Here is a 72,089-nt window from a genome sequence, read left to right on the forward strand (position 1 = left end):
ATAAAAATTGCGGGTTCTCATGGGGAAATGATTGTACTCTGCGACTTGAAGTTATTTAATGAAGTTCAATAGTGAACTTGACATGTTCCTGTGGCTGACAGAGGAAGAAACAAAGGGAACGTGAGAAAAGGATACAAAGCCTCAGACTGGAAGACGGTTGTTTTAAAGCTCCAAACAAGGTTACAATTCTTTTAAGTTGAGAAAATGCCATTTTTCTCATATGAAAGTGAAATGAGGCACCGTAAATCATCTGTATGCTTTATAGTAGAGTGATGGTTATCATCATCACTTGGTACATTGGTCTCCTTAGCTCCACTGTACTTTTACTAGCTCCTTGGGGGCGGCAGTGGGGGGGAATGGGGGGTGTTGAGTTAGGGGAAGGAAGGCATAAACAACCTCAGTTGTCCTCTATCACTGTGGGTTCCACTTGGAAGCAACTGAACTTTCAGAAGAGTTTTACTGCTGTTCCTCTATTACTAGTCCCCGGAAGCTCTGGTCTGCACCTAACCAACAAGATGGAATGACCTGGAAGCTTTGAAAACAAAAACACTTTGCCATGACTGTTATGTTGAGAAGTTCCCATTGGAAGTTCAGCTCCTCCCAGGGAAGCCTGCCCCCTTTCTTGCCTCCCCTGGGTACACAGTTAACCCTCCGTTCAAACCCCTGTGCTGCAACTTGGCCTGCAGCTCTGTAGAGTGCTTGCCCAGCACAACTTGACAACCTGGGCGGAGGGCACACCCATAACCTTAGCACTTGGGACGGGAGGCAAGAGGATCAGAAAGTTAAGGTCTTCTGATATATACCAAGTCTGAGGCCACCTAGGTCACCAGTGACCCTGTCTCAAAGACATCCCTGTGTTGCTCTACAAAGCTTCTAATGTCTGGTTCCTCTGGTTACCCAGACTCACCTCCCTTTCTCTTCTGCCTTGGCCACACATCTGGCTATCCCCAGGAGGTACCTGTCTCATTCAAACCCGAGACTCTTAGATATTTGCTCTTGATATTACCCCTTCCTGGACTGTTTCATTAGCCAAAGCAAGTCACATGAGAGTTCAAGGAAGCCTGAAAGAACAAACTCTGGTCTTTTCTGAGGGATCCTGTTTGCATTTGATTGAACAATTACGTGTGTGTCTGTGCAGAAAAAGAGGTTGGTCTTGTGTGTGCCAAGAGTAGTCTTGTCTCCTACTGTGCCACTTAATTTGAGGGGTTTTTGTTGTTTTTAGACAAGGTTTTTCACTATGTAGCCCTGGCTGGCTCAGAACTGTGTAAATCAGGCTGGCCTTGAACTCACTGAGATCCACTGACCTCCATCTCCCGAGTGCTGGAATTAAAGGTATACCCCACCATAGCAGTGATGATACAGCCATATGAAATGGTGTCATGCTGTAAATGCTCACCGTGATGGTTTGAATAGGTTATGGCCCCCATAGACTCGTATGTTTGAATGTTTGGCCCATAGGGATTGGCACTGTTAGGAGATGTGACCTTGTTAGAATATGTATGTCACTGTAAGGACAGGACAGGCTTTCAGGTCTCATATGCTCCAGCTATGCCCAGTTTTTTCTTGTTTTGCCTGTGGATCAAGATGTAGGACTCTTAGCTCCTTCTCCAGCACCATATCTGCCTGCACACTGCCATGTTCCGCCATGATGATAATGGACCAAACTTCTGAAATTGTAAGCCAGCCCCAATGAAATGTTTTCCTGTATAAGAGTTTCCTTTAGAGTCATGGTGTCTCTTCACAGCAACAAAATCCCAACTAAGACACTCATAACAAGGGGGCAGTGTTCTGCATCTGGGAAAAAGAAGTTAAGTGCAGTGAGATTGCATAAGCCCAGCTGACCAGGGTTCTATGCAAATGCAACAGCTGAGCAAAGGAGAATATGGCAGCAGAGGACAATGAAGATGTTAGTCTCCACAGGAACTTTCTACCCGCAAACCCTTGGATAAGAGGTTTACACTGAAGCACAGGCCCTGTGAAAAGGCCTTTTATGTCTTTTGCTTCTTGAAAAGAATTTTGACTCCTGTTTATCAAAAGCTTGCTTTCCCCTCAGACTTGGTGGTATTTTACTGTAGCCAGACATTCCTCTCCCGCCTCCCTTTTCCCAAAAACCTGGCAGCCACTTCCTAAATAATTGACTCAGAAGCATAATATTACTTATAAATGCTTGGCCAATAGCTCAGTCTTGTTACTAGCTTTTACACTTAACTGATATTTGTCTATACTTTGCCATGTGACTCATGGCTTGTTACCTCATTTTCTGTATGGCCTGCCTGCTCAGAGGCTGGCTGGAGTCTCTCCTGACTCTGCCCTTCCTCTTCCCAGAGCCCTCTGCGTCTGGCTGTCCCACCTAAACTTCCTGCTTGGCTACCGGCCTGCCAGCTTTTTATTAGCCAATGAGAGTAATACATATTCACAGTGTACAGAAGGATTATTCCACAGTATTTCCCCACTTTTGTCTAATTAAAAAGGAAGGGTTTTTTTTTGTTTTTTGTTTTTGTTTTTGTTTTTTTTGTTTTTTTGTTTTTTTTTTGGTTTTTCGAGACAGGGTTTCTCTGTGTAGCTTTGTACCTTTTCTGGGACTCACTTGGTAGTCCAGGCTGGCCTCAAACTCACAGAGATCCTCCTGGCTCTGCCTCCCGAGTGCTAGGATTAAAGGCGTGCGCCACCACCGCCCGGCAAGGAAGGTTTTTTAAACATAGTAAAACTATATATATATATATGTTGACTGTTATAGAATGACTAACTACTAACCTGTATTTCTTTTTTTTTTTTTTTTTAAATTATTTTTTTAAGGATTTATTTATTTATTATGTATACAATGTTCTGCCTGCATGTATGCCTGCAGGCCAGAAGAGGGCGCCAGATCTCATTACAGATGGTTGTGAGCCACCATGTGGTTGCTGGGAATTGAACTCAGGACCTCCGGAAGAACAGCCAGTGCTTTTAACCGCTGAGCCATCTCTCCAGCCCAGTATTTCTTAACTATACATTATATTTTTAAATGAATTGCTTAAGCACAATATCCCAAACAAGAATAGAAACACACATACAACATTACAGAAATAACTTTAAATTTGTATCAATAAACTAAAATCTATACCAATGTAAAATATTTTGAGAGTAACAATAAACTAAAATATATACCAATGTAAAATATTTTGAGAGTAACAATTATATTTTTGGATTAAAGTAGATTCAATAATCTACCCTTTTATCCTATCATTTCTATATCCTACCTCCATTTTTCCTTTAGAAAGAGATCTTTGAATTTAACTCCTTTGTTTAGCTTTTTTCCTGACTATGACCAATAACAATTTGTAATCAAATCCCCTAAAGAGTGACAAAGAGCCATAATTTATTAGGGGGGGATGTGGGCATCATTCTCCAGACTACTTCCTGTTGTTTGGGGAGTGCTGTTGTTTTTTAGGGACTCTGAGAAAATCTAGGACAATGGTTAAGTCTTGGCTGGAGTAGTCTGTGGGTTTGGACCATCTTAGCCAGCCACCTTGAATCTGTTCTGGATGCAGAACTCAGAAGAAACTGCAACAGAGGCGCTCTGAGATATTGGATCACCTGGGCCATCCATTCCCATTGCAGATTTTTTAGGGGATCTTTTTCAATCAAACCTGATTTTTCTTAGCCCAGAATGAATCCATAGCCTCTCATTTTTCTGTGGAAACAAAAGCATAACCTCTTCCCCAAAGTAACATATCTTTTGACTTAAATTTTGAAGTCAAGATATTTTTAAATATATATAGGTTGGTTTAATATAGCAGTTTCTATAACCAACCTAGTGTCTCTTAGCAGCCAAAAAATTTGAAGACAACACAATAACATACAGAATCCAGACTCTGTATTTCCCATCTTAATGTGGCTTTAATAATATTTTTATTACTCCATTTTTAAAAGACTTTACTATTTTATTCTTAAACTATTTTTATATACACTTTTTCTTTTCTCTCCCAAGCCTATGTATATTTTTAAATACACTGTAACCTGTTTAGAGATTTTTTTTTCTATCTGAATCTGTCCTTACTGTGTATCTGTAACCTTTTCTGCCTGCATGAGCAAAACCCCAAGTCTGTCATACAGCGAGCTGGTGCTCAAAGCTCAAGTCTAAAGGCAACATCTGAGTCTAAAGGCAACAGCTGAGAAACACCTCTCTATAATGTGACCCATGTGAGAGACTGCAGAAACCCACCACATTGCTTAGCTCATGGCGATTATTAGCTGGTTCCATCTCATGGGTAGTTGGCAGAATATGCATCACTGTCATGAGAGACTAGGAAGCCCAGTGCGGCTCTGTTTCTGTGCATTTAGAACCTTTTTAAAGCTTTCTCAGGTCTTAAATGGATCCACATCCCACATTGGGCGCCATATATAGTCAAATGTTCCTCTCCTGCTTGCCTGTTTCCAAGTACCTGCCAGCCGCTTCCCAAATAATTGACTTGGAGGCTTAATATTATTTATAAATGCTTGGCCAAAAGCTCAGGCTTGTTACTAGCTAGCTCTTGCACTTAAATTAGCCCATATTTCTATCTATGCTTCACATGGCTCATGGCTTTTTATCTCATTTTCTATATGGCCTTCCTGCTTGGCCTTCCTGCTTGGTGGCTGACTGGAATCTCTCCTGATTTTTTCCTTCTTCCTCCCAGAGTTCTCTGTGTCTGACTAACCCGCCTATACTTCCTGTCTGGCTACTGGCCTGTCAGCTTTTTATTAACCAATGAGAGTAATACATATTCACAGTGTACAGAAGGATTATTCCAAAGCATTTTACACAAGAATATGGTAATAATACATAGTAATAATACACAAGAATCACCATCCTGACCGCAACAGTCCACCCTAAATCTAGCTGTGATAAGTGATGTTGGTTGGCTGCTTGGTCAAGAGCGTGCACCTGCTATATAACCTGAATAGAATGTTCTGGAACCCAGAGGTAGAGATTTACAGACATGGCCATGATTCTGGCAGAACTGGGCATAGTGGGAAAGTATTTTTCATGTCTAGTACCACCTTGCTGGCTTGGCTAGCTGTGAGCCAGCAGATGTCAATAGTCAGGATTTAACTTAAACTGCGCATACTGGGCCAAGCACATGAGTGCAGAGGGCCCAAGCCACAAATGCTGTTGGAGTTTCCTGTTTACATTTGAGCACTGCTGCAGGCAGCCTCAACCCCAGCGTCCAAATGAAGCAGCAGAAGATGGAGTCAAAGTTTAAACCATCTCAATTTGATGGTCCCGCTATTTTTTCATGTTTCTTACAGTGAATAGCAGATACTTTATAACCACCTCAATCTAGTTCATTAATAATTATTTTTAGTATGACATAAATGTTAGGTGGATATTTTCAAGCTGCTTCTACAGCTATTGCACAAGTCCACTCATTTTGGTCTTGGAACCTGTTTAAGTCTATGTGCTTGATATATGAGCACCCAACTTCATCCTTTTACCCATGGATGCTGCACTTTCCCAGCATCATTTTTTAAAAAGATTACCAGTCTTATTTTTTTTCATTGTTTCTGTTTTATGATTTATGTGTGTTGGTGTATGTATGTAGTGGTGACGTGCACGGGCCCAAGTCATCCAGAGGCCCGAATACATTGTCTTCCTCAGTCACTCTCTGCCTTACTCTTTTGTGTCAGAGACTCTTGAGACTGACATGAAGCTTGCCATTTTGGCTATACTGGTCTACCTGTCCTTTCAATCCAAGGGTTACAACATTACCATTCCAGCTTTTACATAGTTGCTGGGGATTTGAACTTGAGTTCTCTTCCATGTATAGCAAGTGCTCTTATCCACTGAGCCATCTCCCCAACACTGAAGAGTACCAGCCTTATTTACAATGGATTGAGTATCTCCTTTTCTCTTCCTGTCTCACCAGCCCTAGCCAAAGATGGAGACAGGAAAGCCAAAAGGTTATTTCCTGTTCCTGTTAGTTGGTAAGGATCAATGACCAATTCCTGTGATGATAATGGTTCCTGACTTCCCATTTAAATTTTCTAATTAGCCAAGGAATAGCATCTATGGGTCTTATTTACCAGCAATTTCCTTTTCCATGCTTGTCTTCTCCAAGAAAGCGATAGAAAATAAATATATAAGACACCTAGCACAGTGCCTGCCACACAGGAAAAAAGAAAGAAAGAAAAAGAAAACAAAAAAATAGTGTGGGCCTTTTTATTGACTGGTTACTTTCAGCCAACAGTGAAGTATATACAAAGTCTACTAGAGGGCTAGGGATATAGCTCAGTTGATAAAACACCTGCTTATCCACAAGACTCAGGACCAGAGTTTTGATTCCTAGAATCCATGTAAATGCTGGCCAGACATGGTGGCTACCTGTAATTCCAGAACAAAAGCAAGCTGGCTAGCTAGACCAACCAGAATCAGTGGGTTATGCATTCAGCAAGAGACTGTCCCTCAATAAAAAAAACGAGGAGAGTATGAGCCCACATGCATACAAATGCACGAACTTTCATGGACACCACACATACATGTATTTTTTCAGTCCATTAGGAATTCATGTGTGTGTGTGTGTGTGTGTGTGTGTGTGTGTGTGTGTGTGTAGGCTACAAAGCAGGTTGGAAATGGGTAGATGCAGATAACTAGAGGAAGGATCTATCCTTAGCATCAATGGTGGGGCATGGTGGGTTTGAATGAGAAATACCCTCCAGGGTTCAGGATTTGAACACTTAGTCCCCAGTTGTGTGCAGAGATTCCCCCATCTTGTATTCTTGATGAGGTCATATCAGGTTTGACCCTGATGGAGAAACCTATGGAAAACTACCCAACTCTAATCCAGGATCTGAGGCCAAGATGCCCCAGCTAACTTAACTTCTGTTAAGCTGCTTGCTTGTGCAAATCTCCCCCCTGGCAGCTGCTGAGCTAAATACCAAGACATTCTTGCCTTAAAAGCCCCTTGGCCTAAATGCTTAGGGGGCTACACTTGGGTCCCCAAATGCCCGAGTGTAGTCCCAGCTGGCTGGAATAAAGACTTTCAATTGGCTATAAACTGGGTCTGCGCGGTCATCACTGACAGGCCTCCTGTAGCCATCCATGGTGCTGTTTGGGGGTGGGGTGAGGTGGTACAGTCTTCCCGGCAGAAGTCCATCACTGGGGGAGACTCTGTAACCTTGACCTGCTTCCAGCTTGCTCTACTTCCGTTTGCAGTTGAGGATGTGAACTCTCAGCTTCCTGCTGTGCTTCCCTGCCATGATGGCCTCTTATCCCTCTGGAACCATATGTCAAGACCAAGCTCCACAGTAGCTGCCACAGTTACAGTATCTGATCGTAGCAACAGAAAACTAGCTAATGGGTATAGGCCAAGCAGCAGTCTGTGTCAGCTGCCTGCTGTCATGGACTTCACCGCTTTCCCAGAATCCACATCCAGATGTTACCTGTGCATCCCAGTGTGCCCTGCCTCACGTGGTGTATTTCTCAAAAATGGGTGAGCATCTTCCTAGCAGAGCCTGCACATTATTGCTGGTTATGTTTCAAAGTCCAGGCCATCTCCATTATGGCTGTTGATTTCTATTTCTTATTGTTTGGCGATAGTGGTGGTGGTAATTTAGTGAGATGCTTTGTTTGTTTTTTTAAGATTTAATTATTTATTATGTATACTGTGTTCTGGCTGCATGTATGCCTGCAGGCCAGAAGAGGGCACCAGATCTCATTACAGGTGGTTTGTGAGCCACCCTGTGGTTGCTGGGAATTGAACTCAGGACCTCTGGAAGAACAGCCAGTGCTCTTAACCTCTGAGCCATCTCTCCAGCCCAAGATGCTTTGTTTTTGAAATAGGTTTCACTATGTAGCCATGGCTTGACTCAAACTCAGCATCCTTCTCCCAAGTACTGGGATCACAGGTAGAAGCTGTTGGAATTTGTGGCCACTGGCCACTCCCCCAGCTACATGACTGCGCATGTGCTGGCAAAACAATTAGTCATCCCAGGGCCTTACATCCTACATAATCCGTCTGCTGCATGATCGTGTAATTTTGCATGCAGCGTGATCATGCAATCTATGAGCATGCGAGGTATAGCTTTGTAAGCCCATATGCGCACGTGCAGGGGGAATCCATAAAAAGCGGGTCACAGACTCCTCCCCCTTCTTCGTCTCTCTCCGTACATGTCTTTCTTCTTTTTTTTTTTTAAAAGATTTATTTATTATGTACACAGTGCTCTGCCAGCATGTATACCTTCAGGCCAGAAGAGGGCACTAGATCTCATTACATATGGTTGAGAGCCACCATGTGGCTGATGGGAATTGAACTCAGGACCTCCTGAAGAAAAGCCAGTGCTCTTAACCTCTGAGCCATCCCTCCAGCCCCTGCACATGCCTTTCAAACAGGCCTGATCACATCCTTTCCTGTCCCTCTCTTCTCCTAACAAACTTTCATAGTGGGTTTTGTTGTGCCTCATGGCTTTTCTCTCCTGGTAAACAGCGCTGCTGCATTAAAACCAACAGAAACTACTCCACCCCGCTTCTGTGATGTCTCCCACCATAGTCCCATCTTGCCATTCAGTAATTTATATATTAAATGGCAAATTTAGTCCACAACTAACTGTAGATTATGGGTAAATAGATAGAAAGGGTAATATTTGAAAGTTCAGATGTGTACTGTTGGTGGTTTGAAAGAAAATGGCCCCCAAAGGAAGTGGAACTATTAGGAGGTGTGGTTTTGCTGGAGTAGGCATGGCCTTGTTGGAGGAAGTATGTCACTGTGGAGGTGGGCTTTGTGGTTTCATATATGCTCAAGCCACACCCAGTGAGACAGACCACTTCCTGTTCCCTGAAATATGTAGAACTCTCAGCTAACTCTCCAACACCATTTCTGCCTGCATGCCGCCATGTCCCACCATGATGATAATGGACTAAACCTCTGAACTGTAAGCCAGCCCCAATTAAATGTTTTCCTTTATAAGAGTTGCCACAGTCATGGTGTCTCTTCACAGCAATAGAAACCCTAAAACATGTACACTCCCCTGACAGTTAACCTAGCTATTGTATTTTATTCAAGCTATACCATGATCTTCTCAATGGGACATTCCTTTGGAAGGGTTATCCATGGATATCAGGCTGGCCACGAGGCTTGCTCTGGCTATGCGAGTTTGAGTCTTCCAAGAAGATAACTTAAAGTGCTTCTGCTCTCCCCTCCCTGGCCACAGACTTGGCCCAGCTCCATGAAGGAGACACTTCATTTTCCTAGGTCCCAGAGTGAACTGCACATGGACAGAGCCATAATTGGTGGTTTATAATTTACACATAGTGTGTTTGGAAAAAATAAGCTTTTGTTACTGTAAGCCAGTGAGAGGGGGATGTCACATGTCAAAAGAAAATGTAAGTATCTGCCACCAACAAATGGATAACTTACGTTAGTCTCAGTTCCCCAAGAGAGGAGATCTGATTGGCTGGCTACTCAATATCCATTATCATGAATCCTTGCTGGGCTGAGCTCCCTTGTTATACCATCCCATATGCAACAGGCCAGACTATGAGATAACTGCTTTGACTTGGGTAGCTGCCTTTGACTTGGGTAGGTGCTAACTTCTCATGTAGAGCAAAAGGACATGTAAGATAAAGCTGGGTCACCAATAGAGGCTTCAAGTGTGGTCTCTCATACCCAGTATTTAAGTAGGAGATATTATTTAACATTTAACCATTTCTGCAGGCCCCTGAGCTAACTGTAGGGAATAAAGTTTGCTGCTCTTCAGGAAATGTCATGGATGCTGTACGGAGAAGATGGGCCAGGGAACGTGGAATGGGTAGGGAAGTGGCAGCTGGTTGAAATGTTAGCTCCACCCCAGGGAAAACGTGGGTCAGTTCTTAACTTAGGACCTGCTGTATAGGGAGATTTCCTTGAGTGATGGTTGTTGCTATGGAGACAGCAGACACAGCCCCATCTGAGGCACGTTCTCATGCTCCATGCAGTTATCCTGGGCCAAGAAGGGCTCAGGGAAGTCAGGCTGTGATGTGCAACTGTCTTTATAAAACACAAGAGAACCAAGCAGGGGCAATGTCCACAGGGTCGGCCTAGTCATCCTAAAGAGTCACTAATGCTATCCCCACGGACATTTCATTTAGGCAGATGTGAGGTGCACACCAGAGACTCCCATGAGAGCAGGAAGATTTGTGTGGTCTTGGAGTTCTAGTACCTCATCCTTCCTGACTCCCTGAAATCTATGGAAATCTAGCTGAGTTCTCTGTCCCTCACCCCCACAGAGCCTACATGGTTATCATTCCATGCCTGTGGAAGGCTCACATGGGGACCCACACTGTTGTGTAGACGAGGTGACCCGATTCTCAGACGTAATTGCTTGTGGATCATGGAGAGTCAGAGCGATCAGCCAGGGATACTTCAGGCAACAGCAGAAGCCGTTCCCCAGGTTCATCTGATTCTTCAGCTCGAATCCATCATTTTATCTTTTCCACTCAAAAAGACTGCACCATGGAAGCATGGCTGGAAAAATTACCTGTCAACTAACTTGGGGCGGGGGGGGGGGGGGGGGCGTACGGGAACTCTCCACCTTTGGAGGTACAGAAGCAGCACTGTGATGCTCAGGCCACCCCTGAGGAGTGGGGGCCAGGGCCACTCTCTCTACAGGCCAGGACTACTGACGTACCAGCATGTGGCCATGAATTGTGTCACTTAGACTGAATTTGGGTCGAAATTCTAACCAGTCAATTGTGATCAGTCTTTAAACAGTGAATGGACAGGGTGCAGCTGTCACAGAGATCAGGAGGTCTTGTGGGCTCTGTGTCACACTCTCCATCCAAGCTAAGGTGTCTGGTCTTCCTGATGAAAACAGGACATAGAAAATGGCCAGGTAGTGCTGGGGGATGTCTTTCTGTACGCTGTGAATATGCGTTGCTCTGACTGGTTGATAAATTAAGCCATTGGCCTATGGCAAGTCAGGTTATAGCTAGGTGGGAAATTAAAGAGAGAGACAGGAAGAAGAAAGGCAGAGGGGAGAGAGATGCCAGCATAGCCAGGAGAAGCAAGATGTGGAAGTACTGGTAAGCCACGGCCACATGGCAACTTATGGATACACAGAAATGGGTTGGGGTTGGGGATTTAGCTCAGTGGTAGAGCGCTTGCCTAGCAAGCACAAGGCCTTGGGTTCGGTCCTCAGCTCCGACAAACACACACACACACACACACACACACACACACACACACACACAGAGAGAGAGAGAGAGAGAGAGAGAGAGAGAGAGAGAGAGAGAGAGAAATGGGTCAAGTTATAAGAGACAGCTAGCAAGAGGCTTGAGCCATAGGCCATTCAGTTGATAACTAATATTAAGCCTCTGAATGATTATTTTGTAAGTGGCTGAGGGACCACTGGGCCGGGCAGGACTGGAGAAACCTTCTGGCTATAAGGTAGGGCAGGGACTCCAAAGCAGCAGTTGGAGAATGCCCTTGCCAGAGGCCAGAGGTGCCAGAAGAGAGCTGTGCTCCCGTGTCTTTCTTGTCTCCTAAAGATACCCTCTGCCTGGCCTGTATGCAACTTCATGCTTGAAACTGAGAGGGGCCACCTAGACACCTGGCTGGGCCAGCTGGACCTGCAGCTCACCCCTCCTTACCCCTTACCCAGGTTTCTGTCCTAAGTCCTTTCAAAGTAGGCCCCAGGCTGGCAGCTCAATGGTCCCCTAAGTCCTGGGCTGCTACACAGGAAGTCCCCCCGCCACACACATTTAAGCTCCCACCTATACTTCTATAAACAAATTTTTTTTAAAAAAACCTCTCTAAAATTCAACCTCTGTGTCCATGAATTACATGCTTGGAATTTTCAAGGTAAGAACCTGCAGACCCTAACTCCCTGGGAAAGGCAAATTCTCAAAGATGCCCCAATAATCCTTATCACTGTCCCTCATAGGGCCCCTCCCTCCCAGGTGCCACACATCACTGCTCCATGGTATTCCCAGTCCTTGACTTCTGAGAAAGAGGAAAGCAGCCAGGAACTAGCATGCCACCAACTCCTCAGAGGCAGCAGGACCACAGAAGGGCAGTGAGACAGGGCCCTAGGGAAGCTTGGCCTCTAGAACAGGACTGCCAAATCTTACAGAAGTGGTTCCTTAGAAAATGCATTGGTCCACCAGGCGGTGGTGGCGCACGCCTTCAATCCCAGCACTTGGGAGGCAGAGCCAGGCGGATGTCTGTGAGTTCGAGGCCAGCCTGGTCTACAGAGCAAGATCCAGGATATCCAGGAATGGCACCAAAACTACACTGAGAAACCCTGTCTCGAAATGCTCCCCCCACTTCTCCCTCCCCAAAATGCACTGGTCTGGAGGGGGGGGGACCCAAGACCCTCCCTTGCCATGACACCTTGGGATCTATGGCAGCCCCAGTGGGGTCTGGCACTCATTAGCCCACTCCTGAGAAAACTCAGAGGAGACAGACGGAGCACTTACAGCTTAGAGTCCCCAGAGTTTGAGTCATAATTGTCATCTGTCCATCCTTTTGTCACCTGGGGTGACAGCTAGTTACTAATTACTTCCTTGTCTGTTTCCGTTCATAGGGCACAGACTTTCCATCCTGACCGCTCAGATGGTCCTCAGGCCTCCAGATGGTGACAGAGAAGAGGGGTAAAGACAGGCTAAAACCTCCAGAAGCAGGGGACACAGAAAAGACTCAAGATACCGGATGCCACACACGGGCTGCTCGCTCCCTGGCCTCAGCCTGGTGGTATAGAGCCAGGCAGAGCAATCAAACAGATACCACCACAAGGCTGGCATTTATAGTCCACCTGTCTGTCTATCCTAACATAGTCAGGTACTTACTGAGTCCTGACATTACAATCTTCCAAATAACACCGGGACACCAAGGTGATGATTGATTGCCATGACTGGCCTGGGTATGTAGCTAAGCTCAGAGTGCTTATCTAGCGTACACGAGGCCCTAGGTATGATCTCCAGCATGGCAAATAAAAAGGAGGAAGAGCCAGGAGGGTTGGGAGGGGGAAAGACAACAGAGATAGGAGAGGAGGGAGAGAAAGAGAGAAGGGGGGGGCGGGGATCGTCATCATTATGTAAATGAAGAAGGTTTGAGAAGGCGTGTGACCAGTAGGATTTGAACCTAAGAAGTCTGCCTTTAAGAGCACCTTAATCGTCCTGGGGTACCCACTAACAGCCTGTTGTGTGGTCGCTTCGCTCTAATTTGGCATTGGAACAAATAACGCCCTTAGGCACTTAGGGCGCCGCAGCACCCGGTGCCCACGCTTCGGCCCCTTCCCTTCCAGGTTCTGGGCAGCCGCTGTCGGCGCCGAGGCAGCCGTCAATCCTCCCCTCTCCAGGGCTAAAGAAAAGTGAGCTGCAGACTCCTTTGTTCCCGGGGTAAATTCTATTTCCTCTTCTATTGTCTCGGGCTTCTGAGTGATGTAACCTGACACCCAGCGCATCCTGCTTTTGAAAGGAAACTTCGGTGGTGGTTGGCAAATTACCGTTCACCGCTCTGACTGATGGAGTCACCGGAGAGGAGAGCCAGCCGCCGCACCTGGTGTTTGTAATTACAGGCTTTCACCGGAGGGAGAAGGGATGGGGCGGCCAAATAGAGCTGAGCGCGCAGAAGGGGAGGCATCGCAGGGCTGGGCAGGAAGAGCCCGCAGCGGAGGATGCTGCCCGCCCCGCCCCAACTCGGCACCCTCCTCTCCTTACTTGGGGCTTGTCTGTTTCCTTTTCTTTCTGTTTTTCCTCATCTCAGGACTCTTTTTTTTTTTTTGGTCCGGCTTCCCACAGCAGCGTCAGGCGGGTCATAAGGATGAAATCAAAGCTCATGAGGCATCCACAGCTTCGTGGCAAGCAACCTGTGTTTTGCTTCAGAGGCGCCCTCTCTGATGTTATGTCTGAGAACTTGCCAGAGCGCTCAAGAATTCACTCCAGAGACAATGCTGAGGGGACTTAACAAAAACAGGCCACGATGACGATGTCCACTGTTCCCGAAGCCAGGCCTTTAGTCATCCCTTTTAATTTTGAAGTGGTATGAGAACATTTGGTACCTGGAAAGCAATCCAGTGTCTTGTGCCGGAACTGTAGCTGGCTGGCTTCCTCACTTCCCCCCTTCCCTCCCCTCCCCTCCTCTCCCTTCCTCTTCTCCCCCTTCTTCTCTGCTTTCCCTGTTCCGTGCTGGGTCAGAACCTAGGGCTCATGCAAGCTGTCTACCACTGAGCTACGTCCCAACCCTGGGGCTATTTAACTTATAAATTAAAAGGCATCAGATGTGTCCATGTGAAACGACAATTCTACTTTAAAGGGGAGAAAAAGGGAAAGTTTATTCCCAGCTTAACGTCAGTGATCATAGCCTGATGAGAGATCCAGGTTACCTTGCAATAACACATTCCACAACGGAAAAGATTGCATGACCTTTTTTATAGACGCAGAACAAAAACATCAAAAAGTCAGATCAAGATATTCACCAGTGACATTGGTGGGAGCTTCAGGGTCGCAGAAAAGCTGAGGGTCTGCCTTAGGTTTCAGATGTGACATTTTTAGCTCTAGTGTCGCTGGGGCCCAGAACTGGTCTCCTACGTTTCCGCGTTTCCATAAATTTTACCCAGCACAAGCGTGCTCACTGGGTCAAATATAAAAGTTAAGGTAGATGGCTCTTTAAGGGTTTAAATAGCCCAAGGGGATTTTGACTCACAATCTGTAACATTTTGTCTCTCCACACTCACAATGCTCTAGCAAGCCAAAGGCAAGCATTCTGCAAGATCTCTGAAAAAAAGCTTCCCGTGCATTAAAAAAGAAACTGAGAATTCAGGCTGTATGAACGATCCTTCAAGGGCTACATGGTTATGGTCTGTGTGTAGCTGGTGGCTGGACAGCACAGAGACAGACTGTTCATCCCGCAGCAGCAAGGCTGCCAGCACTGGGATCCTTGTCCTAGGCAGAATTTCCGAAGAAGAAGAAGAAGAAGAAGAAGAAGAAGAAGAAGAAGAAGAAGAAGAAGAAGCAGCCCAAAGACTCAGTTTGTGGTCAGATAGCTGTCACCCTCCCAGCAGTCCACTTAACACTTTTTGGGAACCACTTAGCCCAAGATCTGTCTTCTCTTTCTGCTTAAGTTCTGACATAGGGCTCCAAAAACTTACGCTGGCACTGAGGGTGGGGCATCTGAGCCATGTGACATCCTTTGTCTTTGTTCAGATACTGTTTCTCTTCCCACTGGTTGTGTAACAGGCAGGCACTTAGGAATGGCCTTCACTGAAAAGCGCCGACTCCTCACTTATGTCCTCAGGTACCTAAACGTAGGGAAGATGCCGTCCTTGTCTTTATTTGACATCTGTCTCTTTTACTTTGGGTCCCGCTCCCGCTTAACTCCACACAGACATGCCAGTCACTTGAGGAGCACCTGGCAATATGTAACCTGCCTCGGTCCCCTCCAAGACTGAAGGCACAGAGTGATGAGGCATTCGCTATCATCTTCTACGGTGTCCTGGTCCAGACTCCGAAAAGGCAGCGGAAGATCTCCGGTCATTGTCCTAAGCCGCTGTCACCTTGGGTCTCAGAACAGCTGAACTTCATTCCTAAGCAGCAGCAATTATCTGATGAAAAACAGGTTGTCTCCTCCATCCACAAGGACTCTGGGCTGGGAAGATGGATCCTTTGGTAAAGTGCCGGTCATGCAAGCATGAGAACCTGAGTTCAGATCCCCAACACCTATGTAAAAAGGCTGAGCATAAGCCGGGCGGTGGTGGTGCACGCCTTTAATCCCAGCACTCGGGAGGCAGAGGCAGGCGGATCTCTGTGAGTTCGAGGCCAGCCTGGTCTACAGAGCGAGATCCAGGAAAGGTGCAAAGCTACACAGAGAAACCCTGTCTCGAAAAAACCAAAAAAAAAAAAACAAAAACGAAACAAAACAAAACAAAAAGGCTGAGCATAGTGGTCGCACATGTATCCTTAACCTTACAACATTAGTCAGGGGAAGGGGGAGAGGATGCGGAAGGAGGGCTTGCTGGCCAGCCAGTCAGCCACTGGCGAGTGAGCACCAACTTTAAAAACAAGAGGTTGAGAGCCACTGAGATCAAAGAAAACAGCAGATGTCGAGCTCTAGTGGCCACACTCACGTGGACACCTCCTGCATACCCACACATGATGAATGTCCAGTGTACACCCAGCCCTCCTTTCTGGGACCAACAGCATTATGATGTCAACACACACACACATGCACTCATGCACGCACGCTCACAAAATAGTAAGGACTTCTTCACATCACCTAGAAGAACCAGAATTAAAGATAATGGTCTACCAGAGGGTACCGGAGCTCTCTAATTTCTGTTCCAACTCCGCGCTATGCCTGTTCGCCAGGGCCCAGGATGCTCTAAACTCTAGTCATAGGCCCTTAAATTCAACACCAACCTTTTTCTCTGCAGACCAAGCTTACCTCCTTTTGTGGGGAGAAAGCATCTCTCTCTCCCTCTCTCTCCCCCTCCCCCCCTTCTTCCTCTCTAGAACTTAACTGGCAAGAGTCAGAAAAAGTACTGAAAGAGGCCAACAGCAAATATTTTAGTCTGTGCAGATCAGTTTCTTGCAACTCAACTCTGCTTGTTCTAAGTGCAAAGCAGTCACAGACACACAGAACCACATGGACATAGCTGTGTTTCAATAAAACTTTATTATACAAAACTTTAACCCTCCTGGTAGTTTGTTGGCCCCTGACTTGGCCTCTAAGGTTCTCTTTTTCTTTTGCTCTTAATTTTGTTTTTTAAAGATTTATTTATATGTCAGGCAGTGGTAGCACGTGCCTTTAATCCCAGCACTGGGGAGGCAGTAAGATCTCTGTGAGTTCGAGGCCAGCCTGATCTACAGAGCAAGTTCTAGGACAGCCAGGGCTGTTACACAGAGAAACCCTGTCTCAAAAAAAAAAAAAAAAAAAAGAAAAAGAAAAAGAAAAAAGAAAGGGAAAAAGGAAAAGATGTATTTTGTTTTGTTTTGTTTTCTGTTTGTCTTGCTTACATGTATGTATACACACCACTTTCATGCTTCCTGCTCCTGGAAGGTAGAAGGATCCCCTGGAAATGGAGTCACAGACTCCTGTGAACCACCAACCATGTGGGTGCTGGGAACTGAACTGAGGTCCTTAGCGAGAGCAGCCAGTGCTCTTAACTGCTGAGCCATCTTTCCAGACCCACGCTTTTAATTTTAGAACAAATGTTTACAATAATAGGAAAAAAAAAAAAAAAGGTTGATCTATCTTGCCTGTGAAAGTGAACTGAATGTGCTAAAGATTTAAAAATCATTGAACTTGGGCTGGGCTTGAGCTCAATGCCAGGGGCCACAGCCCACCACAAGGCCCTGGATTTGATCCTTAGCATGGGAGAGGGAGGTTGTTTTGAATTTAAACACCAAGAATTTTTTTTCTTTCTTCTAGGCACACTGTAGAGAGATCATGCAGAAATTTCTCCAGATGCTGAACAGTAAGAGAAAGAAAGGATGGGGTAAAAGGGTTAGAAAATCATGAAGACCACTTATCTGAGCTGCATTGACAAAATGGACCAACGGTTCTCCCCGAACAGTGACTGATAGGATTCATGATCGAGACCATTAGTAAAATGCACTTGGGCAATTGCTGATCTTGTGATTCATGGTCAAGGCACGCCCACCCTCTCCTATCCCTCCCCTCTCAGGATCAACAGGGGATGTCATTAGAGAAACAGCAGGAAGTTAACTCACTCTGAAGATCTTAGGTAGGGTTTCTATTGCTGTGAAGAGACACCATGACCTCAGCAACTTCTACAAAGGAAAACATTGACTTGGGGTGGCTGGTTTACAGTTCAGACGCTTAGTCCATTATCATCATGGCGGGGAGAATGGCGGTGGGCATGGCGGCATTCGGGCAGACATGCTGCTGGCTACATCTTGATCAGAAGACAACAGGAAGTGGCTGGTCTCACTGGGCGTGGCTTGAACACAAATGAGACCTCAAAGCCCACCTCCACAGTGATACACTTCCTCTAACAAGACCATACCTACTACAACAAGGCCATATCTCCTAATAGTGCCAATCCATCCCTTTGGGGGCATTTTCTTTCAGACCACCACACTCACATTTATAAATCTCTCTCTCTCTCTCTCTCTCTCTCTCTCTCTCTCTCTCTCTCTCTCTTTCTCTTTTTGATTTTTCTGCAGATTTTTTTTAATTTTTTTTTTAAATTTATTTATTTATTATGTATACAGCGTTCTGTCTGCACATATCCCTGCAGGCCAGAAGAGGGCACCAGATCTCATTACAGATGGTTGTGAGCCACCATGTGGTTGGTGGGAATTGAACTCAGGACCTTTGGAAGAACAAGCAGTGCTCTTAACCTCTGAGCCATCTCTCCAGCCCCTCTTTTTGATTTTTCAAGACAGGGTTTCTCTGTGTAGCCCTGGCTGTCCTGGAAGTTACTCTGTAGACCAGGATGACCTCAGACCCATAGATCCACCTGCCTCTGTCTCCTGAGTGCTGGGATTAAAAGTGTGCGCCACCGCTTCCTGGCTTTTTATTCTTATTTTTATTTTTACTTTTTTAGGGGGTGGGGTCACAAGAGTTGGGGGATAGACATGGAAGGACTGGGAAATGAGTCTGATTGGGGTGCATCAAATTTCCAGAGAATCGACAAAAATGCTAGGTTGAAGAAAGAAAGAAAGAAAGAAAGGAAGGAAGGAAGGAAGAAAGGAAGAAAGGAAGAAAGAAAGTGTGGTTGTTGAGAGGATGATAAACTGGTGTTGGCGCTGGTTGGTGGGGGAGGGGGAGTCATGAGCCATGGCCAGGACTACTTAGTTACAAAGAGCTTTGTTTGAGGAAAGGGATGGGGAGGAGGGGTCCAGGCCTGGGGAGGAGAGAGAGAAAGATGGTGGGGGAGGGGGAGGGAGAAAGAGCAGAGCAGAGTGAATAGAGAGAGAGGGTGGAGCCTGCGTCTGGCCTTTTTTTTTTTTTTTTTTTTTTTTTGGTTTTTTCGAGACAGGGTTTCTCTGTGTAGCTTTGCGCCTTTCCTGGGACTCACTTGGTAGCCCAGGCTGGCCTCGAGCTCACAGAGATCCGCCTGGCTCTGCCTCCCGAGTGCTGGGATTAAAGGCGTGCGCCACCACCGCCCGGCGCGTCTGGCTTTTTAAGGGCTCCCGGTATGGAGCTACACCACACATGTGCTGACTGTGTGACCACGCCACCCACACGTAGTTGCCAGCGTACACTGATGACATAAGATGCAAGACCTTTTGCTTAACTCCTCCACTGCGCAGGTGTGGTCACGCACTGGAGTAAGGGCAGAATTCTAACAGTTGTAACCTGCTGATGTGGGTGCTGGGAACCGAACTCAGGTCCGACTCTCAAGAGCAGTATATGATCTTAATCACTGAATCATCTTTTCTCTGTTTTGTTAAAACCATGTCCCGGTGTGCTCAACTTGTGGCTCAGGACAGCTATGACTGTGTCCCCAAACGGAATCATAAACTGAAACCATTTTGTGATTGATTGATTGATTTACTCATGTCACCTGATTGCGGGGTTCGCCAACAGGAACTGCACAGAGGACAACATGATGTCGGAAAGGTGGTCTAGCAATGCCTCTCGCTGGGCAGCCCAGGCTGGCCCTCCATCTTCCTGTCTCCACCTCCTGGGTGCTACAATTAATTGCAGGTGCGTCCCACCAGGCATCCCTGAAGGGTTTTTAAAACAGGAGAAAACGGTCCCGAGTAGAAAAGGTGTGCCTATGCATTGAGAGGCAAGGATATGAAAATTAAAACAAAGTGAGAGAGACTAGCTCAAATTCACCCATTGCCTGTGCGTGAGGAGGACTTTCCTGGATATCAGGGACAGAAGCTTAACTACACAAAGTTCAGCATCGGCTTGTGCTGGTTAGGAAGGAACACAGCCAGGTCTCAGAGGCGACCGAGCCAGGAAGGCACCCCCACCACCACAATTTTGAACCCCATTTGAAGCAAGCTTTGATCTAATACTGGCCAGGATGATAGACTCTAGCCAGAGTCATTCTCGGGTTCCCCAGAATATGGTGAGGAGTCACATTTTGCAGAGGCTTATAAAGGCAAACCCATAAGGCTATGTATTTCCCACCAGGTCCAATCAGGAACAAGCATACGTCTTGATGTTTTTCCTGCCTGCATACCTCCTGCCTATATGTGACCAAGCAAGTCCATCAGATGCAGTTGGGCCAAACAAATTTGTTTAGAGGAGTGAAAACATGTGGCTTGTTATCTCCCACAAACATTAGCCTCCAGCAGTCTTGAAGTATCTCTCCTTGGGCAAGGGGGTGGCTTACAGGTTAGAAGCGGTTTTCCTTTAAGGATCTCTTAGGCACAGTAATCTATGATGGGACACCTTGTTATTTAATTAATTAATAATAATAATAATAATAATAATAATAATAATTAAAAGAAAAAAACTTAAAACATAACTTTGGACCTCACAACATCCCTCAGCATGGGATGAAAAGAGACTGGTGACATCTCCTAGCTTCAATCCTTCACAGGGCCTCCCTCCAGTGACACACATTCCTTTGCTTCTCTTCCAGTTTTAAAAACTCCAGGAAAGGATCCTGGTTGGCCCTACTTGGGTGCATTAGCCTCCCAGCCAATGGGAAGAAGGCTGGAGGAGGGTCACAGATGCTCCCACAGCAGCCAGCTGGCTGGGGGGGGGGGGGGGGCAGTGGGCTCAGACTTCATCCTGAACGTCCTTAACGCGGTATTTTCTCAGGGTGGCCCAGCCCAGCCCATCCTTATCCGAGGAGACAGCAGCGACTTTGTATGCCTGTCTTATATCGTGTGTTTCTGGGTTGACTCTCGCTGACAGTTTTGCTCCTTCCCAAGCAAACTGTGCATTGGGTTAATATCCTGGAATTCAGTCCTGGCCAGAGTGTGTGGTGGATTTGGATCTCTGCAAGGTTTTTCCTAGGGAAGCTCCTCCGAGTGCAGACAGGAGGCCTGAGAGGGTGTCTGGAACCCACCCTTTCTGGCCCCTAAGCCATGCCCGTCATGCGTGCCTAATATGGCCAGCCTGGGGTTCCCTGGGGCATGATTCCATTCACATTGAAGATGGGTATTAAGTCTTTTTACTCCAGGTCTTGTCACGAAAAACAAACGTGCCTGCTATCAAAGGCGTGGAAAGCACCCCTTCCCGTAACAGAGTCTGTGTTCAGTGGTTCGGAAGAGACGGTGGGTCCCCAAGCCTGCAAGGCAGCTCGGTCAAGGTCAACTCCGCTGATCTTTTTCAGTGATAACCCAAAAAGGATTAAGTTAACATCTGACCTTTAAAGAGTTTATCTCTGGGGAACCGAGCTAATTTTAAAATTAAACGGTTGCATTTTAAAACTATTCAGACCAAAGCCTGGGGAAGGCACGAACCCACTGCTACGGCCGCAGAAATAGCCACAGACATTCCAACCCGCCAGCCAGATCTGTTAGTACACGTCTATGCGTGGAGTGGGGATTCTGGGATTAAATGAAGCAGAGCCGATGCCTGGCTCTGCCACTTTCTACCGGCCAGGCCTTGGTCGAGTTTCTTCCTTCTCTGGACCCTGGACTCTTCTTTGTAAAAGAATCATCGAGAAGCCCTGTCATTTGGGCTCGCCGTGTGTGTGTGTGTGTGTGTGTGTGTGTGTGTGTGTGTGTGTGTGTGTGTGTGTGTTTCCCTTCAGTCCTGAGGATGAAACACAGGCCTTCATACATGCTAGACAAACATTTTACCACTGAGTACAGCTCTTCCCTACCGTGGACCGTTTTCTTTCTCTCTTAGACAGGGTTTCAGGTATCCCAGGTTAGCTTCATACTCACTAGGTAGCAGAAGGTGTCTTTGGACTTCTGATCCTCCTGCCTCCACCTCCCCAGTGCTGAGATTGCAGGCATGCACCACCACACGTGACTTAGGCAATGCTGGAGATCAAATCCCGTGGCTTCGTGCATACAGGGCAGGCAAGTCCATCACCAGCTGAGGTACACCTCCAGCTCCTACAGTGGACGCTTTTGAAAATTTGCTTGACATTTCTGTAATGAAGCTTAATTGTTTTGCACCCCTTTCCCCTCCCCCATGCTTACTTTGTATCTTCTTGTGTGTGCCCCTTTGAAATTAATTAGTTTCCTCCAGGAGTGGGCGGGAGGATATTTACTGGAGCAGAGGCAACTTATTAGCCGCATGGGTCCCCTCCCCCATTCATGATGAAATGCTGATGGGCCCATTCTTTTTTTGGTTTTTCCAGACACGGTTCTCTGTGTAGCCCTGGCTGTCCTGGATCTCACTCTGTAGACCAGGCTGGCCTCAAACTCACAGAGATCCACCTGCCTCTGCCTCCCAAGTGCTGGGATTAAAGGTGTGCGCCACCACCATCTAGCACATGGGCCCAATCTTATGCAGATGACTACAGTACTTGAAGTTTATCAATACAGCCCTTATGTCATGCTCCTGGGGACACATTAATTTTGTTTGTTTGTTTTCTCTTATCTACATACTCCATCATGTTGACAGTTGAATGGAATCTCTTTTCTTTCTTTCTTTCTTTCTTTTTTTTTTTTTTTAAGATTTATTTATTTTATTTCATGTATAGGAGAGCTCTATTGACTTTATGCCAGAAGAGGGCATCAGATCCCACTATAGATGGTTGAGAACCACTATGTGGGTGCTGGGAATTGAACTCAGGACCTCTGGAAGAGCAGCCAGTGCTCTTAACCTCTGAGCCATCTCTCCAGCCCCTGAATGGAATTTCTCGACAAAGAAGTTTGTTCTCCCTGTGTCTACAGTTCAGAGAAACTGTAATGGAAGGCAAATGGTTTGTGTTTGGTGAGTACAGCTCCCTAGAGCAGACAGAAGATAAAATAATGACGAAGGTTTTGCCGGGCGGTGGTGGCGCACGCCTTAAATCCCAGCACTCGGGAGGCAGAGCCAGGTGGATCTCTGTGAGTTTGAGGCCAGCCTGGGCTACCAAGTGAGTTCCAGGAGCGGTGCAAAGCTACACAGAGAAACGCTGTCTCGAAAAACCAAAAAAAAAAAAAAAAAAAAAAACGACGAAGGATTTATTACTTGTAGCAGGTCAAGGTAGCTCTGAAGTTGAAACAGTGCCTTCCTGGACCAGGAAACATGATTGTTTTATTTCTGAAGCCTATACTTGTTCCATGAACGTGAAATGTTCCACCCAGGATCACGTGTTTGAACAGCCTGATGGTGCTGTTTTAGGAGGTCCATAGAGCCTCTGGGATGTGGAGCCTTCCTGAGTCACTGGGTGCGGGTGGGCCGTGAAGAGTACATCAGCCTCTTGTTCCCACCGGAACGCTCAGCTTCTTGATCCACCAAGATGTGAACAGCTGCACAGCCAGCTTCAGCTGTCAGGGACTGAGCCACCTCAGCCGCCACGGATTCCTGCAGATGGGCTGGTACCCCCTGAAGCTGGTCTCCAGAAGAAATCTTGCCTCCTTTAGGTCACTTCCGTCTGGTATTCTGTCACAGCCACAAGAAAACTACGCAGTACAATATTTACACAGGAGTCCACTTTCAGAGTCGACACATTCCTAAGCATAGTTCGAGAAGGAAAGATGGCAGACGCATTTCTAGGCATGTTCAGCTCAGGGTCCTGGAGCACGAGATTAAAGGTTAAGATGCATAAAGGATGTGCTAGTCACTGGGTAACCTTTACCAGTTCTCTGAAAGTTTCTTCGATGAGCTTCTTAGCTGACACAGGAAACAACTCTGAAGGTGTTACTGCTGATTTCCCCTACCGGCACCTGCCTCTCTTCCGTGGCTAACAAGACCTCTAGGTTCTGAGACGGCTCAGCTTTGGACCGCATTTGTTACTAGCATGGACTCAGCAGTGCCCGCATCCCAGCCCTCAGGACCACCTCTCCAGGTATACGTCATGGGAACTCTGCTTCTGCTAAAACGGTCTTAAGAAGCGAGGACTTGAGAACAGGGGGGACGGGATGCCCAGACAAGTTTCTACCTTTAGATTCTCCCCCAAAGTAACTCAAGGAGCTACTTCTTGTGGTTAAATGCTTTCTTCGGAGGGACTATTCCTCAATGAGTTTGGTTTTCTTTCCTTTCTTCTTTGTGGTGTGGGCATGGAACTTGGGCACTCTCCACAAGCTAGGCACATGCTAAGGCTGCTGAACCACACCCAAGCCTGCTCTTCTCTCCACTGGTTTTTGAGGTGGTTGGACTTACCTCTTTTGTACGCTGGCAGATGGCACAAAGCAAACAGATCACGAACTCTTTCTGAAACACAGCTCCGCTTGACTCCAAGGCCCTGCTCCTGCGCCATTCATATCACATGGGACTTTCTCAGAACCGCAGAAACTTTGACCTGGCCCCAGACCGCTGAGTCAGACTCTGTATTGTATCACGCCACCCCCAGGTGGTGCCCATGACATTAAAGTTGGAGTTGACCCACTGGGAGATGCACATTGGCGTCACCTGGGTAGCCGGGCAATGTGCGCGGCTGGATAGGTGCCAAGATGTTTAACATCTCCCCAGGTGGCTGAAATGGCCCATCAGGCAAGGTGAAAGCTTCTGCTGCAGGGCGATTCTTCCCGCTTGCTCTACTTCCAGCTACAGTTTCCCTACCCCACCCCTCCTTATCCTGTATCCCAGGCTGACCTCCAACTCTTTATGTAGCTGAGGATGACCTGGTCCTTTGGCTTCCACTCTTCAAGATCCCAGGCCTTCCCCGCCACTACTGGTTTAGGCTATGCCAAAAATTGAACCTGGGCCCTCAGGGAAGCTAGAGAAGCACTCCACTAACTGGGCAGCACCCTTACCTCCTTTGCTCTTTATAAAAGAAATTTCTCAAGCTATGGTTGAGGGCTCATTGTTTGTGTAGTGACAGGTGACCAGTTTCCGGATGATACTCCCCAATTCAAAGATGCGGTTTTGAATTTTCAAAATAACTGTTATGAGTTTCTTCAGAACCCTGTCAAGGTTTCTACCTCCCTCTTCTTGACAAGCCCAGAACCAGACACTGTCCTCCAGTATAACCCTCAACAGTGTTGAACATCTGCATAAAGGCCTTTTGTATCCTTCTGAATGAAAGGTACTGTTCCAATAAAGTCGGGCCATTTGAATGGCTTTGATGGCCAGCAAGAGGTTTTCTCATGCCCGTAATCAGAGGGTGAATGTGCCAGTTACATAAAGGGGAACCCTCCTCTGTGCTGAGCGCTCCTAATTGGAGGACTAGATGTGCCGTTACGTAACCAGACACTGTGATTAATAAGCTTTCTTGCATCTGTAACTCGTGGATGACTAAACAGATAAACCTGTCCTATACTTGGAGACCGTTCAGTTGGTTCAATAGATTCGGGTGATGTCATGAGCATAAAAATCATCGGAGCCCTTAGACACACTTCAGACACAAGTGATCTCCAAACTAAACCACCCCACTTACAAGAATTACCTGGACTACTTATTAAACATTCATAGAAGTCTAGCCAGAGGTATCTGCGGCTTTGAAACCTAGATGAATTTCTCTCAAACTTTAAAGTTGAATGTCTCAGCCAGGTGTGGTGGCTCATCCTTGCTCATCCCCATGCTTAGAAGGCTGAGGTAGGGGAACACCTTGGATTCAAGGCTAGTCTGAGCTACCTACTCAGTTCCAGGAGACCAGCCTGGGTTATAGGATGAGACCTTTTCTCTAAACCCAAAACAAGTTTTAAATAAGCAAATAAATAAAAGTGGGGGTCTTGCACAGGCTTCTGTTGTAAGGTCTGAGAATTGATACTTATACACTCTCTTCATGGGTCACGCTGAATTGCAAGGTCCTGGACCTTGATCAGTGACCAAGCAGTTTGAAAAGCAGAAGTTGCCTGAAGAAGGGGGCAAATGCTTATCTTTCCACATTAACGTTAATGAGAAGTTCAGGGTGTGTGGATGAGTGCTAAAGAAGAGAGAGAAACGACTCTCATACTAATTAAAAACAAAGCAAACCTCGGGTTGGCAAATTCAGTTTTAAATGGTGGAAGGAAGCGGGGTTTCAAGTATTTAGTTGTGCCCATGCCCTGCCAAACCAAATACAAGAAGACGGTGCGATTTTCTTTCTTTCTTTCTTTCTTTTTTTTTTTTTTCTCTAGTGATCTGCCCTTCACGTTTTCCAGCAAGCACAAAGGCAGGGGGAAGCGATGCTTTAAATGCACATTATCTTAGCTGATGTATCTGGAGCGCGGTGATAAATTAATCATGACGGCCCGGTCTGATTCACCATCGTCTTGGAGCCCAATTTACACTTCCCATTTGCAGAACTGAAATGCGATGCATTAAAATGGTGCACACATCACAGATTTTTCTCTCCAGTGAACCCACAGAGGGAAGAGAGGAGCTTTGTGCCTGTTCCCGTAAGCAGCTGCCTGTAGACCCGGGTGCAGCCCCGCTCTGGGAGCACCCAGGAGGCCGAGAGAGAGAAAGGACGCTGTGGGAAGCCGGCTTGCACCAGAGCGTCCTTTAAAACTGTCTTCCTGGCGTAACTTACGACCGAGGCCGGCTTGTCCACAGAGGAGGGGGCGCGGGGTGGTGTTACTAAACATAACAGATGGCAGCTGTCTGCACCTATATAGGGCGCGCTGACAAATCCTCCAGGACGGCGGCGCGGCGCGGGGCTGCAGCGCGGGCGTGGGTGCCGCCTGCGGGGGCGCAGGGCAGAGGTGGCTCGGGAGACTGCCAAGGCCAAACCGGGAAGGGTGCGGCCTCTCCAAGGTCACAGCCCCACCACACCTGCGCCCCGACCCGACTCTGGGCTCCTGGGGACAGGTGATGTCCCTAGGCAAGCGGGCATCTACTGTGGGAAGGCGTGGCTGGTGAAGTGCCCGACATGCACCCGCTCAGGAGGAAACCTAACCTGGCCTGCATGCTGGTTCTGTCTGAAGCGGATTTTCCCACCATGTCTGGGATTTTTCCAAGCCCCCAGATCAAGACTCGGTATCTGTCCAAGGGCTTGTTTTTCTATGATTCTGAGATTCTTGCAGATGGGGAAATCTTACAAAATATAACGGGAGGTATACATTTTTAAACATTCTTATTGAAAATCCTACAAGTAAATAATATTGGGCAGGCTCTTGGAAGTCAGGGCTGATATTAGGCATTCAAGTTTGGCTTGGCGGATGAGGCGTTTTGAAAGCTTTGAGCCGGACCTAACAATAGGTTGCTGTCATTGTCAAGTTGCAAAGAGCATCAGAGACTTAAGGACAGGCATCACGGCGCCACACTGTTATCTCCAAAGGATGGGAGCTGTCCAAGGAGAGGGAACAGACACTGTTAACATCTGCGTGCCCTCAGAGGTTCTGGGTGTCTGGAACACACTCTTCACCGAGCACTCCCTGCTGACAGCATGACCCAGTCTATGGAAAGTCTCCTCTCCGTTCCTCATCGTCTTCTGATCCTTGGTGGTCAGACACTGAGGGTTTCTTATTTTGTCCTTAGTCACCTTATAGTGCTTTTCATGAATGGTGGGAAAGGCCCTATTGGTGAAATTATTAAGGCCACTCCATGTAGTTAAAAGGAGATTTATTTAATGGCGTAACTTACAAATTAAGGGATAGGCAGGTCGCGGGGTCTGGGGAAGGTGTATCACGGTCCAGCGGTGTTCTCTGGAGCTCTGCTTGGTCCACCTCCACCATCCAGGGTCCCGGAACCGAGAGAGCGCCCTGCCTATCCAGATCTCGGGTCCCCAGGCGCCTCCCTTGGCCCCGCCTTGTAGGCGTGATAGTTGCCGAAGTCTCAATGGGGGTTGGAACTTCCAGATCAAAGCTGGAATGGCTACCCACTACAGGCCCAGGGTTGGTTCGTTCATTCATTCATTCATTCATTCATTCAACCAACACCAAGAGTGAGCAAAACAGGTAAGAATCTGTACCCACACAAAGCTTCCAAAAGCCAAACTGAATGGATGGAATCTATGGATGTTGTAGACCTGGCGGTGGGCTGTTTTCCAGCAGATGAAATCCTCCCGTCTGAGTCACCAGAAATGCCGACACCTCGCTCTCTGTGTGTGTAAAGCAATGGTTGTGATGACTGGGTTGCTGTAAGGGAAAGGGCAGGGCATGGGGAGAGATGCATGTTGGTAGAAAATAAAACCTTCTAACCTATTTTTACAGGCTTATCTAGAGGAGGAGACTTCAACCACATACGAACCTTTCCCCAGGACTTTGAGTCTATGGGTGGGGTAGGAGTTCCACTGTGGGACATTGAGGACTGAGAACTTCCTGTCTCCATTCCCAGGAACCATGAGAGCAGATGAAGAATGACTGTGACCGTAGTCTGTGCGTCCTGCTGTCCTGTAACACCCCTTCCCTTCGTTAAGTTCTTGCTACCTACCATCTTAGACTCCCAATGAAGTACTGAAGTTATTTCCTTGTCTCTGCCACAGGATCCGAGAACTCTGCCCAATGATTCTCATAGTATAAAAGTCTGTCCATCAGATTTCTTACGTCGGGCTTCACAGCAGCTCATTGAGGTGCCCAGGCTCAGTATTTTACCAGGTACTTGTTACAGAGTGTTTGGGAGAGAGAGCCGCAGGATGAACAGATGAAGTTGTTCTTCCCAGTCATACTCTTATTGGTTGGTTTGTTTTTGAGACCGGGTCTCACTATGTAGCCATGGAAGTCCTGGAACTCTTTATGTAGACCAGGCTAGTCTAAAACTCACAGAGATCCACCTGCCTCTGCCTCTTGAGTGCTGGGATTAAAGGCCTGTGACACAAACCATACTTCAGTCACCTCTGACATGAATTTGCATACATCCACTTTAGAAGCAATTCCTTGTTATCTGTAAAGAATACTGACTTTTAACTCTTTCATATCTTTGTTTAAGTTATGGTTATATTTACTCAGGATAATACAGGCAAATGTCAAATATTTCATAATTAAAACTGTACTTTAAGTGTATGCAAAAGATAGTTTATCAAACTAATATTGATAGAAGTAACTTGGGATACAAACAAGTCTTAAAATTTTATTTATGCATTTAATTTTTTTGAGACAGGGTCTCATGTAGCCCAGCCTGGCCTTGAACTCACTGTGTAGTTGAGGATGGCTTTGAACTCCTGATCTTTTGTCTCCATCTCCCAAATGTTGGAATTATATGTGTGTGCCACCACACCAGACTCAAACAAGTTTTGAAAAGGTAAATTATTGAAAAAATGTCAGGTTAACATAATAGCATTTGGATACAGCAAAAATAATATAGATGGCAAAGAACAGCGTTTCAGTAGGAGATTCCCAGAGGATGTAGGAAGACCAGAAGAGGTAACTGCTGGGAGTCCTACAGAAAACGCCTTTGCGGAGTCCTTGTCAAACATTTCACTAGCATTCACTAGCAGACAAATGAAACCAAGCACATGGGCACAAGGGAAAAAAAATATGGCTATATACCTTTCTAGGGCTTAGGAAACTCTACAGTGCTATTTTAGCAACAGAACACCCTGTGAGCCACAAGACATCTCTTTAATGCAGTCATGGCTTTGACCTTCTCAGTTCACAGGCTTCAAAAGCATGTCAGATACCCTCCAGTTATAACTTCTGTAGAAAATTACCCAGAATGGAAAGCTCAGTGTGAAACATTCCATACGAATCATTAGGCAGCTTGTCTCTCCCCTGTAACAACTGTAACATTCTACTCCAAGAAGCTCACTGAACAGAATGTCAAAAAAAATATATTTTTTAAATTATTGGTGTGTGTGTGTGTGTGTGTGTGTGTGTGTGTGTGTGTGTGTGTGTGTATGTTCTTCTTACCATGGAGTTTATGTGGAGATCAGAGAACAACTTTGTGGAGACAGTGCTCTCCTTCAACTTTTTTTTTTTTTAAAGCATGCCTCTTTTCTCTCTTTTTTTAAATAAAGATTTATTTCTTTATTATGTATACAGAAGAGGGCGCCAGATCTGATTGTGGATGATTGTGAGCCACCATGTGGTTGCTGGGAATTGAACTCAGGACCTTTGGAAGAGCAGTCAGTGCTCTTAACCTCTGAGCCATCTCTCCAGCCCCTCCTTCAACTTTTATGTGGGTCCCATGGATCCAATTCAGGCCACCAGGATTGGTACAGCAGGCTGAGCCATACTACTGTGCTATCGAAATCCATGACAGTCTGTTTAAGGGGTATCAGGGATTTATTAAGGTAAGAAATGGGGAAATACACTCACACATAGTAAATCCAGTTGCAGAGTCCTTGGAAAGCTGGGGACCGATCACGTAGTTTCATGCCTCCTGACCCAGATGTGTTACATTTGTTGATGCTGTGGAGCATTTGTTTAATGATGCAAAGATGTGCTGCATTCCTTTATGTTGCATGTGTTTAACTCTGTGAAGCTGTGTTACTGTGCCTGTCTAAAACACCTGATTGGTCTAATAAAGAGCTGAATGGCCAATAGCAGGGCAGGAGAAAGGCTAGGCAGGCTGGCAGGCAGAGAGAATATACAGAAGGAGAAATCTGGGAAGAGAGGAGAAGGAGAGGAGGGCCCCGGGGGGCAGCCACCCAGCTACACAGAAAGCCATGGAGTAAGAAGTAGAGAAAGGTAAAAGCCCAGAGGCACAAGGTAGATGGGATAATTTAAGAGAATCTGGCTAGAAATAAGGCAAGCTAAGGCCAGGCATTCGTAAGGAAGAATAATCTCTGTGTAATTATTTGGGAGCAGGGTGGTGGGCCCCCAAAGAGCAAAAAGCAAAGAATAAAACACACACACACACACACACACATACACACACACACACACACACCAATTACAATATGCTTTTGAAAGAGGAAACAAAGTGATTATCTAGTGTTTCTCATCAGGGCTTCCAAAGACTTTGGCAGGATGAGCAATGTTGTTTGCTCCTGGCTGAGCAATGCCAGGCTCCCCCTCTCCTAGTCTTTGCCACATCCCTCTTCCCTGGCATTCCTTCTGGCCTCTGTAGCACACACCCTCATGTAAGGACCCATGACTGCCTCCCTTACAAAGGAGACCCAGGAAGTGGAAAAGTGGTAGTTACTCACCTGAGACCTACACCAGACTGGCACTGTTGTCAATGTTAGAACTTCAGGTCACTCCAAATGCTTGGGGCTTATTGAAAGTTCCAGAGATGGGGAGAACCAAGAGGCCGTCTTAGGGGCTGCCCAGTTGTGGGGAGCAGAGGAAGTCCTGAGTGAATGTGTATTACTGATAGGAGCATGGCCATATCACGGACTCCATTGTCTCAGACCCACGGGAATAGCAAAGCCTTCCCTTGGCCCAAGCATGAGTGTTGAAACGAACAATTGACCTTTAGCTAAGACCTGTGTACAGAGCATGTAGACCACAGCTTCCTCTTCCTGGATCTCGGCCTGAGACTGCTCCTCTGCAGAGACCTCCCATACTTCCTCTTTGCGCTGTGCATAATAAACATGGTGGGTTGCCTGGTAGGTGCCCTCCACCAGACTGATCACAACCCAGCTCTTCTGTATCTGTCTGCCATTTCTTCACTCCCGTGTGACCCTGGTTAGGTTTCTAGGAACAAGCCATGTGGGATGTGGCACCCCACAGGCCCCTGGGGGAGCAGAAGACTTCCTCACACTGCAGGTCTCACAGATGTAGTCTGGTCTGGGAGTTGGTCCCCACGTCAAACAGTCCAGGGGCTCCCTGTCCCTGGGAGCCTGGCTATCTTCTGGCTACATTACCGTCTGCTTGCTTTGTTTCCTTCAGCGCCTTCCCATACCAGCCCTGTTCTTGCAGCCTCTGATTGTCTTACAGTCACACTCCTACAGTCCAGGCAGGAAGGTTAAATATTGCTGATCAATGTATCCCTTCTGGAGCAGGGTCTTTATGCCAGGCTCCCCTGTAGATGGCTGGGGCAGTCAAAGGGTGCTTTGGATGTGGGCCAATGGCTTCTCTCCCCAGTAGGGGGCAGCACAGCTCACTGGCATCTTGAGAGTCCACTGAGGATCTGAGTTGGAGAGCCATCTCCACATACAGGCCTTTGTGTGACTTCGGCTGTTTGCCTCAGTCTCCGATTTGAAAATCCCATATTAGCAATACAGACTTACGGCGGTGTGTGTGCACCGGGAAGACGGCGTCAAATGAGAAGGCATTTTACAGCACTTAGCACTGAGCCCCAAGACGGCTCAAGTGCAGTGAGGTTCTTGCTGCCAAGCCTGATGATCTGAGTTTGATTCTTGGACCACATGGAGAAAGGAGAGAACTGATTCCTGGAAGTTGCCCTTTGATCTTCACATATGTGCTGTGTTTCAAGTGTCTTCCTGTGGTGATATTGTGTCCCCCAATATATTGTGCACCCTAATAAACTTATCTGGGGTCAGAGGACAGGACAGCCACTAGACAGATGTAGAGGGCAGAAAATGGTGGTACACACACCTTTAATCCTAGCATTCTAGAGGCAGAGATCCATCTGGATCTCTGTGAGTTCAAAGCCACACTGGACACAGCCAGACATGGTGACACACACCTTTAATTCCAGGAAGTGATGGCAGGAAGCAGAAAGGTATACAAGGCGTGAGGACCAGGAACTAGAGGCCCTTTAAGCTTTTAGGCTTTCAGCAGCAGTTCAGCTGAGATCCATTCAGATGAGGACTCAGAGGCTTCCAGTCTGAGGAAACAGGATCAGCTGAGGAACTGGAGAAGTGAGGCTGTGGCTTATTCTGCTTCTCTGGTCTTCCAGCATTCACCCCAATATCTGCCTCCGGGTTTGTTTTTATTAATAAGACCTTTTACGATTAGTGTTACATCTTCCCCTACAAATAAAGGAACAAACCCTGCCCCCCCCCCCCACAAGACAGGGTTTCTTTGTGTAACAGTCCTGGCTGTCCTGGAACTCACTCTGTACACCAGGCCAGCCTTGAATTCACAGAGATCCACCTTCCTTTGCCTCCTGAGTGCTGGGATTAAAGGCATGTGCCATCACCACCTGGCATAGGGAACAGCTTTTTAAAGAATTTAATCTTTTGTAAGCATTTGATGAACACTGCCTGTTGCTTTTATTGCTATTATTACTAATGAGTAGGAAATGGTTGTTTTGTTACTATTAAAGTAAGAAGTTAGAACTTTCCCTCAGTTCCTACACTAGCCTGCTTCAGACTTCTCCACTCCCAGCTGAAGGCCAGGGGAACACAGACCCAGAAGGGAGGAGAAGGGAAGGAGACTCTCAGCATCCTGGTATGACCTGGAAATGTCCATGAAATGAATTACATTATATTCAGTTTCACATACTACCTATATATACATTGAATAGATTAGATAGCTTTTAACTCTGATACACTGTAACAAAGTCTCATTAGTTCCAAAGTAAGTATTTAAATTATGTAACAATTCAAATGTTTGCTTTGGGCCCAAAAACATTTAAGAGAACTTTCTTTACCAACAAGACTCTCCGTGTTTCTCTCCCCGCACATACCCGGAGGAGAACAGAGCCTGTCGTATGTTGTCCCAATTCCATGCCACCTGGTTGCAGTTTCCCGCCAGAAAGACTGAGTAGAAAAGCATGGACTAGCTGCTCTCTCTCGTACGCAGGTCCTAGATTCCACTTTCTGTGTATGTGCCTGTGTGACTGTGAGTATGGGTCATGACACTAGAAAGTGGACCATGAGAAAGAAAGAAAAAAAAAAAGACTTAAAGAAGGGTGGGAAAAGGGAGGAAAAAGGGGGGTTCTATAAAGTACGATATGAAGGCAGAAGAGGGGGACAGGGGCAGACTTGGGGGAGAGACAACATAATCAAATGTATACGAAAATGCTGTAAGGAAACCCATTATTTGTTTGCATGCTGATTTAAAAAATGAATAAAAAAAGCACGCAGCTATTCACCGACTTCCAAATAGTCACAAAATTATCTTTAGCTTGTGGTGGGACATGTAAGTACAACAGAGGAGTCCACCCTCCTTTCTACCCCAGCGGCATCTAACCATGGTCTGAGTAGTTCACACACTGCTTCCCCAGTGGGTGAGTGGGTAACCTGGGAGCTTCCACAGTACTCTCTACCTACAATTTGGTCTTGTTTGTGGCTGGCTACTTTCTGGCTAGCTCCTTTCCAACTCCAGTTGGACAAGGATAAGATCTTTTAGACAGGAAGTTCCTCTGCTCTTATATAGATCAGCAAACATAGGCAGCTTTGGGCACCTCTTCCAAGTCCCCGGATGTACCACAATCTCACCCCTCAGCTGTTACCATGTAATTCCCACTCCCCTTCTTCAGGCTGTTTGCCCTGATTGAGTCCTTTTCATTTTGTTTGTGTGTGGTGCCAGGAACTGGATCCAGGGCCTTGAATGTGCGAGGCCAGTGCCATACCCTGGGCTCAACCCCACTCTGAGTATGCTCTAGTCTTCCTTCGGGACTCATGTCTTTCCTCTGAGGAAACTTCCTGGAACTCATGTGAGAGCTCCTTCTCTCATAAACTTCCTGACTCTCCCTGTTAGACTTTATGGTACTTCTTTGATCAGTGGGCTGTCCTTTCTGGAAGATTTAATCCCATCAGGGTGGGAGCTGTATGAAAACAAAGCCAAACAGCATTTGCTGATGTCCAGTGGAGTCCATTGCCTTTTGCTGAGCGGATGCAAGAAGGAAAAGTGAGTGTGGCTTAATTCCACTTCCCAGACACTCTGCGTCATAGAAAGAAGGCAGAAATAGCCACAGGGGCAGGATATTTCCTGTTGATGTAAGTCCCTTCTGACGAAGGGGATGATCACACTGTGACACAGCACTGAGCCGCCTTACATCCACCTATGTCACCGACAGAGAAACTGATCGATAATTAGGTCTTTCTCCCACACAGAAGCAATGTCAACTGCTTGGTCACTGTGTGATAATGCAGCCTCGGAATCCAATACTAACCAACGCTCTTAGGAAGGCCTTGGATTGCAACTTGATTTAAGAGAGGGAAGAAGACTCCAGTCTCCCAAACGCAAAGTGATTCGAGGCACTGGGAAAGAGGTCGGCAGCTTTGTAAAAGGTACAGGGATGTGGTAGTGTCGAGCAGAGAGTAGAAGAGAGGGGAGCAGATGTCCCCCACCGTCTATAGGAAGATGGCATGCGCCAAGCTGCTGCTCTGTCTGCACACAAATCCACGATGACCACAGAGGGTGAGGGTGCACAGCCAGACAGCACGTGACAGCACGGGTCACTTCCACGTGGAGAGGCTCTGTGGTTCGGAGCGGAGGTTTGATGTCCTGACCGAACTTCTCACTCACATGGGACCTTGGACAATTACCTTACATAAGCCTCGTTCTTTTCTTTATCTGTAAGATTGAGGTGAGGTTGCCATCATTGAATGGGTTAAAATTTTACATATAAAACACCCAGAATATGCCAGACGCGTGGTATGCTCTCAGTAAACGTTTGCTGTTGGTGTTGAACAGCTGCTCACAAATCACAACCTATTTTCTCAGAACCTGTGCTTGCTTTTCAAATTGGAGCAACAAAGCTGTTCTCACAGTGCAGCGGGATTCTGTTCTCAACTGTCTAGCAGGTGTCTCCAGCCTTTTGACATTGTGATACAATGTTGCCGTCTAGAATATAGCATCCCTAGTCTTGCTTGAGAACTCTTCCCATACAGTTAACAACAACAACAAACCAATATCTCATACTGCTTTCTGTAAGTTTAGGATTTTGTGTTGGGAACATTCCTACTTATCTTGCATGCTGTGGTTCTGTCATACTGTTCTTAAACAGACAGGACAGACACCATCGATGTTAGGAGTCCCACCTCAGGAGGATTTGCTAACAGTTCCCATGATTTCTGTTCCAAGAGAGAATTTATGCAAGTCAGGAAACTGCACACTGGTTTGAACGATCTCATGAACAGTGGCATTTATCCTAAAGTGGGAATATTTGTAAACAACTTATTTTAAAGAAAGAAAACCACGACCGTTGCTTTTTAATCAGTACCTATTTGAGAATCACAATTTCTTGCATAAACTACAACCTTTTCAAATTCATTTTCTTTGACCATGAAGTTGTGTGCCCTGGTCTCCTTGCAGGCTTCCTGCCACGGATACCAGCATTTCCTGATGGTCCACAAACACTCTTCCACACAGTCTCTGGGTACCACTAAGGAAATGGAAACAAACAAGGGACATGCTGAGGAAAATTTAGTTCTTCAGATTGAAAAAAAAAAAAGGTACGGTTAGATAAATTAAGCAGCTTTTGTCTTGTCTTGTTGTTTTGTTTTCGGTCATCCAGAGAGGTACAGAATATGTCACGATTATCAAGTGGGTTGCACCGTAGTGAATAATTCAATCTTCTTCCTATGTTTAGCGACTTGTAAATTAAATGAAGAAAACTGTTATCTTAAGAACTGCTGGGTGGGAAACAGGAATCATTTGAGTTGGGAAAGAAATAAAAACAGTGACTGTCCACATACATATCTTTTCAAGTAGCCAGTCTTTAGCTTTTTCATTCTTGTTTTCCCTTCCACTAATTTATGCTTTTATCTGCATCATTTTTCTTCTCTTGTTGTCTTTATAATGCCTTAGAGTTATTTATTTTATGTGGCGTTCAGAGGGTTGCGAGCTGCTATGCGGGCGCTGTGAATTGAGCCAGGGTCTTCTGCAAAAACAAGTGCTCTTAATCACTGAGCCACCTCTCCAGCCCATAGACCTTCTTTTAAACTTATGTATGTGTATTGTGTGTGCCTATTGTCTGAGTGCACACCACATGTTTGCAGTGCCCACAGAGGCCAGAAGAGGACATTGAATACCCTGGAATTGGAGTTACAGGTGTGTGAACCACCCGATGATATGGGTGCTGAGCACCAAACCCAGGTCTTAACTGGTGAGCCACCTCTGTGTCCCTTTCCTAACTTCTAATTTCAGCTTTTTAGATATTTACAGTCCCATCCAGGCATGGTGGCACACACCTTTAATCCCAGCACTAGGAGGCAGGGTCAGGCAGATCTCTGTGAGTTTGAGGACAGCCTGGTCTACAGACTGAGTTCCAGGACAGCCAGAATTACATAATGAGACCCTGTCTCAAAAAAATAAAATAAAATAAAGAAAAGAAAAGAACAAGAAAGGTATAGTTTCTGTTTAAAGTATTAAAAAGTATGAACCATAAAACTAAAAAGTATGAAAGGACCATAACCTTTATATTTGGTAAGTTAATAAAATTTTAAAATAAGTTTTAACGGAGGTACCATATGGATGTATAAAGCTACTCCAAGAAGCCATAAATTTAAATGAAATTTAATGATTTTCCTTCAATGAAAACCCCAGTGCCGGGCTGAGCTACCTCCCTGTGAGTTGTGGGTGAGGGGGACCTGTGTTGTCCCTAAAACAAAGTAGGCAATCGCCATCGCCGCTGGCCGCACTCCAGAACTAGATGGGAAAACCATGTTGCTGAAGACACCGCGTGCTCTGGCTGCAGGATGTAGACAAATCCAGTAGGAACCCCGATGGAAGCCTCCTTCCCGCTGTCTCCCTTTCATGGCGCCGGGCCGGGCTGCTGGGAAGAACCATCATCAACAGTTGTATTCAGCTGTGAGCCCTGCCTCCTAGACAAGGTGCTAGGCTCCCTGGTGCAGGAGTACGAGGTCTCGGTGGTGGTACCTAACTGCTTTCTGATCAGATTTGAGGCTCTCCACAGGAAAGAATTCCTTCCTGGTTCTGCAAATCTGATTACGAGCCATGACTATGGAGATCATAAACCCTAGTGGGGGAAATTCCTGCCGCTGTTTTGCTAAATGGACATGATGTGCCTATCAAAATGACTTCTGAATATCACAGATCAGTGCTATATCAGTTTTGGTCAGAAAAACAAAAGACAAAAAAACAAAACAAGGGCTGGAGAGATGGCTCAGAGGTTAAGAGCACTGACTGCTCTTCCAGAGGTCCTGAGTTCAATTCCCAGCACCCACATGGTGGCTCACAACCATTTGTAATGAGATCTGGCGCCCTCTTCTGTATACATAATAAATAAATAAATCTAAAAAAAAAACAAACAACAACAACAACAAAAAAAACCAAAAAACTTCTTTTTGCAGGTCAAAGTGCTGAGAACAGGTTATTGTTGAATGCTGGACTTCAAGATGATTGTCTATCACCTCTTCCAGGGCATAGGGACATCACAGAAAAGGGGCGGGAAGACTGTGAGAGCGGGAGGGAGGGGCGGAGCCCTGTGGATACTGCACCCTTGAACTCACAGCGGTGGTGACTACCCGCACAATGCCGGGCCCATCAGCATCCTGTCATGGAGTGGGGAGAGGCTTAGGAAGCCCCACGCCTCCCCGAGGATCTATTGGCCGTTAATAGTTGATAGGAGAGAGATGGACACTTTCTTCAGTAGTACAGCCACTGCTAAGGGGCGGTACTAGTTACCAAGGCAACCCGTAGAAGGAAGAGATTGTTTGGGTTTATGGTTCCAGAGAGATAAGAGTCTGTCACCATCTTGACAGAAAACAATGCAGCAGGCAGGCATGGTGGCTGGAGCTGAGAGAAAGCTAAGAGCTCACATCTCAAGGTGCAAGCAGGAGGCAGAGAGAGTAAGCCGAGAATGGCTTGAGTCTTTGAGCCATCAGAGCCCACCCCGGTGACATGACGTACTTCCTCTAGCAAGGCCACGCCTCCCCCAAAGCACCACCAACTGAGGACCAAGAGTCCAATGCTCAAGATGAGGGAGGGGGAACATTTCTCCTTCAAACCACCATAGGTGCCCGTCCCCTCCCCCCATGCTTCTGTAAATGAAATTCTTTGGGTCACCAAAGGGGAGGGGAACATGAAGGGGGAGGTGGGATTAGCTAGGAAGAGGAAAAGGATCAGAGAGAAGGGACAAGAGAGGGTGATAGACGGTGAATATGATCAAAATAATCAAATCCCTGTATGAAAATGTCATAATGAAACCCGGTATCATATATAACTAATACATACGAATAAGAAACTTTTATTAAAATTGTCAGTTTAAGTTCATCCCACAACTTTTTAAAGCATATTGTGCATCCTGCAACTTCTTTTTTTTTTTTTTTTGGTTTTTCGAGACAGGGTTTCTCTGTGTAGCTTTGCGCCTTTACTGGAACTCACTTGGTAGTCCAGGCTGGCCTCGAACTCACAGAGATCCGCCTGGCTCTGCCTCCCGAGTGCTGGGATTAAAGGCGTGCGCCACCACCGCCCGGCCAATCCTGCAACTTCTTTAAGCATAGTGTGTGTGTATGTGTGTGTTTGTTCATGTGCGTGTGCGTGTGCGCGCGCCCGAGTTTTCTCCTTCCTCCTTTATGTAAGTTCCATAAACTTGGGTTGTATGTTTGTGGAGCAAATGCCTTTACCTGCTGGGTCACCTCAACAGCCTTCCCATAAATTCTCATATATAGAATTTTGTTGCCATCACATTCTTAATATTTTTTCATTTTCATTATAATTTTTTATTTTCTATATTTAAGTGTTTTCTTTTTTGTCTTGATTTTATTAATATTCAATTAACAAAATTGAATTAATACATTCATACATTTAAACTGACCTAGATGATTACATTTCCTCACATTTTAATACCATCTAGATAACTGTTTTACTTCCCTTACACACCCTAAACTACATCTGATTCTCTAGAGCTTCCAACACCTAAAACAGTAGAACTCAGTCTACAAAGGCGTAATTATTATTTTTAAAGATTTATTTTGAGTTTTATTTACGCATATAGGCTTTTCTGTCTGTGTGAACACAATACCTGAACAGGCCAGAAGAGGGCGTTAGACACCCCCCTAGACACACACACATACCCTCCGGAGCTGGAGTGACAGGTGGTTGTAAGCTGTCCAGTGTGGGTGTTGGGAGCCAAACTCCAGTCTTCTGCCAGAGCAGCGAGTGCTCTCCACTGCTGACCAACCTCTCCAGCCCTGTGATTTACTAGTTTAAAAACACCACTCTTAAAGCTGTACATTTATTTACGTGAAAAACGAAAACAGTTGTCTTTTTAAGCCAAGTGAGGAGACTCTGCCACAATAGGTTCCGCAGAAATGAACATCAAAATGAACAGAGGAAAAAAAGTTACCTCCCGGGCTGGTGGGACGCCTCCTACGTAAGAACTGTTAATTTTAGCAAGTTCCCAGACAGCGCATCCTCACACTTGAAGCTTGTGAGACATTGCCATCCCATACTGGATGCTACAATTGTAAGTGTTCGGGAAGCATCACGGTGATAACTCGGACTGTTGGTCAAACTCAAACACCCAGACAGGCCTTCAAAGACCAGAGCAGGAGCTGCTGAAGTGAGTTCTGAGCTCAGATCTCATCCACAGTCCAGGTAGGTTTTCAGATGAAAGACCACTCGTGACACATGCTTCCTTTTCTTTCTGCAAAATCTCCCCGTGGGTTATAAATTCCTGCATTAAGACCTGGTGGGTCCTAGGGGAATTCTGGACACAATCCTGGGTCTGCTGTGGCTCACTCCATTCTCTGTTCATTTTAGAGGGAGTAGGGGGTTGGATCTAGGGGTCTCTCATACCTGCCAAGCAGTGCGCCATCGCTGAGCTCCACTCCTATTCCTGCCCTTCACAATTCCAAAGTGTCTCAGCAAGGTGACTTGACGGTCATAAACAAGCTGGCAATAGGCAGGAGCAGGAAAACCAGGCTGGAGGCAGGGTGTTCCTGGGATCCTCCTCCAGGAAGCAGAGGGTTCCAGGCAGTCCCCAGAGGGGAATCCCCCGCTTCCCAGTCCTCACCTCCAGACCCTGGAAACGCCCAGCCAGGAAGGGAAGTGGAAGCTGGAACCGAGGCTCCTGTGTCTGAAGCTAGAATTATCTGCTTGGCACATTTCCTGTGTCGAGTGAGCACGTGCTCGCTGCTGCCCAATGGGAAGCCCCCTTGTCAGCCACAATCTCGTGCTTCTGGTTCAGGTGCTTTCATCAGAGCAGAAGCAGTCACGTGACAAGGTCGTGACTTTGTGGCTATCCCGAGGAAGAAGTGCTGGTCGCTAGGAACAATCAGGCACTGTCTGTGGAGTAGTGTTTCTTCTGTGTTATAATCTTGCACCTGGCTGACTCTGTTGGGAAAGTTTGGCCAAATATCCTCTACTTTTTTCTGGACCTGAGATGGCTGATCCCTTGAGCAGGAGGATTACTTCTAAGATGATCAACTTTCTAAGCCATAATCACAGTCAAGATCTCCTTACTTGAGGCCCCCCACACACCTGGAGTTCTGTGTTTCCTACGCCACGGATTAAATAATAGAGGCCTGTGCCCTGGAGTCCAGGCAAGAGCGGGTGGCGCTCCTCCAGCTTTTTTTTCGAAGCATTCAGACTTTAATTTCTGTCTTGCCTGGACTGCTCTTAGCAATCAAGAGGAAACATGCCTGGAAAATAGTGGGGAGGCTTGACTGACTTCTGGTGACCGCGCAACCCCAAAGGCAGACATAGACTCGGGAGCATGCTACCAATGTTGGGACTTGGCTTACTTCGCTTCTTCCTGCCTCGGCGTCCATCCCTGTGGTTAGCACTAAGCTAACCACAGGAACTGCTTCTCAAGGTTGATAGGAGGGTCAAACGAGGCAGTGCACACGGAAGCGTTAGGCGCATGGTAAGCACTCAGTTAGTATAAACCGTGTTCACAGATACATTTCGATTGAATATAGGGGATGAGGAGACGGCTCAGTGAGTAAAGCACTTGCCTTGCAAGTGTGGAGACATGAGTTCAAATCCCCAGAACCCACATGAAAGCCAGAGGTGGAAGCATGCATCTGTGATGTCAGCGCTCCTTGGAGACCAGGGAGGCTGACATGGGAGAGTTCCAGGAAGACGGTGGGAAGCGGGGACCAACATCTGAGGCGGGCCTCTGACCACCGCATAGGTGCCATGGCACACAACCCGCATCCACACACATGCACACATGTATCATGAACACACACATACACAAAAATATAAGCAGCGTCGAATTCCACAATAAATATCATTTTGCTAGGCTTTAAAGCCGATTTTTCTTGCAGTGTACTGAAAACAAACGAAGTCAACTTTCTGGGTGTAGTTGTGGAAACATCATTACAACAGTTTTTCTCTACCTGAACTCACTGACCTCGGGAGAAAACAGAATATGCCTTTTCTTTTCTTTCTGTTTCATCTTTGAACAGAAGTAGGACTTATAATCCAGGCATTCAGCTTAGTCCCTGCCCATCACCTTTTCTCCCTAATTAAATTTACCTGGAGTTCATTTTAAAGAAAACGATTTGTTCGGGCAAAAGTGGCTGCATATTTATACTGCAATTAGTTAAGAACTCCACCAGTGAGGCCCTCCCCCTGAGACTCAGCCAAGAAAGGAAAATACCACAGAAGCCTCAAGATTTCAGAGCAATTAAGCCCGGCAGTGCAGGTGTGTGAAACACCTGCTCCCCTCCTGCCCCTGCCGGCCTGCCCTGGCCACCCCTCATCAGTTGGCGAAAATAATTAACTTACCCTATTAGGAGAAAAGCCCAGAACTGCTAAGGGCAACAAGTCCCCTTTTCTCTTCTTCCTCAGATTAAGTGAGAAAAAGAAAAAGGTTCCTGGGTGGTCCGCAAACAGGTCAGGGGGGAAAAGTTTTCTTTAAACAAAAAAAGGAGTGTGGGGGGTGTGGGGGGACACATTGTCCATTGCCAGGGAATGCAGTAGCTAGCTGAGTTCAGAATTCTGTTTGCTTTGTGAGAGCAATGGCTTGGGGGTGTGAAAACCCCTATTTTAAAGATATTTATGTTCATAAAGCACGTGGGAAGGATATTACTTTGTTGGACCTGTCTATTGTGAATGCTTGAAAAGTTACTTTAAATCTCAATAGCAGAATCCCTCATAAGGGTATGGTGGGAAAATTTTTAAAGGAGAATGGTCTAGTTCAGAGCTGGAAGTCGAAGAAAAGTTTTTTAGAAACATGTCATGTGTCAGTTTGATGAATTTTAGCCTTTGCATGGCACACGTGTCTCTCTAGGTCCCGCTAACGCTCCTGTGGCACTCTGTTAGCAGAAGGGCAGGGAGGAGACGGTGTCTTTGTGATTACTGCCACCGGCTCTTTCCACTGAGAACACAAATGTAGAAATCTTCAAGCCGTTTAATTGGAACATTTGTTTTGAAAGACATAAGTTGGCAGAGGCCGGAGACTGGTAAAGTTAGGAAACTTGTTCCTATTTAAGCAAGTGAGGAGCACCCAACTCTTGGAATTCTCTGTCTCTGTGTCTCTCTCTCTGTCTCTGTCTCTGTCTCTGTCTCTCTCTGTCTCTGTCTCTCTCTCTCTGTCTCTCTCTCTCTCTGTCTCTGTCTGTCTCTGTCTCTGTCTCTCTCTCTCTCTCTCTCTCTCTCTCTCTCTCTCTCTCTCTCTCTCTCTCTCTGTGTGAGTGTGGTGTATGTGAGTGTGGTGTATGTGAGTGTCTGTGTAGGACAGAGGCTCTGCCTCAGGTATCTTCCTCTACTGATCTCTACCTCATGTTTGAGACAGTCTCCCTGAGGCCGGAGCTCACCATTTGACTACCCTGCCTGTCCAGCTAGGCCCTGCATCTACTTGTCCACACCGCCTCCGCCCAGGGTTGGGGTAACAGACATGCCATCTGCCCCAGCTTTTTCATGGGTGCTGGGGATCGGAACTCAAGTCTTCATGCTTGGGCAGCTTTACCCACGGAACCGTTCCCACTGCCCAAACGTCTCTATTTTCTTTTATAAAGGTAATTTGAAGTCACCAGTCCAGTCAGACTCTGAACTTGAATAAAAGCTCTGTGAAGATGTCCTCTGAGTACAGATTGCAGGAGGCCAACCAGCCAACTCCTGCATAGTATCAGCTCTACCTGTAAATCTGACCAGTGATTTCCTTACGGTGCCTGACGGTGTTAAAGGGCATCCTTCCATTTGAGGTTAGGTCGATTTCATAACACCTTCCAAGAGACAAGGCCACTAAATTATGCATAGAGGTGGCCACACTGAGGAACTGAGAGCATCCTGAGGGTAGAGAACAGCTCTGAGGGCGTCAGCATATAAAGAAATGGGTAAGCTGGGGCTCCTCATATGTATGTATCACACACACACACACACACACACACACACACACACACACACATCTCCACCTTAGGTTTGCTGACGCCAGGTCTAGTGCTATTCTGGTGACCCTGGACCACAGGGTTTAAGCATTGTCTTGTCACAAACCAGGGCTGAGATCTGCGAGCTTCCTTTGAATATGGAGAGCATCTGAGAGCGGCATTATTTCTAGATGGCCAGCAGGTGGCAGAGCAAACCTTGTTCCCAAATCCACCCGCAGGTTTTCAAATTAACTTCAAAAGTAACTGCTGAAAATTTCAATCAGGCCAAATAAATTTAGCAGCCAATGTTCCATTAAAATATCACTAATCATAGTACTTAATATGAAGTCAACTCAATTCTGACTATTACGTTACTGGATTATTTTTTTTTCCTCCCTTAGTAATCCAATACAGCTGTAAAGTTTTGGGATTTTGTTTTTGTTTTCAAATTCCATTTTCTTCTCACCATGCTAGTTAGTTGGAAAGAAATGCTGGCCTTTTATCTACTGCGATTCATTTTGCATTAAGCAGGTCTGTCTCGAGAGCTGGCTGTGGATGACTAAGTCCAGGAACATCTATTGGAATGATACTGAGCCAGGTGGTGGCGGCGTTGGTGTTGGCATTGGCAGCACATGCCTTTTAATCCCAGCACTTGAGAGGCAGAGGCAGGCAGATCTCTGTGAGTTCGAGGCCAGCCTGGTCTACACAGCAGTAGACAGGACAGCCAGGGCTACACAGAGAAAAACTGCCTCAAAAAAACCAGAGAGAGAGACAGAGAGAGACAGAGAGAGACAGAGAGAGAGAGAGAGAGAGAGAGAGAGAGAGAGACAGAGAGAGAGAGAGAGAGACAGAGAGAGAGAGAGAGACAGAGAGAGAGAGAGAGAGAGACAGACAGACAGAGACAGAGAGAGAGACAGAGAGACAGAGAGAGAGACAGAGAGACAGAGAGACAGAGAGAGACAGAGAGACAGAGACAGAGAGACAGAGAGACAGAGACAGAGAGACAGAGAGAAAGGAAGGAAGGAAGGAAGGAAGGAAGGAAGGAAGGAAGGAAGGAAGGAAGGAAGGAAAAGCATACTGATGCTGATTTTGAGGTGGGACTTTCCTGGCTCCTCCCAGCCTGGTGCTCTGGGGAGCTAACTTGTAGGATCTGCTTCAGGTCTGGCCACCAAGGAGCTGGGAAAGTAAACAACAGAGACTGCTCCTTCATCAGAGCCCTCCTCCATGCTGGCTTTTGTTATGGGGCCCTGGTGTGACAGCTCTTAAACCTCAATGTCCCCAAGTCCTTTTGTCTGGTGTCTTCTTCTGCTCTCACACTTTCCTGTATCATGGCAGGCACCACAAGTTATTAAAAGAGTTCCTTAGCCAAGCATTTGCAGAAATGTTTAATTTTACATATGAGTGCTATCCCCATACATATATTCTCACTTCCATAGATACATGCATAGTCTTTGCATAAACATCTGTATGAAGATCAAATCTTATCACAATGATTTCACTGTATCACTCAACTCTATTCTTTTAGAATTTGGCTGTCTCAAATATATTGTAACTAAATGAAAGGAACTGGGTTATAAAAGGTAAGACCTAAATGTACCATCTATTTCCTATCACTTATAATTTACGAATGAAGGATTTTTTAAAATCTGAAATTAAACCTTATGATATATACTTGCCTTGTGTCCATAGGTATTCATGAATCCATTCATTAACAGAAAGCACATTGAAAGTTTAAGTTAAAATGTACTTATAAATGATTTGCTTTTTTCCAGAAAAAAGACTTGCAGGCTACAAGTTACAAACATTTTACAGTTACAAGTATTTTAAACACATTTATCTCCCAAGACTTACTAAAATGTATTAATAATTGATGCTTCTAGAATTACATAATATCTTTGGTAAATTGACCAAACTACATCTGGCAAAGGTTAGTAGAGTAAAATCAACTGTTTGCCTGCGTCTTTCTTTTCTCTGGTTCACCCGAGCCTTCAGATAAAGAACAGGCATGTTTAGCACAGCTCAGACCCTGTCAGAACACTTTCCTTCCTAAGTGAATTTGGGGGAACCGAACAGTGTGAGCATATCTACCAGGAACCGAACAAGTATGGTAGTTTCAGAAGTCATTTACAGGGCTGGGAAGATGGCTCAGTAATTAAGAGCGTTTATTGCTTTTGCAGAGGACTGGGGTTCAGTTCCCCGTGCTCACACGGTGGTTTGTCATCATCCATAACTGCAATTCCAGAGGTCCAGTGCCTTCTTCCAGTCTCCATGAGCACCAGGCACCCACGTAGTGCATTTACATAATGCAGGCAAAACACTTACACCATAAAAATAAATAAGTCTTTAAAATAGAAGTCATTTACCTTCCCTTGAATTTGTCAACTCCATTCCATACCCATGTAAGTGGTTTTTTTGTGTGTGCTCAATTTACCCATGGACAAACACACACACACACACACACACACACACACACACACACACTACACAATCTTTGAATAGTTCTCTCCCATGTTGTTGGTGTGTGTGTGTCTTGACATAGATAACAGCTAGACCTAAATAAAACTTTCATTTTTTTTAAATGTGTGCTTTCCCCAACATTCTGTGATTCTTCGCTGTTTGAGATGAGAAATGGAAGTTTTTCTCTTGTTTCATCTACAAAGCCCAAGGGTCAGTGCCCGGCGCACACTGTCAGATCAGGGCACCTTTCCAGCCGTTCTTTCAGTTTCCTGGTGGGGTCTCGATCATGAACTTGGCGTCACTTTCTGGTTCGAGTGAAACCTGTGCAACACATTAACTGTGTCTCGGTGGTAGCCCTGGCTCTTCTTTTCCATCCTGGGATGTATGAGCGCGCGGAGAGAAACATGACCGACCAGTACGAAAACGGGGAGATTTGTCTGTACGTCAGTCTTGGGGCAAATGAATTCCTATTTGCTGGTGCATTTCAGGGCATCCCGTGGGGCCCTTTAAAAAGCCTGTTGCTCTTTCCCACTGCGGTACCACCTCAGTCCTGCTTATCAGGGTGAGAGCCAGAAAGGCAGTTCAAGAGCTGTCTCTGTTAGACATGACAGTATTTTGTTTCTCTGCCCAACACCGGCAGGACTTAAAGGTGCTGTTAGAGGGGAAAATTAAAATAGGAAAATAGAGATGTTGCTAGGTTAGTTTCTGAATAATTGTCAATAAAGTAACATTTTGGCCTGTGCGAGCTACAACCTAGACTCAAAGCAGCCACGTGGAGAGGGAGTCAGCAAGATGTACATCCGTCCTATTTAAAAATGACAAGAAAAAGTATTTTCTACATGTACATGTGAATTGCTAATTCTGATTTAAAATGTGATGAATGCCACTTTAATAGAGGAGCCGAAAGGGAGTGATTACTGTGACGAAAGCCACTTACCCAGCGGACCTTGCACGCCTTTCCCATTCCTCGCCACTGCCTTGGAAGTGACTTGTTCTTTTGTTCAGTGGGAGACCAGAAAGGGTGAGAAATGTGAAGTCCACCAGCTGTCTAACTTCAGGCCAGCTAAATAAGGCTAGTATAATTGGGGCACTTTTACCGGAGAGCAATTTCTGGAACAAAACACACACCATATACAGCAGAGGGAGGCTTTATGAATGGCATGAATTCTAAGCTGTGAAGAAATTGAACTTCAACATAATCGGTGAAGGTTTGCTTGTGTTTACACCTAAGTCCATGTGATTGGTGTTGCCACATTGTCGAGGGTACAACAGTGTGACACAGTGGCCCTCCACAGCCAAGGCTGCTTCTGTCTCTGCTAAGCAGACATGGGATGGAGCACATCTGAAAAGTCTACATTGGTCTCTTTTTTCTTGTCATTTTTTAAAGTTTCTTTTTATTTTATTTATTTAAATGAAAATCTTTATCTACACAATGAGATACTAGAATAATGTGAAAAAGTACAATCATAAAGTAAAATACTCGTAAATTAATTTCTTTAAAAATAATATTAAAGACCACTACTGAATAATCATAAATTGCTATCAAAATGAACATATTTCTTAAATGCATTGCTTCCATTATGAGGATTATTTTGATTTTTAGTTTTTGGGTTTTTTTTTTTTTTTTTTTTTTTTTTTTGAGACAGGGTCTCTTTGGCTGTCCTGGAACTCACTATGTAGACCAGGCTGGCCTCAAATTCGCAGAGATCTGCCTGCCTCTGCCTCCCAAGTGCTGGAATTAAAGGTGTATGTCCCACATCCAACCCTCTTCTCATTATTTCCTATATGGGGTATAACAACTACTTACAGCGAATTAAATTGTATTAGGGATGATAATTAAATTGTATTAGGGAAGCTAGAGAGATTTCAAAGCATACATTAGGATGTATGAGTAATATGCAAATACCATGCCATTTACAAGGTACTTGAGCATCCAAGGTTGTTGTATCCATGAGGGAGAGACCTACAAGGACCAATCTCCTGTGTGGAAATTGAGTAACAAATGGACCCATGTGACTTCCTCTATTTTTGAGATCAGTTCTCATTCTGTAGTCCAGGCTAGCCTGGTCCTCACAGTGTAGTTCAGGCTGTTCCACCTGAATCACACACGTGCACCGCCATGCCCAGTTCTTACTTGACATTTTTGGGCTTTAGCATGAACTTATTTTAATGCTAAAACTTACACAGGGTTAAGTTTGCTTTGAGTTTTTATAAACACAGGGTGGGAGACTATGAGAAGATAAATCATCTCCAAAGATACCACCATTAAGGGGAAGCATTTTTCTTTCTTTCTTTTCTTTTCTTTTCTTTTTCTTTTTTTTTTTTTTTTTTTGAGAATTGCTAATTGGTTTTGGTAACACACTCATTGTAGAAGAAGAAGTGGAGGTTTGGGGGGACTAGTGGCCTGAGATTATACTTTCTTGTATTGAAAAAGGTTAATTAGGAATTGAGCTCAAAGTTAATTTTTTGAAGGTCAGCTGCTGTGCCACCGGGTCCTGTGACCCTGTCTGAAGCAATCACAGCACTAACACGCAGGTTATGGTTTTCCTTTCACTTGCTGACATAATCTCTTTAATTGGTATCGGAAAGCCTGCCTGTGAAAGAGCCGTGGAAAACACCTAGAGACTGTAATTTTATTCTTGCCATTCACAGAGTAAAAAGAAACAAGCCTTAAGAATGTACTAGAGACTCATTACCACCCCTGGGTTGTCAACACAAAGTCCTCAGGTTTCAACCAAGAGTTTTAGGAATGATCAATTCTGCTTAGGTCTAACTTTGCCTGGTGAACTATTAACCTTTTCAGAAAAACCTGGTGAATGCTTCGCGACAGAGACTCTTGTCGAGAAAGCTAAGAGGGTAGATAATGTGGCTTAAGTGATTAAACACAATTGTGAGAAGGTAATATTTGCAAAATTATTGTATGTTCTCTGAAAGAGACTCTTCACGTGAGACCCTCGGCACCTTGCATTTCCACAGTGTTATATGCAACTCTCATTCATAATACCCTGTGGATCATTGGGCAGACTTAGTCTTTCCCCATCAGGTTTTTTGTTTTTTTGTGGGTTTGTTTTTTTTGTTGTTGTTGTTGTTGTTTTGTTTTTTTGTTTGTTTTTTCAAAATATGAACCCAGTCATCTAATTTAAAGCAGCAGTTCACAATAGGGAACTGGCATCTCTTCATTTCCCAGAGCGTTTGCTTAGGAAGAGAAGATTACAAAGTCCTCAGTAGTTACCTGCTAATGCCTTTGCAAACCGAGTTGTCCCAGAGTAAGCTGTCTGTTTCCCCACTCCCTGTAAGGCTTAACTACTCCTCCAAACCCCAACAAGTAGTCCCACACTCTGGGACCACTGCCTGTCACCTGAAACAACACGACTTCCCCTTTGAAGAATCACATAGTGTTCTCTCAGCCAAAAATTTCTCTTTCTCCAGGACAATCACTAACCTTTGGGTAGGACCTGGGCTGCTGCCTTCTTTCTGCAGAAATGTGGACCAACCATTTCTCCCACCAGTCTGCACCTTACTCTGGCCCAGCGGTTCTCACCCTTCCTAACGCTGTGACCCTTTAATACAGTTCCTCATGGTGTGGGGACCCCCAATCAAAAAGTTATTTTTGTTGCTACTTCATAGCTGTACTTTTGCTACTGTTATGAATCGTAAGGTAAATATCTTGTGTTTCCCGATGGCCTTAGGCGACCCCTGTCCGAGGGTCGTTCGTTTGACTCAACCCCTGAAGGGGTTGTGACCCATGTGTTGAGTGCTGTAGGCGCTCTCTAAGTCCCCCAAGCTAAACTCTATGCCAACACCTTCATTCCCGCTCCTGCTCTTCTGCTTCTCTTTGGAGGATTAACTACATCCCGTCCCTGCATCCTTGGCCTCTAGAACAGGACCTGGCAACCGCGGAGTGTTGGATGCAGGCTCCCTTCAGAGTGGTCGTTTGTTTTTGAAAATCACTTTGTCTGAAAAAAAAAAAAATCCTTGAAATCTAGAAACCCAGAAATAGATTAATGTCTCCTAATCTAAGCATAATTTCAACGTTATTTTAAAATTAATAAATCTGGTGATATGGTTGTACACGAACCGCGATGGTGTTGTGTCAGCCTCCACCAAGAGCCTGCCTGGCCTCATCCTTTGCATGGGAACTCAACCGGTGGCTTCCCGTCTTCCAGACGGAGACGACCATTTTACCTTCTCCTTGTCGCTCCTGCTTCTCGGCCAGGGGAGAATTTGAACGGGTGTTTAAAGCTGCGTATTTTAAATGCTGGCTGAGTTTGTCCAGCAGTGTACCATCTCCCCACAGAGGACACAATCAAGAAATCGAAATTCCATGCCAGTTCCGTCCAGTTGTTGTGCAAATCAATGCGCATGCATAGCCTGTCAGCAAAGCCGGCCCTTCGTGACAGCAACTCTGAATAGAAGTTTTCCTGTTTACCTTCTTAGCACTTGTTTAAGTTCTAAGGAGAGAGACCTGGCTATTTTGTTACAGAATGGCTGTTTTCAATGTAAAGGGGTTAAAAAAAAAAAAAATCACAGTTCTGAGTTTTTACAATGTTTGCCCCTTTTCCCAGCAGGGATGTGTTTTGAGTGCCAGGAGACAAAAAGTGTGGCCTCAACAAGCAGAATTTTAAAAAAGAACATCATTTTCATTATGTAGTCAATCTCAATTACAAGCAAATGTTTTCTCTGTGGAGACTCTCCTCCTTTCAGGGCATTATGTGAGCCTCTTTTGTGGATTGAGAGAAAGGATCAGTGGTCAATAGGGAGCAGAGTGCTGTGTTCAGTGGATTTTTGTATCCCTCCGTCTCCTACATAATGCGTTTTGTCAGGAGAACAGCCCGCCATCCTGAGCAGATTTGCTGAATTAAAGAGCGCAGCGGGGATAGGAAACTTGTTGCTAGGTGACTGGCCGCCGCTGCTTGGCGGGTCTGGGCCGAAGGTGACTCTGCCTTTCTTCCACTACTTAATCTTGCCTTTTAATCTGCATCTACAATTAACTCTGTTAATGCCACACATCCATTTGTTTCTTCTCTGCTGCACTTCAGGCAACCAATTTATCATTATTTAGTCTTTACACTCAAATAACAAAACTATTTTTTCTCCATTAGCGTCACACGAGGCGAAACATTCTGCCTGCAAAGGAGAGATGTAGGAGGCTCAGCAGCTACTGCCTCACTTCCTGCAAGGGTTTCAGGGATTCTTCTGCTAATCTGAAAAAAACAAAAACAAAAAACCCAACCAGATCCTTGAGGAAACACTCCGGCTTTTCATTATCTCTGCAGCTTGAGTGTTCTGGATTAATTGAAATGTACTTGGTGACTTTAAATTCCTCTTGGGGGCATCTATCAACATTTATAAAACGTTTATTTTCTTAAAGGCATACACAATTGTTTAGTCTAAAACCAATGCATTGCTTACAGTCTCAGTGCAGGGTAACTTCTCTGTGATCATCAGTTATGGGGTGCCGATGAGTAAGGACTGTGCAAAAACGATTCTAGTAGCATCCAGGACGTAGCTTGCTTTCAGTGCATATTCATTCAGAGGGAGAGCTAAAGTGGATTCCAGGACCAGCAGGCCTGTGCTCATTTCCAACACGACTCCTGATTAAGTGGCTGCATCCCCGGCTCTCTGACCTTCCTGGACATTGTGTATGCTAAGGCATGATTTAAGAACCCTTCCTGACAGTTCTATATTCCTACAGGCAGGTCTGCAGTTCAAAGCTGCGATCTGGAAGCAGACTCACACTGCATGTATTCCAATCCCACACACACCACACACACTGTGTCGCTTGACCTGAGACCGTTTACTTAATCTCCCCCCTGGCCTCTTCATCATTAAAACAGAGATAATGGTATCTGTCTCATTGTGGTTTTATGCCTCATACGGGATTAAATGACCTAACATATGCAGAGCAGTTACAATTAGTGTTTATCAGCCGTCCTATTGCTAACACAATGAAATAATTGTCACTGCATGTTAAAACAAAACTGCTCCCTCAGGGCTTTTGTAACTGTGTGTTGCTTGTTCTCTCTATCCTCCTTTAGTTTTGCAAATTCTGTCTGGTTACTTTACCAAAGTTAGCTTAAAGATACTTTTTTTTTTCTTTCTTTTTTTTTGGTAAGAGTGTGTATTTTGTGTGTTCGGTAGGGTTATATTAAAGTTTTGTTTTAAAAAGTGCTCAATCTCATCCTTTTAAATTAAGGCAAGGCAGTTCTATGGGCTTTTATGCCAGGCATATTTGGAGAGCATTAGGCTATAATTAAACTAACTGGGGCTAGTTGGAGGCCGTGATGGCTGCGCTTCAGTGGTGCCTAAAAGCTTCGTGCGTGCAGGGAATTAGGCAGGCAGAGTAAGGACCATTAGGATGTCATTTACTACGTTTTCATTTGATCAATTTATCCTCTTTAATGTGATGGCCTGGTTTGCATCCTTTCTGCAGGTGTTAATTCTTTGCCTTTGACTCTTTAATACATGTCTGTGAAAGTGCCGCACGTCTGCTCCTGTGTGCTTGATGGAGGTGAGATCCCGTTGTTGGGGAACCTGTCAACCCTGTCCATTGTTCCTGTCCCTGCTACACAGAATGGGGCAGCTGGGAAGCATCCTAACGTTGGTCTGAGACGAAGCTAAAGCTGTGTTCTGCCTGAAGAGCACCACAGTGAGGTTGGCGTCCATGTTATTTCAGGACATTGCTTTACTCTTGATCAGCAACAAGCGAATGTGGCATCTCACAGTGTTGGACGCAAACGGTTCAGCTGAGGACTCCTGGGTGACCTCGCTTACTTCAAAGGTCTTCCTGCATGAGAAAGATTTCTCCTAAGTAAGACAATGGACACCCAGAGGTTCTTGCTGCCTGAAGCGTGTCAGTCGAAGGCAGGGACCAGAGGAACACAGACATGCTTCCCTCAGATCCTGCTTCCTGCTGCCGAGTGCTAGTTCCCCAAATCCCAGTGACCACCACCACCAACCACAAGGTCGCCACTGCCAGGGTGAGGGGGGCTGAGGGACGACCTTAACTGAACTTGTAGAACTCTGTTCCATTTGGGCATTTGCAAAGGTATTTGTCTTTAAATATCAAGAACAAAATACTCAGAAGTGTCTTTCTTGGTTCCCAGACAAAGGTCTCATGAGCCTGAAGTTCCATGAGCTCGGGGACCTTTGGAGTCTACCAGCAGACGTTACATGGTGTCTGAAAGTGCTTATAGCATGTTAGGGAATGAATTCATTATTGAATGTGTTCAAACGGGGAAGCTGCCACCCATCTTAGTTTCCTAAAATTCATTCATTTCCAGCTGTTTTCACTGATTCTTTCACAAATTTACACGCGCGCGCGCGTGTATTATGTCCGTCTGTTATATCCCACCTGTTATCCCCTGTTATTCCTTCCACTGCTGACGAACACTGTCTCTTCCCCAACACGTCTCTCTCCTCCACTCACGTCTTGTGTGTATGCGTGTGTGCATGCATGCATGTTCCACTGCATTTCATTAGGGCTGCTTGTGTAGGCATGGATGAAGGGTTATTTTCTTGGGCACGAGCAATTTGCCAGTGGCTATGTGACTGAGGAATGCCGGGATCGATGAGGCCCAAACTTGAGCCGGTCTTGTTCAGGTAACCATCGCTCCTGTGAGTTCCTGGGTGTGACTGCCAGGCGGTGTTCTGAAGAGAACAGTTCTCAGCCCTCCTCCCTGCCCTCCAGCTCTCACGGTCTTTCTGCCTCCTCTTCTGCGGTATTCACCGAGTCTTGGAAGGAGAGACACAGATGTCCTATTTTCAGTAGTTTTTAAAACACGACTGAGCAGCGGTGGTGGTGCACAAGCCTTTAATCCCAGCACTCGGGAGGCAGAGGCAGGCAGATCTCTGTGAGTTCGAGGCCAGCCTGGGCTACAGAGTGAGTTCCAGGAAAGGCGCAAAGCTACACAGAGAAACCCTGTCACGAGGAGAGAGAGAGAGAGAGAGAGAGAGAGAGAGAGAGAGAGAGAGAGAGAGAGAGAGAGAGAAAGCGATCAAAAGTTAATTTTAAATTTGAAGGGCGACTAGAAACTTGACTTTTAAGTTTCTCATTTGTTACCGGTTCTTTTTAGTGGGTTCCTAGCTTCCCAGGTGACTGTGTAGACTGTGGTCACTGGCTTGTCGTCATGGAGTCAAGTGAGATAGCACTGCCGTCTCCTCAGGGGGATTTCTCTGTATCTGCCAACATTAAGGCAGGAAACGCTAGAGCCTTTGGATCTCACTTCTGCTTGAGGAAAAGGAAATCAAAAGTTTTTCCTTTTTTCTTTCTGTGTAGCCCCTGATGTTCTGAAACTTGCTCTGTAGAATAGACTGGCCTCAAACTCAGAGATCCGCTGGCTTCTGCCTCTGAGTCCTGGGGTTAAAGTCATGTGCCACCACCGCCTGGCTCAAAAGTTTTAAAAATTAAAAAATATATTTTTTAAAAATCTTATTCTCTAATGTTTAGGTGAGTACAATAATTAAAAATATATCAAAAACTAAAAATTTAATTTAAGCTTCAAAGTCCAGCAATTACATATCTTTTCTTTTCTAGTCTAATGTATCTTTTTAAGGAAATGTAACAGTTATATTTATGTTCTAAGAACCTTTACTAAATTAGTTTTGTCATTCTAATATAATTTGAGAAATTAGCATCAAATAAAGCTCATTAATAAACACTGATAATTGGTGGTTGATTATCTTTTACAGCAGAGAGAAAGTGTAATTTTCACTTATTCATAAAAACCCACCTTTTAGTTAATAGGTTCTGCTAATTGACATCCATATGTATAATGAGAGCTATTCATGAATAATATTCTATTTATAGTCTTTTCCCATTTATTAAAAATAAACATTAATTATTGATCATTTTTCTATAATAATCCTTTTCAACTTTTTCAGAAATTAGTGGATATTTATTTGGTTGGAAGCTTCTGTTTTGCTAGATGCAGAGACCCACAGCCAACATTCGGCAGAGACCCACAGCCAACATTCGGCAGACCTACGGGAACCCTTTGGGAGAGGGTCAAGGACACCTCAAGAAAACCCACAGAATCAACTAACCTGAGCTCATAGAGGCTCACAGAGACCGAACTGACAGCCAGGGTGCCTCCATGGCACAGACCCAGGCACTCTACATATATGTTACAGTTGTGTAGCTTGGTCTTCTTGTCGGACTCCTGACAGTGGGAGAAGGGGCTTTCTCTGACTCCTTTGCCAGCTTTTGGGACCCTACTCCTCATACTGGATTGCCTTGTCCAGCCTTAATAAGAGGGGAGGTGCGGGGGATGGAGAGATGGCTCAGTGGTTAAGAGTTCAATTCCCAGCAACCACATGGTGGCTCACAACCACCTGTAATAAGATCTGGCTCCCTCTTCTGGCCTGCAGGGATACATGCAGGCAGAACACTGTATACATAATGTAAATAAATAAATCTTAAAAAAAAAAAAAAAGAGGGCTGGAGAGATGGCTCAGAGGTTAAGAGCAATGACTGTTCTTCCAGAGGTCCTGAGTTCAATTCCCAGCAACCACATGGTGGCTCACAACCATCTTTAATGAGATCTGGTGCCCTCTTCTGGCCTGCAAACAGACATACATGCAGGCAGAACATTGTATACATAATAAATAAATCTTTAAAAAAAAAAAAAAAAAAAAAGAGGGGAGGTGCTGAGCCTCACCGCAACGTGATATGCCTTTTTGTTGATATCCATGGGAGGCCTGCCCTTTTCTGAATAGAAATGGAGGAGGAGTGGATGGGGGTTCAGAGGGGAAGTTGGGGGAGGAACTGGGAGGAGAGGAGAGGGGAAACTGTGGGTGTAAATAATAATACTACATCATTTTTAAGTCTCCATTTTGCTATTTGGGCCATATTTATAACTGTTGCATACTAATAACTTTATTACTTTTAGTATAATTTCATGTATAATAGGTAAAGATTATTTAGATTCAAGAAATGCAAATAGAGAGGATATTTTACTATAATGGTCATCTGTGTAAAAAAGGAACATATCCTATAATTTTATTCATCCTGCTTTATAATATGAACATTAGTCACTAGGATCTCGGTAAAATGCAATATAATCCTGAACATATTTGAAAATTATGTTTATTATTGAACAAATTGGATTACACAAGTGGTATTCCAGTTCGAAAGAATGCTCACAGCCTTAAGCAGCCTCATGCAGCTGTATAACAAAAAGGACAGGCTTGTTTGGTCCACTGCTTTAATACGTAATGCCCTTAATCAAGTCCAGTTTCCTTGGCCAGGCTTCTATGTCTCTGTGTTGGTATGTGTGCATGAGTGCCGGTACCCCTGGAAGTCAGAACAGTGTCTGATCCCCCCAAGCTGTTATAAACTGTCCAGCATGGGTGCTGGGAACTAAACCAAGGTCCTCTGCAAGAGCAGTGTGTGCTCTTAACCACTGAGCACCATCTCTCTAACCTTCAAGGAAAGTCATTATTATTGTTTTTTGAAACAAGGTCTCACTATGTAGTCCCAGCTGACCAGGATCACTATGCAGACCAGATTGGCCTTGAACTCACAGAGATTCACCTTCTGTTGCTTTCTGAGTGCTGGAGTTAAAGGTGTGCACCACCAAGGCTGCCCACCATCCCTCTTGTGTATGCCCGTGTGTGTGTGTGTGTGTGTGTGTGTGTGTGTGTGTGTGTGTGTGTGATGCCATTTCACAGTTAGCAGACTGTAGTAATTTCTCTTGGAAACAGTTGTATGCTAATCATCAGGCTCCAATACCTGAAGCATATCTTATGGCTGGTCTTCTTCTTTTGTTTACTCTTCCGAGTCTGAGATAAGCATTCTGGACAAAGTATAATGCTGATGATGTATCAACTGCAGGGTAAAGCAGACTGTGCTCCTGAGATTCTATAAAATTCTCTAATTCTAATGGGGGGATAGATTTAGGTTGGGAGGAGGATGAGAGAGTGGAGTAGAAAAGGGGGTTGGGTTAATGGTGTTTAAAAAGCATATGGATAGCTACTGTTTTATAAAGTCCCTAAAATATACATATTAAAAATTTAAATGGAGTCACCCTCTGTGGAGGAATAATGCCCCTCCCAGAAGCCACAGGTTATCAAAACCAAAAAGCAGTAGCAGGTGTGAGATACTGCCTGTGCAGCTGTTCATCAAGAGGGTCCCAGAGAACCCCAAACAATGCATGAGATTGCCGTTGCTCTTGGTTACCCAGTAGAACTTTGTGGTAAGACCCCATTGTTGAATATATGACACTTTGGTCCCAGGACACAGAGAAATCAAGCTGGTATTGACCTGGAAGATTCTTCTCTGACAGCTAGCTCTTACAGTGCCAGAAGATGTTTTGTAGGCTGCTGTGGTAGAAAAATTACCTTACTGTGAACCCTGAGAACTACAGCCATGACTGGCTTGGTGTGATAAGTCCCATGGTACAATAGCGGTATGGATGTTATGGATGTAACCAACAGCTTTCTTTTATTTTTTAATTAAAAATCAATTTTTTGAGATTGTAATATGATTATATCAGTTTCTCCCTCCAAACCCTTCCATATACCCTTCCTTGCTCTCTTGCAAATTCATAGCTTCTTTTGTCATTAATTGTTGTTACATACATGTATGTATATTATATTTACAGAATACATAAATACAACCTGCTCAGTCTGTATGTCTATGTTTCAGAGCTGAGCATTTGGTATTGATAATCAGTTGGTGTGCTCTTCCCATTGGGAAGACCATTTCTCCTGCTCTCAGCATTGCTTCCTTAGTTGCCTGGTGTTCTTTGCATAGGGTTAAAGCCTTGTGCATTCACATACTGCACCCCCACCCCATGTTAACATGTCTATTGGTATTATTATCCTTGTTCAGCTCATGTTGAGGCAGTAATGTTGGTAAGACATTATTTAGGAGACACACAATCTTACAGCAAACTCCCTGTTCCTCTGACTCTTAGGATCTTTCCTTCCCAATGGTCCTTGAGTCTCAACAGCTTTCTAATAGGACGTAAGGGGCTATTCCATAGGAGGGATATTAAGCCTGGTACTGTAAACCTGGCCAAATACCTATGGTTATGGAGGTCATAGGCCCTATTACTGTAGTTTCATTAAAGGGAAATGATATCAAGTCACCTTCTAAATAGTTCTCCTTATACCCATAGACTAGCACAATTCTCACCTCTCATTAGAGAAGGTCCTCTGTGCAGCAGATGATACAACTTGTCAAAGTGTAGAGAAGTACTCTGCAGTTCTCGTGCCTAAGTGGGGCATGTATGTCACACCCTTGGGCTGGGGGTCCTGGGTGCTCTATGAGAGCAGAATGAGGAAGCCACAAAGAGCAAGCCTGTAAGCAGTACTGCCCCCCACTCTCCCCCCAGCCTCTGAATCAGTTCCTGCCTCTGGGTTCCTGCCCTGACTTCCTGGATGACGGGTTACAAGCTGTAAAATGAAATAAACCCTTTCTTCCCCAAGTTGATTTTGGTCATGGTGTTTTAGCACAGCAACAGAAACTCTACCTAAGACAGTATACAGATATGAAATTGTCAAAAGATAAACAAATTAAAAAAATAAACAAATTCATTTTCTTCATAAGATTTCTTCCCCAAACATTCAAATCACTTAAATGGTGATAATTCTGTTTGTTTTTTGTTTGTTTTTTTTTTTTGACATAATAAATTTCTTGGTAGATTGTCAAGTTTGTTTTTAAAAACTAGGCCAGAAAATGAAGATTTAGTTAAAAAAAGAAAATAAGTGAAAACCATGTACAAATTTTAAAAAGCTGAATTCTACTACAAAATATAGAAAGTATAATTTTAAGATTACCTGAAATTCTTCAATAATACAACCCAAACCACTGTATTTTTTAAATCTTATGTGTAAGTGTGTATGAGAGGGTAGGTACATGTGTGTGCAGGTCCTTGATTTTATATTACCATTCTTCTGTTATTGTCCTTTTATTTGAAAACCTCATCCAAGAGGATACTCTGCTCTGCCCTGGGTTTTCTATTGGGAATTACAGCTGGCTGCCTTAAAGAAACTTCCCTAGTCAATTTCTGCTGGGTGTTTTGAGTGCCTGATTAGATGATGTTTTGTTATCTATCTATCTATCTATCTATCTATCTATCTATCTATCTATCTATGTATCTATCTATGTATGTATCTATCTATCATCTATCTATCTGTCATCTATTATATCTATCATCTATCTATCATCTATCTATCTATCATATCATATCTACCTATCTATCTATCTATCTATCTATCAGTCATATCTATCATCTATCTATCTATCTACCTATCTATCTACCATCTATCTATCTGTCTGTCTGTCTATCTATCTATCTATCTATCTATCTCTTGCTATTTAGTCTTCTGTTTTGGCTTGCTATATGCTTAATAAACCCAGTCATTTAGAAACAAAAGTATGGCTATTGTAGGTCATTTTCTGAATTGTACTGAACACTAGCAGTGTGAACAGGTAGATCCTTAGGGCTTGCTGGTCAGTCAGTCTAGACAGATCCGTATTTAGTGAGAAACCCTACCTTAAAAAACATTGGAAAGTGATTGAGAAAGATACTCAATGTCAACTCTGGCCTCCACCTGTACATAATACATGTATCATACACCATGTATGTGTACAGAGACAGAGATACACATGTGTTGTATGAGAACATTCTTATGAAATCCAGTACTATATACAATGAACATATGCCAATAGATTGTTTTTCAAAAGTTCCATTCAACCCGGACCTCTCCACAGAGCATTTTATAATGAGGCAGCTTGCTTCAGCAGAGTGTGTGAAGAAGGAAGAGGTAGCAAGATGAAGCTACTGTCCTTTTGTAACCTAGTCACGGAACTATAGTAACTCTATTAACTTTGGAAGTGTGCTGCAGTCCCACCCACACTCAAGGGGAAGGAAGCACCCTAGGAACTGTGTGTAAGCTGCCTGTCATTGCAGAGAACAAATGCACATGGCTCTGTGGACTCTGGCCTTGTGCCTACTGGCTCACTGCTGAGCATGCACCATGGGCCCCAGGAGCACAGAAAAAGCCATTGTGACATTTATGGATGCCTTACATAGACATACAAACACTGTTAGCCATCAAAACACAACCCACAATATTCAAGGAAAATATACCTTTCCCCGACTCTCCCTTTATCTTGGATCCTAAAAGTTCCATTGACCACTCCAGCTCACCTTATACAACTAGCCTTAACAATAAACATTTGTTGAACTGAGTAACTACAGTTTTCAAAATTAAAAGATTGTACTTTCTTCATTACAGATGGAAATTATACTGGAAAACTTATCATAATTCTATTACATGGACTCCATTTCTACCTTTAAAGGAGTTGTCATCATCAGAGAGCAAGAATAATTCATATTGACTCTAGCACTGACACATTTACATTTGTTTACCATATATTAGGTATTGTTCTAAGTGTTCTATGTTGTTGGTAGTTTTTTTGTTTTTTGTGGGGGGCTCACCACCCAGCTCCCAAGTAAATCACACATGGAGGCTTATTCTTAATTATAAATGCCCAGCCTTAGCTTGGCTTGTTGCTAGTCAGCTTTACTTAACTTTAAATTACCCCATCTAGCTTTTGCCTCTGGGATTTTACCTTTCTCTATTTCTATATAGCTTTCATTATTTCTCACTCCATGTCTGGCTGTGTAGCTGGATGGCTGGCCCCTGAAGTCCTCCTCCTTCTTTGGCTACTTCTTCCTCCCTCCCAGATTTCTCCTTCTGTATATTCTCTCTGCCTGCCAGCCCCTCCTATTCTTTCTTGCTATTGGCCATTCAGTTCTTTCTTAGACCATCAGGTGTTTTAGACAGGCAAAGTAACACAGTTTCACAGAGTTAAAAAATGCAATGTAAACAAAAGTAACACACATTAAAATAATATTCTACAAAAGTTCTACATATGCTAATTCATTTAATATGTACATGGATTCTCTAAGGAATCTGAAAGACAGAGAAGCTAAAGAAATTCCCTAGGATCACATAGGTTTTTGAATCCATTTGTTACAGAATTTTTTAAAGTCGTAATAAAATTTTAGAAGATGTAGTATGCTCAATACATACTGTCCTGACTAGTTTATGTCAACTTGACACACGCTAGAGTCATTTGGGAAGAGGGACTGTCAATTGGGAAAATGCTCCATAAGATTGGGCTGTAGGCAAGCCTGTAGGGAATTTTCTCAATTAGTGATTGATGTGGGAGGGCCCAGCCATTGTGGGTGGTGACAGCCCTGGGCTAATGGTCCTGGGTTCTATAAGAAACCAGGTGAGCAGTACATGATGGAGCAAGCCAGTAAGTAGTGTTTCTCTAGGTCCTCTGCATCAGCTCCTGCCTCCAGGTTCCTGCCTTGACTCCATGCCCTGGTTTCTCTCAGGGATGGAGTGTCACATGAAAACTGTAAGCTGAAATAAATCCTTTCCTTCCCAAGTTGTTTTTGGTCGTGTTTTATCACAGCAACAGAAACCCTAACTATGACACATGCATATATTCATATATACATATTAAACACTTATCCACTAATATGTAGGCATGCACCTGTCACAGCCTGCCAGAGGAAAACCTTTAGTTGGTTCTTTCAGCTCCAGGCATTGAACTCGGGCCATCAGTCTGGGCAGCAAGTGCTTTTGTCTCCTGAGCCCTCTTGCTGACCCTCAACCTACGTATATTTAGAAAGACCAATAGACTTAACATATCTCTTCCATACTCAGATCTTCAAAGGAAACATGAAGCTCAGGGAGTGATAGCAACAGCTGGTGACTAAGAACACCTCTGTGAGAACTCTAGAGACACGTTGAGAAGCTACTGAACCCAAGCCAGTTAAAAAGAGATTCCAGTGAGAGGGGGAGGGAAATCCAGGAGTTTGGCTAATCCATGCAGTTCAGCTCCCCATGGGGACCCCACATTTGGGGTCTACCTTCAGAACAGACACAGGTGTCATAAGCATCCAATACAATGTCCAGATGTCTGGCTACTGATGAAGGGATGGTTTTCTGTCTTGCCTGACAGATCAGAGATATGATATAGAGGCCAAGACACAAATACTTGCCCAACATGTATGAGGCACTGGGCTTGATTCCCAGCACTACAGAAAGCTTATTTATTTCTGCATTTACTTTTTTGAGACAGGGTTTCTCTGTGTAGTTTTGGTGCCTGTTCTGGATCTTTCCCTGTAGACCAGGCTGGCCTTGAACTCATGGAGATCTGCCTGGCTCTGCCTCTCGAGTGCTGGGATTAAAGGCTTGTGCCACCACTAACCAGCACATATTTACTTCTGAGACAGGGTCTCACTATGCATGCCTGGCTGCCTTGGAAATCATTATGTAGATCAGGATGACCTTGAACTCACAGAGGTCCACCTGCCTGTGCCTTCTCAGTTCTGGGATAAAATTGTATACTATCATGGCTAAAAAAAATTTGTTGTTTAAGATTTACTTTTATTATTTTTTGATTATGTGTCTGTGTGTGGGTATGTGCATATGGGTATGTGCATGTGGACATGTATGTGCATGTGGGTGTGTGCATGTGGGTATATGCATGTGAGTATGTGTGTGCATGTGGGTATGTGTATATGAGTACTTATGTACATGTGGGTATGTATGTGCAAGTGGGTATGTACGTGCAAGTGGGTATATTGTGCCTGTGGGTATGTTCATGTGGGAACGTATGTGCATGTATGTGCAGATGCCTATGAGGACAGATGCCTTGGACCCCTCAGGAGCTGGAAGGGCAGGTAGGTGTGAGGTCCCAACACGACGCTGGAACCTGGACTTGGGTCCTCTGAAAGAGCAATATGCACTATTAGCCGCTGGCCCATCTCTCCATCCATTTTTTTTTTTAATAAGGGGAAATGCAGACTTTACAGGTGAACAGAAGCAGAGGGATTCGTCCACTAGGGTGGTTCTGTAGGGAATGCTAAAGAGGGTCCTGCAAATTGAAAAGAAAGGAAAGTCAACAGCACCTGAGGCCAAACACTCTTAAACAGAGGTCAGGGAGGGTGTGGGGTCCCTTGGAACTGGGATTCTAGACAGCTGTGAGCCATGTGGGTGCTGGGAACTAAACCCCATCCTCCGCGAGAGTGACAAGTGTTCTTACCTGCGCGGCCTCTCTCCAGCCCTGCTCAGGGTGCTCTATCTAGCAGCAGAAACTCCACTAAGACACTTAGAGAAACTGTCTAAAAATGAAGAAGAAACAAAAGGCTTCCCAGAAAAAAGACGCTGGAGGAATTCATCACCTGTCGGACAAGAGGTTCTCCAGTGAACTCTTCAAGTTGAAATGAAAGGACACTCCATATTATCGATAATAATAGCAACAGAGAGCTTTCAGTCATTGCTGTGCAAACACACACGGGTACAGAGCACTGTGATGCTATAACTGTAGTGGGGAGACAACTAATTCTCGAATGGAAGGTTTTAAAAAGCACTAGAAATTACTGTAAGTATGTTTAAAGACTCACAGTGTGACTAGGTAGAGACTGTAATACAGAGAGGAAGAGCTAAATGGCAAAGCGTTTGTGTTTAACTGTAAGGTTTTAGGTTCAACTTGTTATTTGCTTAAAATAAATAGTTATAGCTACAAGATATTTTACTTACATTTTAAGGTAAGTAATAAAACACCTATATAACTTAAACACACAGGGAAAGAGACCAAAATAAAAACATACCAATAAAAGAAATCAACAAAACAAAGAGAGAGGGAAATACAGAAAAGAACTATAAGACTAACAATCACAGAGTAACAATGGTTACTATTTTCCTATTGATTATTACTTTAAATATAAATGAATTAAACGACCAAGTCAAAAGATAGAAATTGGTCAAATGGATTTTAACAATATAATCTAAGCATATGCTGTCTAAAAAGACTTACCTGAAATAGACAGATTACTATAAAATGATGAAAAGGGACATTCCATGCACATCAGAACTAAAGGAGAGCAGAGGCGGCCATGCTAATATTAGGAAAACCAGACTTTATATAATACGAGTTAGTACATGCACCTGAGAGTTGACTCAGCAATTCAGATCACCTGTTACTCAGAGAACCCAGGTTCGTTTCCCAGCACTCACATGGAGGCTCAACCATGTAACTCCTATTACAGAGGATCTGACAACCTCTTCTGACCTCCGAGGGCACCAGGCATGCATGTGATATACATGTATACAGCAGGCAAAACATTTATACACATAAAAATAAAACAAACAAGTCTTTATTGTAAGTCAATACACTTGACAGAGTGATTATAACTACAAATGCACCCAATATGAGTACTTTAACATACAGCGCAAACACTGACATACCCAAGCGGAGAAATTCATGGCAAAATATAATAGTTAAGGAAACTTAATTGCCCCATATTCAATAATAAATAGGCTCATTGTTGTAGTATTTGCTATGATTTCCTCCCATTTGCGGCCCGAATAATACTCTATGTGTGCACTACACACACACACACACACACACACACACACACACATACACGTATGCACACATGTACACACATCCAGGAAGGGCTCTTAAATGAATTCAGTGGAGTACAAAGACAAGAAGCAAAGGTTAACTGTGTTCCTCTACACAACCAAGGAACATTCCAAAAGGCAATTACCAAGACAATTTCACTTCTAAGAGCAGCAAAGAAGGAAATGCTTAAGGATAAACCTAATCGAAAAAGGTCCACAGAAGATGTATATACTGAAGACTGTAAAACGTTGCTGAAAGAAATCAAAGAAGACATAAAGAAATGGGAACCAATCCCACATCCGTGGGTGGAGAGGCTGAACACCAAGGTGCGAATACTATCCAAAGCAATGTACAGATCCAGTGCAATCCCTATTAAGTCTCAGTGGGAATTTTGTGCATAAAGAGAAAAAACCATAGCATGGAATTCCAAAATGCAGTGGATTGCAGAGTCCAAACAATCTTGAAAGAGAACAAAGCTGGAAGATACACCCTGCTTGATTTCAAAATTTGCTAGAAAATGCAAGTGGCTGAGCCAGAAGAGCCAAGAGGTAGGCAACTCCACCAACGGAGGGTGGGATCCACAGACGGTGATGCACTCCTACAGTAGAGTATTATACCGGCCCCCAATGGGAGGAAATCATGGCAGATACTAAAACAATGAGCCGCAAGGACATTGAGCCGAGTGAAATAACCTTTCTAGTCACAAAAAGACAAAAATGGCCTTCCACTTACAAACGAACTTAACGTAGACAAAATTTACAGAGACAGAAATGGAATTGCTAATGGCCAGAGGCTTGAGAAAGATGAAATGAAGAGTCGTTTAACGGGGATACAACTTCAGTTGTAGTGTAAAGGAAAGGTCATACAGTATCACAAAGGGATTTACCTCAAATGGAAATATTCCTGGGAAGTATTTTCCAAGAACCCTGGATATATGCCAGAAATACATTTTTCCCTGTACATACATCAAGATATATACTTCATAAATTAGGCACATGAAGAGATTAACAGTAACAAAGTAGAAGAATTGTAACATGTATAATATTATGTGGCTGCCACCCCTCTCTCCATAAGAAAATGAAGGGACTAAGACAGTATGTCCAGAGTGGATACGCTGGACAAGGGAATGATTCATTCCTGGGGAAGCAGAACCAGGTGATATGATCTTCCAAACTGCTCAGAACAGGACACTGCCGTTTAAAGCTTACTGGCTGTTTATTTATGGAATTCACACTTAATATTTTTAGCTATGGTTGACTGCAGTTAACTGAAAACATAAAAAATGAAACCCACAGAATAAAGGGGACAAAAGTGATTAAGAAGATAAATTTTACCTTGTGTACATTTTACCACAATAAAAAAATCATTGGAAAAGGTTAAAGTTTTTTTTAAGTAATTATATTTTCTATTAAAAACATTCTTTTATGTAATCATAATACCATTAGGAATGTAGTATAAATACAAGAACACTAATGTTTAATTTATATTTTAAAATTAAAAACAAAAATAAAAAGTAATTCAGTGACAGTGTTTGCCTAGTATGAGTGACTACATAAAAATAAATAAATAAAGTAGTGACATTATCAGAGAGAGTAATGTAAATGCTTTTTATTTTGATCTTCCTCTGTATTTATGTCTTGACATAGTGGAACGTAAGTTATACCTAAGCACATATGGTTTTTAATTGTTTTAGAGAAGAGGGTGTGATGGTTCTCGGCGAACATGAAGCATGCCTTATAAAAAGACGGTGTTCTAGAAGGAACTGCTGAGCTGAGGACAACGTGGCCGCGAGTCAGAGGCTATTAGGACAAGGCTTGTCCACCAGGAATACAGATTTGATTACATGTGACTCGTGTCAGCTTTGGAGAAATCACGAGCAAAATGTAAAGCGGGGCGACGGAGAGATTTCTAAATGAGCTGTTGAGCCTCTGAGGCAGGTCACATGGCGGCGACTGAGATGTAAAGCGAAAGTATCAACATGCCAGCTTCACTGTCTTTCAGTTATCTCCCCCTTGTTCATTCATTCCTTCAAAAGGTCAGAAAGTTTACCGGGAGTGGCACACGCCTGAAATCCCTGCTCAGATAGCAGAGGCAGAAGGATTACAAGTTCAAGGCACCTCAGAATATGCAGTGGGATTGTTTAAAGAATAATCAGAGCTGGGGGACAGAAGCCAGTTATAAAAGAGGCTGGGTATGGAGGTGTGTGCTTGCCATGACGGCAGTGGAGAGCTGCAACCAGGCTCAGTGGCCAGTGAGCCTGGTCTTCTTGGTGAACTCCAGGGCAGCAAGAGACCCTGTCTGAAAAAGAAGGAAGGAAACAGGGAAGAGAATGGACCAACCTGAGACCACCTGAGGACCAAGCTGAGGACCACCTGAGGACCAAGCTGAGGACCACCTGAGGAACAACCTGAGGACCACCTGAGGAACAACCTGAGGACCACCTGAGGACCACCTGAGGTTCAGGCTTCCATGTGCACATGAACATATGTGCACGCATACACATGATCATATTCTAGACTGAAAACTTAATACCCATTCGACTGAAATAAATAAAAACAAAACAAAACAAAAAATTTTGAATTTTCTACTCCTCAAAAGGATTCCCAACCCTGAATCGGCAGGGTAGTGAAGGCTTACTGCTTTTGGCAATGTGGACCCACACATTCCAAGCTACTCTGTCAATAGTAGCTTGTCAATACTCTACATCTCATTTCCTGAATCAGCCAAAGTGCACTGATGCTATGGTATACAAGCAGATCTTCTTCTCGAGCTTTAAATCCTATATAATTCACACTGCTTAAAATCCAGGGGGATACTGAGGGGGAAATTCAGTTAAACAGTGAGTTGCCTGGATACCCATATGATGTGCTCAACTGCAATCAAGTCAAGTGGTCTCTGCACAGTTAGCGCCCATATGGTCTGGGAACTCCAAAGAAAGTTCATCCAACTTAAGTAAACATACTTCAGTGTAAGAGTTTCAAATTCCTGCCTAAATTTTAATGTCAAAGATAAATATTTCCAGAGATAAAGAATCTAGGAGAATGCAGAAGAGGCCATAGAGAACATTCAACTTTGCTACTGAGCACAGCTCCAAGTTCACTTCAGTGAACCCTGGTTCCAGGCTAATTCAGCAGCCTCATGCTTCATTCTAGACTCCGGGACTCTAAGCTACAGACCTACCCCAACACCAGCCAACCCAGACCACCTCAGGCTCAAAGGAAAAGGGTGGGGTCAGGAGTCACCAGCCAGTGCAGAGGGAGCAGGAGATGAACATGCCATGCTAATAAAAGTACCACCATGTGGCAGAGTGTAAATAAGGAATATGGGTTAACTTAAAATGTAAGAGCTAGTTAGAAATAAGCCTGAGCTATTGGCTGAGCATTTATAATTCATATAAGCCTCTGTGTGTTTATTAGGGACTGGGCGGTTGGGACAGGAAATGCCTGATTACAATAGAAGCTGAATGGAAAGGTGGTTGCCTGGGAGGAGGGAGGTGGGGGAAATGGAGAGATGCTGGCTAAAGGGTACAAAGTTTCAGTTAAACAGGAGGAAGCATCTATTTAGTACAACGTGGTAACGACAGTCAATAACACCTTGCTACATACTGGAAATTGCTAAATACCTAACCAGCAGCAGTGATCAGAATTAGTTATGACACAGAAATTGGAATTGTTAAGAAAATTAAAGATGCAAAATGATTAGTGTGCTGGGACTATCATTTAAAATACAGATAACACACAAGATAAGATCGATCATTTCAGAAAAGGAACAGAAATCTTTAGAAAGAATCCAGGAAAGTGTTAAGAAAACTAGAACACAGTAACAAAGAGGAAAAATGCTTCTGATGGGCTCAGCAGTGGACTTTGCGAGTCCATTGGTATAATTTCTGTAGTTGTTTTCAAGGTCATTGGCCTGTTATTCTGTCAGGCTGACTCTATAATAGGATATATTTTCTATCACCCTTTAAATAACATCTATCTATGTAGTCGAAAGATTTTTTCTGGTTCTGCCCAGTCCCACAGTCCCATAGTTGTTTATAAAATAATCATTCAGAAGCTTATATTAATTATAACTGTTTGGCCATTAGCTCAGGCTTATTACTGACTAGCTCTTACATTTAAATTAACCCATAATTCTTATCTATGTTTAGCCACATGGCTTGGTATCTATTTTTATTTTTGCCTTGTCATCTTGCTTCCTCTGTGTCTGGCTGGCAACTTCTGACTCAACCCTTTTTTTTTCCCAGCATTCTCCTAATCTGCTCATCTGGCCTATACTTCCTGCCTGGCACTGGCCAATCAGCATTTTATTAAACCAGTGTATAAGAGCATTTTCCCACAGCATGCATATCATCTATCATCTATCTATCTATCTATCTATCTATCTATCTATCTATCTATCTATCATTTATCTATTTTGGATAGAGGATCTCACTTTGTAGCCCTGGTAGGCCTGGCACTCAACTGTGTAGACCAGGCTGGCCTCACACTCAGAGATCCTCCTGCCTCTGCCTCTTGAGTGCTAAGATTAAAGGTGTGCACCACCACACCCAAGGATTTTCTTCTTAAGTGTACCTGTTACATTTGCCAATACACTCTATATTCTGGGCCATAAAACAATCCTTAACAAATATAAAAAGAAACAATTCATACCAAATATTCCTTGGGTCATAATGAATTTAAGCTTGAAACCAGTGACAGAAGGATCTCTGAAAAAAATCTCCCAATTATATGAAAATAAACAATAAGCCTTTAAAGTATTCAAGAGTCACAGGTGGTCCCAAAGGAAATGTAAACATACTTTAACAATTATCTTTATTTTATTTTATGTGTATGGGTGCTTTGCCTGCATATATGTCCATGGGTGTGCCTGGTGTCTGTGGAGGCCAGAAGAGGATTCACATCCCCTGGAACTGGAGTTACAGATGATAATGAACTGCTACATGGGTGCTGGAAATTAAACCTAGATCCTCTGGAAGATCAGCCCGTGTTCTTAGCTACTGAGCCATCTCTCTAACCCTTAAACACTTTTATATGAAAATAAGAATACTCAAATTTAACAAAGTGGTACTTAAAATATATAGAGAACGATACATAACTGCAGGTAAAGCAGTGGCGAGAAGAAAATCTATAGCACAATGTCATAGAGAATACGTCAGCAATCAATTATCAGAGTTAGAGGGCATTCTCAGACAATCAGCTTCCTGTAAGATTTTTTAATTAATTAATTAATTAATTAATTAATTAATTAATTAATTAATTTTTGGTTTTTTGAGACAGTTTCTCTGTAACAGCCCTGGCTGTCCTGGAACTCACTCTGTAGACCAGGCTGGCCTCGAACTCACAGAGATCTGCCTGCCTCTGCCTCCCAAGTGCTGGGATTAAAGGCGTGTACCGCCACCACCGTCTGACTCTTCCTGTAAGATTTTTTTTAAGACACAGGCAGAAGATCTGTGAGTTCCAGGAGAGCCTGGTCTACATAATGAGTTTTAGGGCAGCCAGGGCTGCCTAGTGAGACCTTCTCTCAAAGCAAAAATTTTAAGAGACTAAAGCAAGAGAAAAAATTAAACCTAAAACAAAGAAAGAGAGGGTAGGAAATGATGATTAGAAACTTATGAAATTAAAAACAGAAAATAGATAAAACCAACTAAATCAGAATCTAAATTTTCATGGGGTAACAATAATAAACTTGTAAAGCCCTTAATGTTAAAAAAAAAAAGTCAATGTCAGCTGGGCTTGGAAGGCAGAGACAGGTGGATCTGTGTGAGTTCAAGGCCAGCCTGGTCCACATAGCAAGTTACAGGACAGCAGGACTATGTCTTTAAAAAAAAAAAGACTATGTCACTTATGATAAAAATTTTTTTAAAAAGAGTGGAGGGATTGGATTGATACAGAAAAAGAAAATACAAAGTCATTCAAAATAAAAATTCTCAGCAAACTACGTCTTGAAGTCTGTATGTAACCCAGGCTGGCCTGAAGCATGTGACCTTGCTGCTGCTTCTGGCTTTCAAGTACTACATGCATCATCACCACATCTGGTCAAACAGCATCAGAAGAATTTAAAGCTGATAATACTAAGTGCTGACAAGGCCGCAATGCTCGGACAGTGCTGGCAGGAACACAAAATGATACGATCACTTTAGAGGACACCCCTGGGCACTCACGGATGTGAAATCAACACTCATTGCTCAGAAGGCTTAGATCCCTGTAAATTCCATATACTGACATCTTAACCCCAGAGGTGATGGGGAAGGAGGGCTCTTGTCAGAGTAGAGTCCTTCTGAAGGAGACAGACCTTCTCTACCACGTGATGGCACAGCTAAAATGGATCATATGTGACTAGGGGGTCAACCTCCACCAGACACCAAATGTCCCGAGGTTGGACATGGTCTTCCCAGCCTCCAAGTCTATGAGAAACAAGTGTCTGTTTATAAGCTTCTTAGCTGACGGTAAGCTTCTAGAAACAAGGATCTGTTCATATGTTGCCCAGTTGATAGTTAGTTTCTAGCACACATAGACTAAGATATCCACAGAAATCCTGAACAGGAATATTTATAGAAGCTTTATTTATAATCATTGAGAGTTATAAAAGCCATTAAAGTAGCTCCCTCTCCCCTATCAACAGGCTGACATAAGCTATGGTATAAACATACAGTGGACTATATCTAGCAATAAAAATGAGCTATTACTATGCAATACTGTGAATAAAGTGTAAATACATTTTGCTATGTGAAAGAAGCCAGATTCTGAAGGATGTGTATTCTGTATTTCTATTATACGACACTCTGAAAAAGACAAAACTAAAGAGACAGAAAACAGATCTTGGTTTCCAGGCATTGTAAGTAGAAAGAGGAATTGACTAAAAAGGGACTAGGGAATTTGGGAGTGATGGAATGGTTTTGTGTGGTACCATAGGAATGGATACAGGGTTCTTTGTCAAAATCTGTGAAACTATATGCCAAAAAAGAAAGAAAGTTTCTGCATATAAAATTATAAAACTGGGGCTGGCCAGATTGCTCAGTGGTTAAGAGCAATTGTTGCTCTTTCAGAGGACCAGGTTGGACTCCCAGTATCCTCATAGCAGCTCACAACTGTCTGTAAACTCCACTTCTAGGGGATCCAATGCTCTCTCTGGTCTCCACAGGCACACGTGCTACACAAACATACATGCAAAATATTAATAAGGATAAAATAAGAATGGCAAAATATATAAAAACCTTAAAATCAAGCAGGAAACTGGGTAGGCAAAGATGGAATTTAGAAGAGCATAAATGAATCCATCCATATGTAAGTCAATGACATAATCATGCTTAGAGTGTAATGGAGACAAGGAG

Source organism: Peromyscus eremicus, chromosome 14, assembly GCF_949786415.1.
Source record: "Peromyscus eremicus chromosome 14, PerEre_H2_v1, whole genome shotgun sequence".
NCBI lineage: Eukaryota > Metazoa > Chordata > Mammalia > Rodentia > Cricetidae > Peromyscus > Peromyscus eremicus.